The 72,089-nt window shown below is 33.0% G+C and overlaps 3 protein-coding genes across 3 annotated transcripts; all 3 read left to right on the plus strand.

The window, feature by feature from the left end:
- The first annotated feature begins 21,112 nt into the window (after positions 1 to 21,112).
- LOC128992209 (tetanolysin-like) lies at positions 21,113 to 30,609 on the plus strand. Its single transcript, XM_054415673.1, has 2 exons — positions 21,113 to 21,216; positions 28,996 to 30,609. The coding sequence occupies exon 2, from the start codon at positions 29,012 to 29,014 to the stop codon at positions 30,488 to 30,490; it is 1,479 nt and encodes a 492-aa protein (XP_054271648.1). The 5' UTR covers positions 21,113 to 21,216; positions 28,996 to 29,011; the 3' UTR covers positions 30,491 to 30,609.
- A 3,188-nt stretch (positions 30,610 to 33,797) lies between these two features.
- LOC128992987 (alveolysin-like) lies at positions 33,798 to 35,772 on the plus strand. Its single transcript, XM_054416735.1, has 2 exons — positions 33,798 to 33,870; positions 35,367 to 35,772. Exon 2 carries the CDS (start codon positions 35,383 to 35,385, stop codon positions 35,770 to 35,772), a length of 390 nt encoding a protein of 129 aa, XP_054272710.1. The 5' UTR covers positions 33,798 to 33,870; positions 35,367 to 35,382.
- A 14,141-nt stretch (positions 35,773 to 49,913) lies between these two features.
- Positions 49,914 to 51,392, plus strand: LOC128992988 (pneumolysin-like). The gene has a single exon (XM_054416737.1). It carries the CDS (start codon positions 49,914 to 49,916, stop codon positions 51,390 to 51,392), a length of 1,479 nt encoding a protein of 492 aa, XP_054272712.1.
- The last annotated feature ends 20,697 nt before the right edge of the window (positions 51,393 to 72,089 follow it).

The following is a 72,089-nucleotide window of genomic DNA, read 5'->3' on the forward strand; positions in this document are numbered from 1 at the left end:
GTGTTGTTTAGTATTTTGTGGACAAAATTTCTTAATGGATATTAATTGACAGCAAATATGTAAAGCTAAATGTTTAAAACGGCATTCGCTTTTGGAACACATAATCATAAAAAAACTATACTAATGAAAAAAAGTCTACATGCGTTTATTAAACATCCCTTCCACATTCATTATATGTGATTATGGCCCATATTATTACCACGTTAAAAATGTTGGTTGAATTTTAGTAGCTAATTACAAATAATTCAATAACGAATCAACTAATTTCGGTTTATTTGTTTTTAATACTCACACTGAAAACATACCTTTCAACTTAAGGTATAACAGAGGCTGGTTATGTGACGTCATTAAATTTACAATGGATGCTCTATATGAAATTTGTTTAAAATGTAATAAAACAAAATATAGTAATTGATAAGCAAGTAAATATACAGTCCCTGTAGTGTCCACTCGGGTATATTGTTTTATTTATTAGGGTCTTAAGTCTGAAAATATAGTGTTATTGCAATTTAATATACAGTACCAGCGTAACTAGGCGAATATTTTTCTTAAACGTTCAACCAATTTAGTCTATACTTTTAATTATTAATCAATTTTTGGCTATTGAACATAATAAACACAACTATAGGTAGGAAGTAACAGTGCCAAATTAGTCGAAGCTATAGAATGATAAAGAAGAAAAACTGCTAAATTTACTATATCACTTTACACAGTTATTCGAGGTGTTGTCACTTCTATTGAGCAAACCAACCCACCCTCTAAGGAAATAAGCAAGTCAGCAATAATAGAATGAGCTCCTCATGGTTTGAGGCACTTCTGCATATTCGTGGTTATTTGCCCCAATGAGGATCTTACTGGAATAATACTTTCAAACAACTTAACACTTACTATTTAGAACTATGGGCACTTATTACAAACAAAACTCAATTGTATTAATTTTTGTAGATTTAATTACATCGATTAAAGGATCGATTAATTTTGGTGATAAATTACGAGGCATGTTTTTTTAGGTACGTACCGTTTATAAATTCCTCCGTTCCTGCACTGCGATTGGCATTTTCGACATTTGCGCTGTGTTTGGGCTTCTATTGGTAAGACCTAGCTGGTTATTCGAGAATAATCGGCCGTGTTTACATCCGGTTTCAAGCATTCAAAATGGTGCCACCAATTGAGACTGCCGTCGACTGTGAAGTGCGCGCTGTAATAAGATTTTTAAGTTCTTAAGGTGTGAAAGCTATTGAATATCATCAACAGATTAGTGAAATGTATGGCGAGAACATTATGAGTGACGGAATGGTACGCAAGTAGGTAAGGGCATTTTAAGAAGACCCCACCAACGTTCATGATGAGCGAGGCACTGGGTATGGTGGGGCCGTATTTAAATGCCTTTATCAACTTCCGTAGTCCGTACCATCATGGCACTCATAATGTTCTCGCCATACATTTCACTAATCTGTCGATGATATTCAATAGCTTTCACACCTTAAGCACTTCAAAATCTAATTACAGCGTGCACTTCACAGTCGGTGGCAGTCTCAATTGGCGGCACCATTTTGAATGCTCGAAACCGGATGTAAACACAGCCGATTTTTCTCAAATTTCCGGCTAGGTCTGACCAATAGATGCCCACACACAGCGCAAAAATGCCTAAATTGCCAATCGCAGTGTTGGAACAGAGAAATTTTAAAACGGTACTTACTTAAAAACATGCCTCGTATTTCAAACTATTTTTATATGGTTGTTTTAGTAAATGGAAAATAGGCTAATGAAACTCCAAGTTATTCTACTGTATTTACCACAGCAATTTCTCTATTAGCGAATTTCCTATAAAGGGAATAACTACAGTAGTACTCATGGTAAGACCTGGACCCTGGACCCAAGACCGATTTACTTTTCCATTTTGAGGTCCCTAGAGGCCCAAAAACACCATCCGTTCAAATGCATATTTATATATATCCGCTATCACAATAACTTAAGCAAAAATGATCCGATTTCAGTGACATTTTGTATTAACGTGTAAACCTACTATAGAGCTTCAAAATAACAAATAATTTAGTATATTGAAGCGTTATTATGTGTTTAATGGTTACGGAGAAAAAAATTAAATTAAAAATCCTTAATTTATTATTCTTATGGAGAATAAGTCAACTGTTGTAGTTTGCTTGTTTATGAAAATATTTTATTAAATTTTGAAAATTAATTTTTTTATAAACTATTGAAAACTAAAAAAAAAAACACTTTATTTTACCCTCCGTGTTGCGACAGGCCTAAGTACTCGTTAAACTAATTCTATTTAAATAGGGAATAAATGTGATATTTTAAGGAGACATTTTAGTGTAAATCTAATCAGGCAAATGAAAATTCGCTTTGTCTGTAGGTTTACTGCGGCGGGGGTATTATACTTTAGTTTGATCCTATACTTTTTTGTATAGCTAATAACATAGGCTACACGTTATATTTGTAGCCTTTTATTTTAAAAGCGTATCTTATTTAACACTTATATTTACAAGAAAATCTAGATAACGCAAGCCTAATCATCCAGTTGTAAAGGTTTGAACTTGTTTGAAAGACTTTCCTTATTATCTCTTTTGTAGACTGCCAGACATTCTTGTTATATTACCTTTGACTTGAACTTGCAGGGAACATAAACGTCTTCTAAGGTAAAACCTAATTTAGTGATATTTATGCATACTAATCTATAAAAAGCTAGTAACAAAGTTTCAATTTCATCATTTTGTATATCAAAGTTGTTATTATGGATCTTTTGATGTTGAGTGTACAGGTGTGCTGCGATTGGGGATTAATATTTTTGGACATATCCAAATGTAAAATACTTTTCTGTGCTGCATTCTAAAGAAAGAGTGTGGCACTATTTCAAATCAAGACTAATACAGAATGTTGTGATTTTTCAAATCCACAAAACCATTGGTGAAAGTAAACATCTGCTTTTATAAAAATGTTATTTCTTTGTAAACATTGTAGTCTTAAAAGTCTGACATTGGACCCCTTAAAATCCTCTGGGGTGGAGCCCTTTTGACGGATCCGCACAAAACTTTACACAAACCATCCTTGAATAATGCTTAATAATGCCTAAAAGTTCCATCACAATCTGTCGACTGGTTTAGGAGTCCATAGGGTATAAAAATACATACTTTCTCTTTTATAGTTTTAAATAAAATTATTATTTTAGGATTAAATTTGCATACACAACATTAATACATCATTTTATTTTTATTTTTATATTTTATATGATATTTTAGTGATATCGCAGACAAGCATCACTCTAAAATTAATAATATGTATCTTGGTAAATCTTCGGAATATTTAATAAAACTGAAACAAATAAAGAATAACCAACCCGATTTAAATTAAACTAAACCAAAAGTAAACGTGTTTAGTCAAGTAAGAGTGAGGGCTTATCACAAATGATATTTGTACTCAAAGGATCCTCCGTCCAAATGATATCCGTGTTGACATATTAGATTACGTTCTAAACGCTACATGTAAAACAGACGATAAGTTATTTCATTTTAAATACATAATAAATTATAAACAAATTTGTTATTACTCATTACTCATTTCTCATTTTCTCTATTTTCACCCTACGCTGTAAATAAAACATGTGATTAAAAATGTCCTCAACTTGTTTAGATTTTCTGTTTATATTGTTATTTTTTTCGCCACCAATATGGCAACACATAAAGCCTATGTAAATTCTTTTTAATTTTTAAATTCCTTTTTTGTGCTTATTTTTGGACCTATTTTAATTTAAAAAGGGATTCTGCACAACTAACAGGCAAATGTATTTCTAACAGTTGCGTAGATTTTCCCTGCGATGCACAATAGGGGAGAAAAAAGGTTTTCAATAAGCATGCTCGTCTATTAATATGTAGAATTAGCTCTACAGTAATTTTCAATTTGAAAAGTTGAATTTCCGTTTTTGATCCAATTAACATAACTATTCTCAAAATACAAATACAACCTGCACATTTAGGACCAATAACCTTTATTTTGGTACAACCCGCGTGTAATTCGGTCCAGTAATATAGTCAGGCTAGCTGTCATAAGTTTTGATTTTTTTTTATATATAAGATTATAACAAGAAACTATTATAAGTTTACGGCTTTTTTTGTTTTGGTTAGAAACAGAAGAGTTTTTCCACACATGCATTGTTCGTCAGTCAGTAAAAAACAGACGAGTTTGAACTAAATAAAGTTTTAAACTTTACTGAGAATTGTTATTTTAAATACCCTAAAGCTACCCTTTTACCAACAAAAGTTTCAACTGAAAAATATATGTTCTGTTCTTAAGAATAAATCTGTTTGGTTATCTCATTACATATCTAATCTCATTACACAATTCACCTATTCATTTGGATTAAAATATTAGTGGGATACAGGTATGGTTTATACGAATGATATACATATAGCCCCATAGGTGAAGTGCAGCACTCCATGAAATAGGTGTCTAGGTTAAAAGAGAAAGGCCCAATTATGTATTTGACGTAAAAGTTGACCGTAAAAAAATATTAATTGATTTTTACAATCAACCCGTCATTTGGTTTGGGCTTTGAGGTTCTTTATAGATTTATGTATTTCATTCCATTATAATTTTAATTGAATCGCTAATTTCTATTATATCCAACTTTTAATATTTTGAAAGGCTACATTTGACCAAACTTTTTTAAAATCTAACTTAAGTATGCAGTTTTCATAATACACCAGTTAAATTATAACATGAAGGCTGCAATACTTGTTTTTAGTTTTTAAAGGTTAAATACAGTTTACCCTTAACCTTGGTACACCTTAAACATTTTTTCTAATCTTTATGCTAAAAAAGGAGGCAATATTCATATATTCAATTACATTTTTGATTGAAGCAGTAGCAACGGACTCAAGAATTCTGAACGTACCTGTCAACAACCAGATTCATGCTGACATGACCTCATTAGTTTTATTAGTATTTTAACTCAATATTTTGAACACAACAACAATCAAAGCAAAGTTTTGTATTATGTGGGCGATTGACTGACTCCACAATAGTTCTTAAAAAGTTATTTAGCCCTCCAAGGTACACCACTTCACTTTGCACGTTCATGCTACCAACACCTCTAGACTTGATACTATCACTACCTCACCTCTTCATTTGTTACATTGTAGTTTTGTCCAAGTTAGTGAATATGTCAAACTTTAAATGTATGTTTCAACAGTGATAGTAAACCTGATCACTGTACGAGTACCATCAACCGTTTCAGTGCAGTTTTTAGTCAAAGCTAGTTAATATGTGACATTTTACAAGTATATTCTAATCGAGATAAAACACACGAACGATAAATCCACACTGTTGAAACGTTAAGGGGTTTTGTGCAATAATTTATTTGTGACAGTAGGATATATCCAAAGCATTTCTTAGCTTGTAAATGATAATGTCACAGTAAGACCAGTTTTACAACTAACGTAGCCTTTAAAGATTTGTTTGACAATATTTTATTTACAAGTTAAAAAAAGAAAAATCATAGTGCATGCAATTATAAAAGGTAACGCAACATCGCAAGTAACCTGTTAAATTTGTACTGATGCTTTAAGTATCAACAATATTCGTGAAACATTTTAGGTATCTAAAAACCTTTGGGCTGCAAATATCCTTTTACTTTAGATTAAATAGTTAAGATTGTTGACGGCTGAAGACTTTCGTACTATGTACTTATTTAAAGTACTACACGACACCATTAATTAAATATGATTTGTTGGCCACTATTTGAACAGATAACAAATTTCCTATTTAAAATAATTAAAGACTTAGCCCCAAGCATGAATATTTCAACAAAATGTACAAATATCCTAATCTACTTTATAGTGGGCACAGCGACATTGTTATGGTTTTGACGGCAAACGCATTGAGCTATTATTTGATCGTCAACCACAAACTATGACAACCGGAATGGTTACATACCAAATCCCTGCGGTATGTCAGAAACATCTAGCATTGTTATATGTAACGAATGGAAACCAAGCGATTCCGCAAAGCTTTTGTTGACTGTGTTGTAGCGGTAAAAATTACAAAATAAAATTGTGATTGAATATTCTGCGAGTAGAATGGAATATACTTCAACACCTGACCCAACAGGATTACAGGTACAAGCTGTTACTTGAACAAGGAAGTACTGTGTCACCCCATGGGAAAACCAATGATGCAGAGATAAGATAACACATGAGGGTGGTTCTGAAACAACATGTCTGGTTTGACAGTTTAAGACACCACCAACCAGCTGCCGTGTACGGCTGAAAAGAAATATCCATTTCCACTAAACGTAATAATTGTTAAGCTCTATCATGCTAGTAGTATAAGCATACAAAATATCATACCTAAAAAATGTTAGTAAGTGTGTAAGTATTATGATTTAACCGTCAGAAACATTTTTAATTATCTTATATTAGAAACTCGTTATAAATCGTGTTGACATAAAAAAACTATTTTTTATTATTTGGAAATAAAAATGTACGAGCTGGTGGCCCGTCCTACGTACGGGAATCGAGTTGTCAACTAAAACGGAATAATTCTTCAGAACATCTAGTTTATACTCATAGACACAAATTATGGCAGTTTTAATTGGGAAGATCACCTTATAAACAAATGTAACGTGACCACCTATTTATTCCATTCGAATATAGACCTAAAATATGGCGATATAAAAATGTATTCTTGTAGTGTGGGCACAAGGACTTACTTGTGGCTGATGATGGAAATTTAATCATATCATAATAATTTAAATATTCAACATCCGCAGAAAATATATACCGTATAAATATACATAGTGTTTATTATACCTAATTATAATCAAAACAAGAAAATAAAAACCGTGATTATGTTACTTATACTTAAAAGGTTTTTAAAACTATATTAAAAATCTTTTTGCTATATCTCTTTTTGCTAGGTACACAAGATTTTGTACTATGATCCTTTTATTTAAATTAGATTTTTTTGTTAACCATACTATACATGGTTCCATACTATACTTGGGAGTGTATAGATGTACTTGTAGCTCTCAGTCAGGATATCTGAATCTATATAATAACTAACTCATCCACCTACTTCTATCTTAGAACTAGGCTTGTCGTGGTTAGAATAATTTCAATGCTTGTAGATGCCAATGTAATCTTCCTGATTGGAACCTGATTTAAAGAAAATACGGAAATCATGGTGAGGGTAGTATAAGAACAAGTTCTAGAGAATAGTTCTAAAAATAAACATGGGGTTTTATTATATTTAACTATATCCACCACATGACAGTAAAATACTGTATAATTTTAGGAAATGGAAAGGGAACTTTAATCACAGTTTATACCGGGAAGGAACTTCAGCACTTAAATATGATTTGGGGTAAGCTTATAACATAATCAGAGATAACAGCGTTAGAAGATTACATTACCGATTTAAGCGTGCTGAGTCCATTCATGTACTTTGATTCTAATCAGCTTAAAGTTAAAGGGTATATTCTCGTTCCGGAAATATCTGAAGATACGATACTAGTGTAACATTTAAAATGCAAACAATAAAGCTATACCCACCAGTTATTGAAGAATTGATCCTCTTAAATTGTACACTAGTAGTGTTTAATCCTTTAACTTTAAATTTAACCAAAGTGTTAACTTCAAGACTCTACTAAGAAAAATCAATTTACATTTGCCATTTGAACCTTTTTTGTATTTTTTTTTTTACATATTGAGTATTCCTCAAACTTTTCCTATAGTCAATTTTCTTACTTTGTTTAATTTGACACTCCATCCGATGTAGATACATTAAATTTTCGTGAGTTTCACAATCAGCGTACACATTCATCATAACAACTTTTGAATTAATTGACTTTGATATTTGCATCACTTGTCTTTGACACGTAAAGTGTGGATTTCTTTAATACGCAACTCAAATAAATGCAACTACCGTGAGACCATTTTAACGACAAAATCTGCGTAGGCCTGGTATCTCTGTTTTCTTTACATCGTTTCGATCAGCTAAAATCTATTGTTGCATCAATATCTACAGAGTGGCTAAAAAGTAACTTACTCCCTCCCTTAACTTTTGAACATTTTGAGATATTCAAAATTGGTTTGCAACAACCTTCTTAGAAATGAGAGGCTACAATTATGGTTAATTTTGAAAATTTTGCCCTTAGGGGTAGCGGGGGTAGAGGGCAACTCAAAAGTTTCACAAAGCACGTATAGTCGAGTTTGGTATCATTTTACAGGTCTTGACAAAAAAAAATCATAAAGAAAACCAACATAAAACCGGTAATATCAAAATTGCGCCCTAAAAAGTATCACATAAAATAACAATGAGGAATATAATAGGAACAATGAGGAGAATTAACTTGCACCCCCCTTAACCCTTACCACTCTCATTGTAAGGGCCTATGCCCTACGCCCTAGGTTTAATTTATTACGCAGGGCAGGGCCTACCAGTGTTTTAACTTTCAATTACATTAATAATAACAAAGTATATAATTTAATTTTTTTTTTTTAAGCCGACATGTGATACGATTGCGAAACGGCCGATGTTGGCTGACGGCCGACACGAGAGGCGTAAGGGCTTTTAAACTATTTGAGATGTTTGAAATCAGTGTGTGGCAACCTTTTTAGATAAGAAGGGCTACAATAATGATGGTAATTTTTGAAAATTTTGCACTTAGTTCAAAATGATTAAGACAATGGGTATTAACTCTATTTTCTTTATGTTAATAATTTAGTTTTGTGACGACCTGTAAAATGATACCAAACTCGACCATACCTCCTTTTAGAAAAATTTGAGCTACCCCCTCCCTCCCAAATAATAAATATATATAATATAAATATATAAATATTGAACTACAAATGCTTATTTTTAAAGCAAATGCAAATTGTTGGAATTGTGATCTAAAACGTAGCAAATTAAAATCTCCATTACAAAAATCATGTGTATAACTATTTAAATGTATCAAGTAGTTCCTCAATAGTATGAGTATTAGGCAAAAGAATTACTGTGCATCTACTTGAGTTTTCTCAGATGCAGTTTTTGGAATAGCAAGCAAAGTATAAATATAACAATAGCAATAGACATTGTTAATTCCGAATCTCGCTTTTGTTACAAAACAAGGAAATTAGGAAAACAAACAAAAGTACGTGCAGGGCTGCATGTCCTCGTAGACGAGGGTCGGGGGATTGTGTGACCAAGATATCTCTGACCTTTGTATCCTTTATCTTCAGCCAAGGGTTGAACTAACGATTCCCTGTTTGGATCCTTGTATTATCTGTTACAGTTAACGATAACTTTAAATATATATTTAACATATTTAACTCAGTTTACGGTGTCTTATTTATCTAAGCCGATACATAAACAAATAGTAACTATTTTAAGCTAGCTTTATTGTGATTTCGCCTTCACCATATTTGATTATGACCTATCATCTCGCTGTAGCAAACCTGCAGACTAAGCGAATTTATATTTGACTGATTGGATTTAAGTAAAATATTTTGTGAAACAACTCAGTTTTATTTTCCATTTATATAACTCTAGGATTAACGAGCACTTAGTTTTGCCATTACAAGAAGGGTAATGCAGAATATTAAAAGGTAGTTAAGTGTATTTTTAGTAAACTGTCAAATGACTTGGTATACAGGGTGATTGATATAAGTGTGCCAGCCGTTTTATTCGAAAACCATAAGAGATATCAAAAAAAGTTAAATGGTAAGTGCCTTGGACTTTTTATTTAAAAAATTGTAGTCAAGTCGAAAAAATTATTTTAGCCGCCATTTTTCCAATATGGCCGCCAACTTTGATTTTTCTTATAGAACATCCTGTATTTTATGATGTATTCTGGTAGAAAATGTAATTTTAAGACGATTTTATTCTTAGGAGTTTTTTCATAAGCCCAACCGTTTCAAAGATAATAATGGTTTAAGTTGTGAAATTTTGAATGGTTTTCGAATAAAACAGCGTGCATGCTTGCTTAGGCCTTTATCGAAACTCTTTCTCATGCAAAAATTGCAAAAATTTAACCATTATTAACTTTGAAACGGTTAGGTTTATGAAGAAAATCACAAGAATAAAGTCGTCTTAAAATTACATTTTCTACCAGAATACATCATAAAATACAGGGTGTTCCATAAGAAAAATCAAAGTTGGCGGCCATATTGGAAAAATGGCGGCTGAAATATTTTTTTTGACTTGACTACATTTTTTTAAATAAAAAATCCAAGGCAAATACCATTTAACTTTTTTTGATATCTCTGATAGTTTTCGAATAAAACGGCTGGCACACTTATATCAATCACCCTGTATAATCAATTAATTCGACCATTTTCATCATAATATGTCCACATTTTACATAGTCTGTACAAAAATAACACACGAATTTAAAATTTAAAACTTTTCGAATTTTATCCGTCTCCAATAACCATAAAAACATACACTAAACGGTACTTAATTGATGTATTTTCTTTGTTAAAAAAAAATGTAATGGGGAGAAATTTTAAAATCTTATGTTTTAAAAGTTTTAAAAGTAAATGAGAAACGCAAATTTTTATTTCATGAAACCCCGTTCCCACAGTCCGATCATGCTGGTTCGAGGACTGGTTTAAATCAATGTTTACATGGCTGTATAAAATTTAATTGAAATCGGATAATTTTACTTTGAGTTATTGTGTTAGACCAAGACAAAAACATAAATCGATGATGTTAATCGTCTCTATGGGATTCAAATCTAAAAATGTTAATCGGTCCCAGGTCCAGTAGCGCATTTTAATGACTGATCAAGAAAGACGATATGCATAGATAAGTTGGTATGGCTGTTACGATGAATTATTAATCAAGTATAAATGTACAAGGTAATTAATAAAAGCACATAATACAAAAAATAAATAATTGAAAATCAGAACCGAGTGTGTTTGTAATAACTAATTCAGCTTCATTATTTGTACAGATTCACATGTGAATATCTGGTTATGAAGAAAAATAAAAACACTTGGCATATGCATGGAAAGAATGACGTATATTGGATAATTACTTTTAATATTTCCTTAGTTCCAGTCTCTGCACTAATTGTATGGTATTATAATAAAAATTTACGGTCTTAATCTTACGACCGTTTATCAAGATATACACATTCAGTTAGACGTCCTGTTTTAATCATGGTGTGCTAACTTATCAACACTTATAGTTTATTGATACTGGAACAATTTACCACAATACCTCTGGGACTAGCAATATTCGTTTCGTCACATTTAGAGAACCGTAAAGTATTATCCTATGGATGCTTCGGCATATTAATACGTCCCTCTTGAAGAAAAGTATTTTTTTTATGTTCGAAACACATATTACTGATACTATTTATTTAGGCTTGGGACTTCTTATATGCATCAACTTACTTCATTCACTTTGTACGACCCAAAAAAAATGTGTAACACTGAAGGCCAGCTACCCTGTGGTAACGATTTTGATGTTTTTTTGAGAGTAATTTAGTGTTTTAACCATGCTGTTCTAGTACCAGGCAAATTTTCAGAGGTAAGACATGAAAACAATTATTCCCACTGAATACGAGCCATAACTAGAAAATTTACTAACGTGTATATCACAGTATAATGTAATTTTTTTTGTCCTAGGACGCTAGGCACGAGCCTGGGATTGTTTTTCACATTACTTCAGGCTAGACCTAAGGGTTGCGGCATTATCACTTAGATACAATCCATTGTTGACTTGGTGGGGATCGAACCCGGGGACCTCAGGGACTGAAGTCCCGTGCTCTAACTACTACGTCAGCTTGCTTCCCTGTACAACGTCATTAGCTATATATGTTATAACGTTGTATATACTCATTGTTCTTAAATTATTGTGGACGGACTCATCAATTTTGATGTTTATTTGTTTTCACGTCCAGTGCCTTTGGATGACTGAAATCTGTCATCACTTGCTGATTGGTTCCTGGAATCTGGAACCCAACTTCAGCTGTCTCTAGTAGACATTTCTGAATTTCGATACGACTAATCAAAGTCATTTTAAACTTAATTGAGGTATAATTAATTAATCAACGTATATAGTCTCTGTAAAATCTTGAAAAGTAGGGCACTCTTGACATTGTGGATTGCTAAATTCTTCCACTGTCACACAGAGTTTGTAAAAGCGAGTCGAACGCTCGTACTGCCCAGTGAATGCTGGAATCTCGCAATGAACAAGTTCCACGCAAAACACACTTACTGTTGTCTGGTAGTGGTCTTCGGACCTATCTACCACTGAAGAGACTAAACAAAGTCGAAACAACAGAGCACACTTCTATCCTTAAAGGCGGATAGTCGTATTTGACTTAGCGCAGGCTCAATCAAATTTTGAATCCTCAAACCACACACTACACATGGATCGGTCACACCCGAGACGGTATGTGTGACGATTCCGATGCTCGGAGAGGTCGGGATTTGGTATTGAGATTTAAAAGATACATTCTGAGTGAATGTAATTCTTAAATTGGCAAGGGGTTCGTCCCCATTTACCTTCTAAAATGATAACCTGTAATTGAGCGCTAGTCAGAACGGGAACAATATCACGCGTATCCGGGTTAAGAGACGTAGGGCAACGCTGATCTTAATTGCAGCTATCAACCACATAAAGCTTAACGCTGTGGGAACCCTCACGATCGCCGGTCAGGCAGATGCCGCCATACACGAATTGTGTCCACGAGCCTAAACGTGCTTCTGTTTGATGATACCAGTGATCCTAGAAATTGCAGTCTGATTGAGAAGACTGACCACCATCCAGTGGATTTGCAACTACATCACCTGCTACAAGTACTTTTACCAATTGAAAATTTTGAGTACCTTGTAACATTAGGTGCAAGTGTTCGGCCACGTAACCTTCTAAATCAAATAAATTTTGTAGGTTTGATGTAGATCATTTCGGTCACGTAACTCGTCTTTGGGATATACGTGCGAATGAACGCCCTAGTGGCGGGATCACTCTTGCAACGTAAAAGGTGCGATTAAACGCATAACGGTATCATCTGTTTCGGTCTCAGGGCTAAACAGCCCATACCTCATCAGGTGCACACTTTAGTGCACGACAGATTGAAATAATAATATGTAATATGTTAAGGACGAATTAAATTTTTCATCGTCCAACTGAAATTTTGAATTTTGATGTTTCTAAATTTTGAAAAGATGAAATTGTCAACTTAGAGTTGACCAGGCACACCTGAGTATTGCTCATTGTTCTTAAATTATTGTGGACGGACTCATCAATTTTGATGTTTATTTGTTTTCACGTCCAGTGCCTTTGGATGACTGAAATCTGTCATCACTTGCTGATTGGTTCCTGGAATCTGGAACCCAACTTCAGCTGTCTCTAGTAGACATTTCTGAATTTCGATACGACTAATCAAAGTCATTTTAAACTTAATTGAGGTATAATTAATTAATCAACGTATATAGTCTCTGTAAAATCTTGAAAAGTAGGGCACTCTTGACATTGTGGATTGCTAAATTCTTCCACTGTCACACAGAGTTTGTAAAAGCGAGTCGAACGCTCGTACTGCCCAGTGAATGCTGGAATCTCGCAATGAACAAGTTCCACGCAAAACACACTTACTGTTGTCTGGTAGTGGTCTTCGGACCTATCTACCACTGAAGAGACTAAACAAAGTCGAAACAACAGAGCACACTTCTATCCTTAAAGGCGGATAGTCGTATTTGACTTAGCGCAGGCTCAATCAAATTTTGAATCCTCAAACCACACACTACACATGGATCGGTCACACCCGAGACGGTATGTGTGACGATTCCGATGCTCGGAGAGGTCGGGATTTGGTATTGAGATTTAAAAGATACATTCTGAGTGAATGTAATTCTTAAATTGGCAAGGGGTTCGTCCCCATTTACCTTCTAAAATGATAACCTGTAATTGAGCGCTAGTCAGAACGGGAACAATATCACGCGTATCCGGGTTAAGAGACGTAGGGCAACGCTGATCTTAATTGCAGCTATCAACCACATAAAGCTTAACGCTGTGGGAACCCTCACGATCGCCGGTCAGGCAGATGCCGCCATACACGAATTGTGTCCACGAGCCTAAACGTGCTTCTGTTTGATGATACCAGTGATCCTAGAAATTGCAGTCTGATTGAGAAGACTGACCACCATCCAGTGGATTTGCAACTACATCACCTGCTACAAGTACTTTTACCAATTGAAAATTTTGAGTACCTTGTAACATTAGGTGCAAGTGTTCGGCCACGTAACCTTCTAAATCAAATAAATTTTGTAGGTTTGATGTAGATCATTTCGGTCACGTAACTCGTCTTTGGGATATACGTGCGAATGAACGCCCTAGTGGCGGGATCACTCTTGCAACGTAAAAGGTGCGATTAAACGCATAACGGTATCATCTGTTTCGGTCTCAGGGCTAAACAGCCCATACCTCATCAGGTGCACACTTTAGTGCACTAAAGTGTGCACCTGATGAGGTATGGGCTGTTTAGCCCTGAGACCGAAACAGATGATACCGTTATGCGTTTAATCGCACCTTTTACGTTGCAAGAGTGATCCCGCCACTAGGGCGTTCATTCGCACGTATATCCCAAAGACGAGTTACGTGACCGAAATGATCTACATCAAACCTACAAAATTTATTTGATTTAGAAGGTTACGTGGCCGAACACTTGCACCTAATGTTACAAGGTACTCAAAATTTTCAATTGGTAAAAGTACTTGTAGCAGGTGATGTAGTTGCAAATCCACTGGATGGTGGTCAGTCTTCTCAATCAGACTGCAATTTCTAGGATCACTGGTATCATCAAACAGAAGCACGTTTAGGCTCGTGGACACAATTCGTGTATGGCGGCATCTGCCTGACCGGCGATCGTGAGGGTTCCCACAGCGTTAAGCTTTATGTGGTTGATAGCTGCAATTAAGATCAGCGTTGCCCTACGTCTCTTAACCCGGATACGCGTGATATTGTTCCCGTTCTGACTAGCGCTCAATTACAGGTTATCATTTTAGAAGGTAAATGGGGACGAACCCCTTGCCAATTTAAGAATTACATTCACTCAGAATGTATCTTTTAAATCTCAATACCAAATCCCGACCTCTCCGAGCATCGGAATCGTCACACATACCGTCTCGGGTGTGACCGATCCATGTGTAGTGTGTGGTTTGAGGATTCAAAATTTGATTGAGCCTGCGCTAAGTCAAATACGACTATCCGCCTTTAAGGATAGAAGTGTGCTCTGTTGTTTCGACTTTGTTTAGTCTCTTCAGTGGTAGATAGGTCCGAAGACCACTACCAGACAACAGTAAGTGTGTTTTGCGTGGAACTTGTTCATTGCGAGATTCCAGCATTCACTGGGCAGTACGAGCGTTCGACTCGCTTTTACAAACTCTGTGTGACAGTGGAAGAATTTAGCAATCCACAATGTCAAGAGTGCCCTACTTTTCAAGATTTTACAGAGACTATATACGTTGATTAATTAATTATACCTCAATTAAGTTTAAAATGACTTTGATTAGTCGTATCGAAATTCAGAAATGTCTACTAGAGACAGCTGAAGTTGGGTTCCAGATTCCAGGAACCAATCAGCAAGTGATGACAGATTTCAGTCATCCAAAGGCACTGGACGTGAAAACAAATAAACATCAAAATTGATGAGTCCGTCCACAATAATTTAAGAACAATGAGTAATACTCAGGTGTGCCTGGTCAACTCTAAGTTGACAATTTCATCTTTTCAAAATTTAGAAACATCAAAATTCAAAATTTCAGTTGGACGATGAAAAATTTAATTCGTCCTTAACATATTACATATTATTATTTCAATCTGTCGTGCACTAAAGTGTGCACCTGATGAGGTATGGGCTGTTTAGCCCTGAGACCGAAACAGATGATACCGTTATGCGTTTAATCGCACCTTTTACGTTGCAAGAGTGATCCCGCCACTAGGGCGTTCATTCGCACGTATATCCCAAAGACGAGTTACGTGACCGAAATGATCTACATCAAACCTACAAAATTTATTTGATTTAGAAGGTTACGTGGCCGAACACTTGCACCTAATGTTACAAGGTACTCAAAATTTTCAATTGGTAAAAGTACTTGTAGCAGGTGATGTAGTTGCAAATCCACTGGATGGTGGTCAGTCTTCTCAATCAGACTGCAATTTCTAGGATCACTGGTATCATCAAACAGAAGCACGTTTAGGCTCGTGGACACAATTCGTGTATGGCGGCATCTGCCTGACCGGCGATCGTGAGGGTTCCCACAGCGTTAAGCTTTATGTGGTTGATAGCTGCAATTAAGATCAGCGTTGCCCTACGTCTCTTAACCCGGATACGCGTGATATTGTTCCCGTTCTGACTAGCGCTCAATTACAGGTTATCATTTTAGAAGGTAAATGGGGACGAACCCCTTGCCAATTTAAGAATTACATTCACTCAGAATGTATCTTTTAAATCTCAATACCAAATCCCGACCTCTCCGAGCATCGGAATCGTCACACATACCGTCTCGGGTGTGACCGATCCATGTGTAGTGTGTGGTTTGAGGATTCAAAATTTGATTGAGCCTGCGCTAAGTCAAATACGACTATCCGCCTTTAAGGATAGAAGTGTGCTCTGTTGTTTCGACTTTGTTTAGTCTCTTCAGTGGTAGATAGGTCCGAAGACCACTACCAGACAACAGTAAGTGTGTTTTGCGTGGAACTTGTTCATTGCGAGATTCCAGCATTCACTGGGCAGTACGAGCGTTCGACTCGCTTTTACAAACTCTGTGTGACAGTGGAAGAATTTAGCAATCCACAATGTCAAGAGTGCCCTACTTTTCAAGATTTTACAGAGACTATATACGTTGATTAATTAATTATACCTCAATTAAGTTTAAAATGACTTTGATTAGTCGTATCGAAATTCAGAAATGTCTACTAGAGACAGCTGAAGTTGGGTTCCAGATTCCAGGAACCAATCAGCAAGTGATGACAGATTTCAGTCATCCAAAGGCACTGGACGTGAAAACAAATAAACATCAAAATTAACGTTGTATATGTTTGTATATGTTTGTGTTGTATAGCGCTGTACACGTTATAAGCTATATATAGTATAATGTCATTAGCTATATATATTATGTTCATAACAATTTATCCTCCAATTCTAAGATATCAGTCAATCCAATTCTAAGGATAGTCAGATTTATTTTTGCTATTAAGATATTAACAATTTAATTGTGATAGTATATAGCAAGACCAGTATATAGCAATTGTTCTTTACAACTAACTCTAGGTTCCTTGTAATGGAAAAACTGCCAATTCGTTCAGTTTTTTCTTTCTTTTCCCAAGAAATAATTTTTCAAAAGTTACATTACTTAGTTATAAATCACTCTAAATAAATAGATAGAGATGCTGTATCTTTATAAGTTTACGAACTTTAACAGGTTGTATGAATTTTACAGGCCAAGATTGGACTGGTAGTAGGACACTCCACCAAAGTTTATCCCAGATGAAGAGATAAGATATGATTCTTTCCTCGTTTGAAAACCATCTGACTAGTTCCAAGTTTTACCATGATGTATAAGGAAAACTACATATAATTTGGTATTTGTTGAACGTAGCTAAATCCTAAGAAACAAAGTACAGTAACAAATTAAATAATAATTTGTTGCAATAACATATATCTATATTATATATAATACGTGAAGCCGTTTTTTGTATATATATATATATATATATATAATAACAGTATGGGTATTTAAACATTTCTTCAGCTTAGGTTTTTGTACCAAAACCCAAAATAATTTTAATACCGGCAGTATACATTAATGAAACATAATTAGTTTTGACGAGATATTTCCATCATGAAGGAAAACGGTATTGAAAGTAACCAAAACATATTATTTATTATTTATGGACAAGTAGGGGTTTATAGAAATGTATGATTTTTGCTTTTAAAGGTTGGTGGTAACTTGTATTCGCTTAACGATCTCGTGGATGCAAGATAAGGTCGTGTACGGTGTCAAATACCACTACAAAACTGCAGTTTTATACAAGTTAATCTCTTTATTCCTTTCACTATGTTGAAGAATGCGCCTTACTACTTTTGTACAATAAAATCTAAATTACCCCAGACACTAACGATTCTAAATAGTTAGAATGGTTGATGATTCATTGTCAAGGTAAACTTTATGCAGCACATTGTGATTGAAAAGTCCCGGAACGGTGTAATATAATTTTACCATTTATATATTCATTCATTCATTTCAAGTCATTACATAATTTGAAAGGACATGGTGTCATATACAGTATAACTAAAACGAAGAAGTAACAAAATGTCTTACTATGACATTCTAGAAAACGTTATGAGAGTTAGTATACCATAATAGCTATTATCATTTACTCTTTTAAGCTATTATCCCTTTCTTATCCCGTAAGGGGGACGGCCCACTAGGAGGCAGACATAATTCCTTAACAGCAGCTTGGGTCGAGTTTGAAACCCTATTAGTTATTACAACACATTACCGCAAATCCGAACTCAAACGGATAACCAAATCAAAAATTACCTTTCGACGATACAAAATGGCAGATTTAAGAAGTATTTACACGGCTATTATTTTTGACTCGGTTGTCCGTTTGAGTTCGGGTTTGTCGCAATTGTATTTTACTAAATAAGACCTTCAATCTGATACTAATTTCGACCTATGCTGTCAGTAACAGAGTTTTGTGTGACTTCTTGTGGACCGTCCTTCACAGGGGATAAAAAATAACAATAGCATAAAAAAGTAGTTAATTATGAGTATTATTCATATACCAAGTCTCGTTATTTTACCTATGATGCAGAAAAATATATTTCACCGGGACTTTAAAAATACACTGTATGTTCGTAGTATAGTAATGTGTTGAAAATAAGACGAACATTTTTTACATTACTTTAAACCATCAGTCATTAATAATTTAATTGTGGTCTAAAAGCACGGTGGGAAAGAAAAGACCTCATCCATAAACCATTATTTAACACTTTCACTAGACGTAAAAAAACTTTATTGGTAGCAGAAAAGGGTGCGACTTGATTCCTTAATTAATAAATTTAAACTGTTAAATAGTCTATTTACACAAACTATAATTATGAAAGCATTAAATTCTATGACAGTACTTAGCCAATCATTTAAATTAATGTGTAATACTTAGTTTGAAGTTCGAATAGTGATTATGTTCTTTTTTTATAAGAATCGGAAGTACAGATCATCGGCTTTAATACAAAATATTCATGTATATACGTAGAGTGCATACAAAAAATACTCATTTCACTTCTATGCAAGATAACACTACTTCACATTTATATTAAATGTGTTAGGCGCAATCAAATGTAGTTTAGGTTGCTTGCTAATCAAATATTGGCAATTAATTAAAATGATTGGCCTAATGTCGTATAAGGGATTCCTGAATTATGGTAAAAATATATGGTAAACTCATAAGTACGACATAATTTAATCCACCTCAGGGAATCTATTTTGATATAGTGTTACTACAAAATATTATACTGTTAGGTAATAATAATGTTATACTCATATGCCAGTAGTCCGTATGATTTTTGCAATCAGACAATTCTATCCTTGTAACAACTTTATTATTGAAGTATTCACAAAATAAGAATACCTATTGTTTGTCTGGACAACGTTTTATCCGACACAATCGTTTAGCAGAAAGCAGGAGTCGATATATTAGTAGTTGACTTCAACACAAGCAATAATTCATTTGGTTAACAATGTATATATTTTATCACGTAAACATTGTCTCACTAGATATTTTATTTGAAATTCACATAATAACTCACGCTAAAGAAGCCATTAAAAAGTAAGTTAGGTTTACTTTTGTAGTTTATACATGGAAAGGTTATTACGAAAGAATTGAATAGCGTAAAAATACGTATATTAAATTAACACTACGATTGTTAATTACTACAACTAATAGAAGCAATTCGAAGCCTTAAAGGTGCGCAATATTTCCTCTTTAAATTGATTTATAAACGTCTAAAACTAGTGCATGCTGGATACGGAATCTGGAATTTCCCAACTTCGGATAGCATTGTATAATCATGTTAAAGTTTAGGTTCGTTCTCTTCTGAGAACAGGATAAGATTCAAGAATTTAAAAAGTTTCGAATACTTTGGGTTGTATTATTCGTTATTGAGCTTTTCTGCAATATCCCCATAAACGAATTGGATTCACCACACTACCAAAAATAAATGAAACAAATTTCATCAGTTTGAAGTATGATTGAAACAGGTGATTTCCTCAAGCCTCCCTTTAAAAATGTTTGTAATGTTAATTAACCGTCCATCAATTTGCTTCATCTAAGGTTTAAACTACGGAAATGAATATCCATTGAACCAATAGTTTGACAGCATCCTCAAGATATGTCACACGTCGATGTTATAACACAAACCACAGGTTTAAATAATATTAATAAACAAAGTATTATAGGATAGCCAACGTTGTTTTAAATTAGTAATAATTATGAATGACAAGTTCAAACTTCACAACCCACACTGTCCAGTTCCATATTCAATTCCAGTAAGTTATAATGCAAAATTATTTAGTAATATATAATCTCCCTCCAGAATTGTATAAGCCAATTCAATTACGTTATCGGAACTTGTTCTATGAACACTGTTTCCGACCATGTTCCTGTATGGTGAACTGCTTGTTTCTGACTACCAAAAACTATTAAGCCAACAAATTAGAAAATTACCCAAAAATATATATTATAAACCTAACTAACTTATATGTGTATAGCATTGGCCTTGAATACCCAACAGTCAGTGTTAAATAACCGTACAATTTTTTTACTGTTTCCTCATCTCATTCGGTAGCAAGAAAACAAAATGAATTAGGATGTCAAAAATATGTTTTATTTTAAGGTTTACTTTACAATTACTTATTACAAGCTGGAAAAAATTATCTAAGTACAATTTTGTTAAGAATTGTCTAGATTTTAATTTTACTTCATTATTTAGGGTCTAATTCCCCTCCACTTTCCTTGGTTATCAAACAATTGATATAGCTGTTTTGCAGAGATGTCGAGTCTTCGGTGGACTTTGGAACACCCCTCCCCCGCGTTACCCACCCCAACCCTTTATAAGCGGACCCCTCAGTCTAGAAGGACGTCAGTTCTAGTCTATCGCTTGGAGTGCCTCAGACTACTACAAGAAATACTAACCGATTGGTAAGTAATTTGCCATGCTTTTATGACTTAATATTGAAAAATAGGTTTTTTAAATAAAATAATTTAAGAGAATATTTAAAATTATTTTACATTTGAATTTCGAAGAATATTTAATCTTTTGAGACAAGGAATTTTATATAATTTTAAAATGTTATACACATTTTTAGTCACGCTTTTTAAATTGAAATATTTTTACAATATGTTTAACTTTGACTATAAACGCTATAAATTATACTTATTACCTACATAAATTTTATTAATTAGAATTGTTATTATATTACTTGTTGTATTAGTCATAAATACAAATTTATTAAATCCTATGTTAGAACAGATAAAATCTGAATCTATGCAAAGGGATATCTATCTATGTTAGGAGAAAACCATGGGTGAGCTTTATTTAGTCAATAGTAAAATCCTTCGAATATGTAAATAACATGTAGACTCATCACACAAACATTTGAAATTACTTTCTAGTAAAATGTTTGAAAAAAAATACTGGGTTTAAATGAGCGAAAACTTATTTGTAAATTAATTTTTCTATTTACCTTTAATTTTAAGAAAGAATAAGAATAGAATAAGAATATTTATTTTGCCCATTATTATCATTTTATTAAATTTTAACTCTCTATCCTTAACTAATATTGCTGTTAAAACAAAATATGTTATCACCCTAAAACAGTTATTAGTTGTTATTCTATTCTTCACGTTCAAATAATTTAAACTTGTCTAATATCTTATGAGCTTGTCATTATTACTGGGTATCTTATATTTGATACCTTAAAAGTAATTAAAAAACAATGTTCTTTCCTACATAAAAAATGGAGTAAGTTGAAGTAATTCCGACATTATAATTGAGTAATGTAAAAGTAATATTTTATCTTAGCTGACATAAATAAAAAGTAAGAGAAGGGAGGGAAGGAGACTATAAATGAAATCGTGAATTAACATAATATTTTATTAGTGACTTTTAAACAGACGTATGAAACACTAACGCAAGTAGTGATACTATTAAACTCATCCCAAGTAACAGAAAATGGTTGCGATACCTAATACTTTTGATAATATGATTATGTTTAGGCCTCAAGTTGTTGAATTGATTTTCTAAGAGTTGAGGAGGATACCGTATTTGAATGTAGATGAATTAATTAACATTGCTAATGTTATTATAATTATGGTTATATGATTAATTCATCTCCCCCCCCCCTTAAATTGTTCAACTACTAAAAATTTGCTCAAATAACTGAAAAAAACAAAAATATTTGAATTATTATTATATGTTAAGCAGGTGTTCCATCACTGTATCTAGTATCACAACTATCACTATTAACGTCATCAGTAACTTATCCAAAAAAATCGGTAACTTATGCATTATGAATTTACCTATTCAAGTAGGTCTAATTCATTATTCATAATGTAATACCGGTAACTACTAGAAAATTATAAAGAATTGTATTATATAAAAAAAAATATTTATAAGAAGAATTACTTAATTGCTATGCTTTACCTGTACAATAAACATATTTTTTTACGTATAGGTACTTTGCCAACTTAATTTCATTTTCAATTAAAAAATTTAAACATTATAGGCTGTTATATAAACATGATTGATAAAACCTATTTATCCAGTATATATTAAAATTAAATGCAAGCAAATTTAATACCCCCGCCGCAGCAAACCTGCAGACTAAGCGAATTTCCATTTGCCTGATTGGATTTACCCTAAAATGTCTCCTTAAAAATATCACATTTATTCCCTATTTAAATAGAATCAGTTTAACACATACTTAGGTTTGCTGCAACATGGAGGGTAAAAGTGTTTTTTTATGTAAAATGTTAATAGTTAGTAAAAAATAAAAACATTTTCCAAATTTGTGCAAAATTTTTTAATAAACAAGCAAACTACAACAGGTAACTTATTCTCCATAAGAATAACATGGGAATTTTAAATTAACAATTTTTTGGAATTTTATCCGTAACCATTAGGCGCATTATAACGCTTCAATATACTAAATTATTTGTTTTTTTAAGCTCTACAAAATAGTTTGGAAAGAAATTGCAAAATTTTATGTTTTTTGGGTCAAAAATTAGACAAACCCATTTTTACCCCATAAAAGCCCCCATAAACCCACGTTCCCATGGTCCGATCATGCTGGTTCGCGAACTCGTTCGAATAAATGCAGGTTTACACGTTTGTACCAAATTTCATCAAAATCGGATCATTTTTGCTCGAGTTATCGCGCTAACGGACACATATATATATCCTATATTTAACAAAATTATAAGTGTTAGAAAAACCAACAACTAAACATTCATTCACATAGGTACTAACAAAATTAACAGCTGTATTTATTCATAACATAATATTTTTGTTTGAAATTAGGTTAACACACTTGAAAATGTCCTTAGAGACGAAACATGTTGTGATTTATTAAATAAAAAAGAATATAAAAAAAGGGTACTCATGTTATTTTACATATTATTTATTAATATATATATATATATATATATATATATATATATATATATATATGAATTTGAACGGATGGTGTTTTTGGCCTCTAGGGACCTCAAAACGAAAAAAAAATCGGTCCCGGGTCCAGGTCTTACCATGAGTACTACGGTAATAGCTTATGGGAAATTCGCTAAAAACGGTCAAAAAAGGGATACAACCCATTAATTAAGATTAAACATAAATAATCAAACAAATTAAACATTTATTTCAAAATTTTTGAAACTTGTTTTTTTTTTTACTACACAAACAATTGTTAAATAGTGTTGTAAACAATTTAAACATTGTTTTAAAATTGTAAAAAAAAACCTAAGGATAAAACAATTTTAAAATTGTTGTAAAATAGTTACAGCTTGTATTAAATCTTATTTTTCAAACTGCAAAAAAACTGATTGTTTAACAATGTTAAAATTGTTGTAAAATAGTTACAACTTGTATTCAAACTTATTTTTTTAACAGAAAAAAACTGATTGTTAAACAATTTAAAATTTTTTTCGATCTTATATTAAAGTTGTTGCAAAATGAAGTTAAAATCAAAATGTTTTAAAATTGTTATACAACAATTGTAATACGACGTTTGACAATTTTATTATTTTTTTTCTTATTGGGATATTATTACTATTAGTTTTTAAATGCCGTAGCAAACCTGAAGACTTGTGACTTACTATTTGCAAGGTTAGATTTTTACTATCATATTTCCTTAAGGTTTTACGATTTATTGCATAATGTTAGGTTCAGGAGTACTTATGTTTAATGCTAAAATATAAGTAATAAAGTGTGTGTGTTTTGTGGTAAATGTTAATAAATTATGAAGTGTTATTACATTTACCAAATCAAATCAAAGTACAGTATATCCATAGATAAGTAAACTATTATAGTAGTTGATTCATTCTCCAATAGAATAAATTAGCGTTTCAATGTACAGTTTCTGATTATTCTAACGATAACTGTTGCTTATCGTTAAAACTTTTATCAGTTTACTTAGTTGCTTACTAAGCTTTAGTATACCTAATTTTTTTAAGCTTTACAAAACGGATTGGAAATAGATTGCTTTAAATGTTAATAATCCAAATTCACCACGAAACCCCCCTATAAGAAACCATTTTTTAGTCTTATCATACTAGTTGGCGATCTTGTTTGAATAACGTAGAGTAATTCGTTTGTAAAAGAATAGTTACAACTTGATTACTTGAACTACAATTATCGTGCTACACTCAAACACACACTATCATACTCACACACGCATGTAAATACACAGACACTACTTCAAATACCACTTTAAAAAGTAATACATCCAGTTAGATATATTTAAAGTCAATGAATTAGCAGTCATTTTATTAATTTTATATAATAGTTATTCATTTCAACCTCCAAAGCTAAAACGGAATGTCGCCAAAATACAGAAGGCTATTATTCTCTACTTTACTGTAATAAACTTAAGTGATTTTTAACAACCTCAGTTAAGAGTTTTTTGAATTTGCTGGATATTAGCCCATAGTTATTTGGATTTTGTATTTATTACAAACAAACAAAAAATACTTCAGGGACAAAAATATTGCAAATAATACTAAATTACTTCCGCAATAAACAAATTATTAAAAATAAATTGCCAATAGCTCTTATTTTTGTATAGTATTTCAAATAGTTTTACAACATAAATAAATTTAAATGTTCACACACAGTTACAATAAACTATAGTTTTTAAATTGTTCAGATAACTATCAAGACTACAAATTTAGTTATAAACTGGATGTTTTGTATTTTTTTGAAAGTAGCACAAACAAGGGAGACAATTAAGTAAATAATTATAATAAATAAAAATATTAATCATTGAAATTATAGTCCTATTAAATTTGTTTAATTCTATAGTAGTAAGTGCAAATCAAATTAAAATTCATTCGAATCGTTACTTTTAAAAGAAAAAATTAAGCATTAGTTTGAAAATGTCTAAAAAAGTTTGTGTTTGCCAATAGATCATAGGCGTTACGAATTTATTGAAAACATATTTATGTCAACTTTCCAAATTACCCTCAGCAAAGGTGCAAATTAAGCACATTTATATTTGCCTGGATTAGACGTTTTACCACAATATTACCTTAAATTTGTCGGTTTTTTTTGTCTTCATTTCGATAAGATTAGAGATAAGAAGTACTTCAGTTGTTGCTCTAGATGAGATAAGTCAGTAAAATTTATTTTGAAATTCAGAGAAAGGAGTTTTACTACATCTTATCATTATTTTTAAAAACCAAAGTTCTAACTATTGAGCAAAGATTACACAGAAGATTACATGACATTGAGAACCATAGTTCAGATCAAATACTATTTACTTTATTTGGTTCAATCCTACAAACACTTAATCCAGATTCAGATTAAGATTCTTTAATGATCATTAAACATACAGTGCAAGTGCAAAAGATCTTGTCATGAAGCATGCGATAAAATACAAAGACCAAAAACAATACATGCATTTTCAGATCACTGTTTTAAGCGGAATTAAATACTCAAGCAAAGGAAGACATTATAAAATAAGTAATAACAATTAACAAGAACTAAGGTGTTGAAATGTTTCGTTACATACTTTTACATACAGAGGGTTTATTATTTCAGCGATTAAATGTTTATGTAAAACAATAATATTTGTCGTAAATTATGTGTGTGTTTATGATACTGTATTAACAATTAAACTCGATTAACCACATTCAAGCGAGGATCGGTGCCCTGGTAATGAAAAATAAATAAGTGCCTCTTCCATTATGAAGCTCTAATATTACTAGATTAGTATGAAATAAATAAACGTGCCTAATTGTTTATTCTCCAAAGGATAGCTATGGATAAAGAATAGGCCTACTGCATTTTAGCACTTGCTTTGTAAAAATGTGGTAAAACAGTAATTTTAAAGTTAAACTTGTTTCATGCTCAACTCGATTACTATATTAAATACCCCACTAGGTGAACCCGCGTCCAATTTGCTTTATTGGATTTTAACACTTAAGATTTAACGGTCCCTGGGAACTGAGCTTTGCTCGTGGTGTTCAATTTTTTTGGAGGTTAACTAAAACATATATAACTGTATGATCTCAAACCGATTTAGTTTTTTACGAAATATTAAATTAAAAATACAGTATAAAATATGAAATAAGTGGAATAATATAATCACATTTTATCATGCTCAATTATTCATGGTATTTATAAATTATTTTTTCACAGTCTTTCCATTTTATGTCACTAAGCCATTGTAAATAAACACGCATTACTAGCCCAGCAAAAAAATAAAAAAAATAAAAAATAATAACTGAAAACTTTGTAGCAATTAAAACATTTTTAAAAAGTTGGGTAATAACACGTGAATGTTATAGGACAGTTGACCTCGTACCAAGTTTCATAGTTTTCCGCCTATATTTGACATCGGGTTACCTAATTGACCAAACCGATAGACGCAATGTACAGTTTTGTGCTAGGCCTAAACAAAATTTCGTGTTTTGTTAAGACCATAGAATTCCTATAATAAATCTACCCACGTAACGCATTAAAATTCAGCATGGACGTAAGACAAGACACAATACAAACTTTGATGAAACACTCAGGTAAGACATGGTTTTAGGCCGGATGATATAGTTTCAAGGCCAATTTCGAGCGCTATAAGATATGTTTAATTATCGAGCTAGTGTTAAAGGTTATATACAAAACTACATTTAAAATAGGTCTGTATAAAACAACTACACAAAAACCAAACTATTAATTTGAAATTATTGTTGAGCTCACGTTAATTACTAAAATACCATTTTTTTGTTTTACCTATAAATCACCACTAAACAAAGTGTGAAGGCCAACGTTTTCTTAAACTTTTGAGCCAATTTAGTGATGACCCGTTTTCATTCTTTATTTGCCTAACAAACATTTTCATACTCATTAAGGGTATTAAGGGTATATGCTCAACGGTTTTTACCCGAATGACCTTTCCTTTTGTACTGCATTTACTAATATGATATTGTACTGAAAAGGTTTGTTATAAGCATATGTTTAAATTTTTGTGTGTCCATTTTGTATAACTGTAATGGCTACTTGGCAATCCGTAAGACCCAAGGTAAATAAAAAAAAAATTGTATTAAACTTTTAACATAAAACATATTCTCCAATATCAGAGTGTAGCATTGATATAGTTTTAATCCTAAAACTAAGATGTTTTTAGGAGTTTAAAGGAAATGGTTGGAGAATATTTTCAAATCATTGTGCGCGCAAATCTTACTGGCAGTATATGATTAGGCTTAGAGTAGTCCCCTTTCAGTTGCTGCTACAGGGAGGGCATTAAAGTTTGTTTTTAGTTTTTATTGGTTGAGTATAAAACAAGTACATGTATAAAATTAGATAAAAATATATGTGTCCATATCGGTATAGCTTTGATGAATGTATGCATTATCTACCTTCGTACAAAATACAGTATGTCAATGAACAAACAAAAATTGTTCGACCGACATTTTATTCACACGGCAACCATTAAACCCACTTATATTTGATATATTTTAAAAACATTTTTAAATACGTTGTTCGTCATCATCGAAATCTTTACGTATGCTAAGCCCGTTTTATTACGCATTTTTTTTTTTACTATAGGCATACATTTGCTTTTGAACTGTCATCGCAAGCTAAAATATCCTACTACAGAAACAAATCATTTAAAATAGAAGTGATATACCAGTAAAACATAATATTACAGTAACTAAATAATACTTATTTAAAATAATGTGAAAGATTCAATGGGATCAATGCAATTTAACGACGTTACTTTAGAATCTATACTCTCCCAAATACTGAAACATTTTATTTACAGCGCAAAAAAAAATTACAACAATATAACATACCAAGAAGTTCTTTTGGTAATTTGCAGAAGTAAAACTGCATTTAAAAGTGTTATTTAACATGTGTTTCTTTTAAAACCACAGCTATGAAAACCTGTACTGGTAACACTCATTCGTATGTTATATTTGTTAAACATTCTACAGGAACTACACCCAGCCCAACAAATGTCGACAAACAACTTTTCTAATCTAGTTTGTTTTGGGTTTCTCTCAATTTCAGAAACGTTTTTGATTCTATAATAAACTATTGTGAATAATTTTAATGTTATCTTTACACAGTTCATAAATGACATTGCTTTGAAAGTCAACTTTTACAATAAATGGATCAAACATTTGCATACGGTAACATGTATATTGAAAATTATACAGTATATCATGAGCTTATCATTATATCGCTTTCTGTATTGTTTCCAGGAGCAGTTAACGCAGGATGGGCAGCTGGAGAGTTCTGTTTGTCGGCGTCGCAGCCTTCTGTGTCTGCAGTGCCGCAGGAGGGGCCAACAATGACGTCGACAGCTACATCTACGGCATGAGCTACTCCCGAGACCAAATCTTGGCCTCCCATGGAGAAACCAAGACCAGCGTTCCAGTTCAAACTGTGGGAAAGGTTGATGGCAACAAGAACTTCATCGTCATCACCAGAGAGAAGAAATCTGCTCAAAGTGGAACGTCTGACATCGGAGTAGTGTCTGCCAACGAACACAGAACCTACCCTGGATCCTTGCTGCTGGCCAACCAGAGACTCATGGACAACAACCCAGATGTCTTGGCAGCTGCCCGTGCTCCCTTGACTTACACCGTAAATCTGCCAGGATTGACCACAGACGGCCACTTCTCCATTGACCCAACCTTCGCCAACTACCAATCCTCAAAGGAGAAAACCCTAAAAGCATGGTTTGATAAGTACTCGAAGGACCACAACGTTGTCGCTAACTTCCAGAATGACTTTACCTTTGCCTACAGCCAGGAATACTTGAGAGTCAAATTCGGTATGGAGTTCAAGAACACCCAAGTTGAAGCCAGCATTGATTTTAGTGCGATGCAGAACCAAGAAAAACTCATCATGATTCATAAATTTAAACAGATTTACTACACCGTCAGTGTGGAACCTCAAAAGAAACCCTCAGACCTGTTTGCCTCTTCAGTGACCGCCGCAGAACTTAAACAGAAGACCAACAGCAGCAGCCCACCAGTGATTGTTGATAGCGTGGCTTACGGAAGGACCATCTACGTCAAGCTGGAGACATCCTCTACTGACAAGGAGGCCAAGGCTACTCTCGCTACTAAAGCCTCGAATTTCGATATCAAAGCGGAAGCTGAAACTGAAATCAAGAGCAAGCTGAAGGACCTTAAAATGCAAGTGTTTGTTCTTGGAGGAAGCACTGAGCACATTGAGCTGATCAACGCACAGACCTTCAAGGATGTCAACAATGTTCTGGTAAAATACGCAAAATTCTCCAAAGACAATTTGGGATTTCCTATTTCCTACTCGGCCAACTTCATCAAGGACAACTCCAGAGCTGTCGTCCAGATGAGCACAGACTACATTGAAACTACCAGAACTGTAAACTCCAAGGGAGTTCTTAGGATTGCCCACAAGGGAGGATTCGTAATGCAGTGGGCCATCACATGGAAGGAGGTGAACTACGACAAGAATGGAAACAAGGTGTCAACTGAGGTCAGCTGGGACAAGAACTGGAAGTCTTTGACTGCTCCTTTCAGCCAGGACATTGAACTCCCAGGAAATGCTCAAGACATCAACGTGTTCGCCAGGGAAGCCACCGGCCTGGCATGGGAGTGGTGGCGCACAGTCATTGACAAGAAGGGCATCCCTCTAGTCGGAGAAAGAACAATCACAGTCTGGGGCACAACTCTCCATCCTGAGCATTCTATTTCTCCCAGTGCTTAAGATACGGTTTAGGACTGACACTTTATTGACATGGTAACTGATTTTGAACTTTTGTGATATTTATGTTTGTTAACTTTTAAAATATTCTGACCAAAAATAAAATTATAGAATGTGTATTGTCTCTGAAAATAATATGAATGGACTTGTTAATGTAAGATATTAAATGTTTTTGTATTGTTTAAATGCCACTTGACTGAATTTTTTATAATAAAAGCAGAATTTTATCACATTTTGTGTTCTTTTTTTGGTGTATGCAAATTTATCATAATTTTTAATTCAATGATAACTGTATCAAAACAAATTTGAACATGCATTAGCTACCCATAATTTTAAAACTTTGCGGTAATTTATTTAAAGTTGTTGGAACATTCAAAGATAAGAATAGAAGGTAGAGTACGCTTGGATTTGTTCAAGAAATTTAGTTTTGAGAATGAATATACTCTAAGTATCCTATTTCAAAACACCTTGCAATGGTAAAAAAACAAAGGCAATGAATTAATGCTAATGAGTCAATAAACATGTTTAAGTTTTGGTGGCAACATTTTTTATAAAACAAGGCTGAAAATATAATGTCGTAAGTAATAGTATGGGTTACACTATGGAATACATGTGAGATGACGTTATTTAAATCAGTCTCTAAATTTCTCATACAATCTGTAAGATTCCAAATATTATAATCTAAAAGTATAACTCATTTTAATCAGACTCTTGAATAGTAATTTTTATTGTTTGATTAATTAGTCTGCATGGATTTCTTCTTCTAATAGGGAAATAGGGAACAAGACTTCGTGATTGCCATATTTTTTCCAAATATCTGACATAATCACTTTTTAACTCTGGGTTAAAATGTCAGTAAAAAACTGTCACAACACAGTGATTGAATGTCTGGTGAGTAAATTAAACACAGGAAGCCTAGCTTTTGACATATCAAACAAATACTAAACTTCAATGATGTAGTTAAATCAGTTTCCCATGTCTTGTTTGCAGTTTAAACTTCATTGTGACTTATTGACTTTAGAGACACGTTGAAATGTTCATTAAAAACCAGACAATATTTTTTTGAAATAGCACACATAAAATATTTTTCTAAAGTGAGAACGTTTTGCAATTTGTCTGAGACAGTTTGCAAATTTTGTATAGAATAATAATTTCAAACACATAAATTTTTATTTGACAAAATGAAAAATAAATGCGCGTTTTGTGTCGTGCGCTTAGAAATTATAAAGTTTATTTTCTTGTATTATAGTTTGAAGCAATTATAACACATCTTATCACTTAGGCCATTAAACTAATACAGTAGGTTCTTTTTATGATGAGGTCTTAAGTGACCTCACACAACAATTGTAGTCAAACACATTCAGGTTATGAAAATCGAATAAAGTGTTAACTAAAACCATTGACTACCCATGATTACTGTGATAAAATGATTAAAAATGGCAAAATAGTGTTTTTATGCCAAACATATTTAATCCTACGTACTTAGGTCATTCCTCCGAATTAATTAATTTCCATTTCTTAATACAAACATCATTTACGAAATTTTAACAAGCTCTAAAGATAGTTTTAAAGATGTTTTACTAAGTGTCAACGTTTGGCTTAGTTCTTGGAAGCTTTCTTACCACGGAATCCTTACTTATTACAAAGTAAGAATAAAAGCTCTAATTCAAGAAGGAAAACTTACATTTGCCCAAATTGTAAACCGCCATACAAGTAACTAGTTACTATGAGGCAAGAATAGCTACTGCTACTACTTTTAAATTCCGACTTTGTCCAACATCGCTAAGTTTTATGTTTCTTGTAGTTATTTTGTAAAATTGAAGATTATTATGGAATTCGAATGGAATGTTTAAAATACTATTATAAAACGGTCATTAAGTTTTTGTTTATATTTTGCACAAAGATTTTGCTAGAAAGATAAACATTTTTTCAGATTGTAAATGCTCTGTGCGTTTAGTGCTTTTTTTATCCACATATAGACAGACACTAAAAGGTTTGCGCCAGGACGCATGTCATATAACATTTGTTGATGTTTTTATCTTCAGAATAATCTGGTAGAACTGTTTTGCTGAAGCTGGTCACCCTGTATAATGAGTACAACATAATCGTTACTGATAATTATTATTTGTGATACAATGTCAGTGGTAATTATGATTCATTGCAAAGAACCCGTTATAGCACAGTCTTGTAACAGTTCTATCATCAACAATTTCACAAAGTATGCATATAGTTTGTTTGTCTGCACTCGTCATGCGGTTTTATCAAACCAGATCATTCAACAGAAATCAAGAGCTGATTTAAAAGAAGCCTACAACAATAAATAATTAATTTAATTAGCAGTTTATACATTTTATCGTGTGAACCTAGTCTCACTAGATATTTTATTTTAGATTCACATATTAAGGCAACCCAAACAAGATATTATAAGACGTTTTTATAATTCAATGTGTAGCATTTTCGTAACAATCTTACTGTATATAAAAATTAGATTCACTACTCTTAGAAAATACCTTAAACAAAGAACACCAGTTTATGTTTGAAGTATAACTTACACAGGTCCCTTAAAGTGGTTGTAATACTAATTGACAGTCCATGAGTTTCCCCCTCTAAGAATCTTTTACTGACTCATATAAGGTTTGAATCCATCCCTATCAGTTAAGTACCCTCACAATATGTTACGCGTCGATATCAACACATAATACCATAGATTTTATAAAAGTTTTGATGAAGAAAAGGTTTTTAAGTAATCCATACTAACATTATCATCGACGCATATTTTATAATAGTTATTATGAATGGCAAGTGTAAACTTTACAACTTATTTGTGCCTAGTTTATTATACAGTAAAAAAAAATTGAATACATAAATGTATAAGAATAAATAAATCACCTTCCGATTGTATAGTCATTCGATCACGTTATTGGAACTTAGTTAGTTGTGCTATGTTATCCATCGAAAGTCTGTACGGTGAGAACGAAAAAAACTACTTAAATGACACATTTCAAGTTGCACACATATCATAAACTTAACCAACTTATGTGCATATCCTTTTTCTTAGAATACTCAACAATCAGTGTTTAAATAGCCCTACTATTATTTTCTGTTATCTTATTAGGTAGCGAGCGGCTACCTAGTTAAAATTGTGTTAAGGATAGTCAAGATTTTATTTTCACTTTTTTCGTAAGGTCCAGCGCCCCTCTCCCCTTTCCTTGGCCATCAACCCGTTGTAGACAGTTGTTTTGCTGAGTGGTTGAGTCATCGGTGGTCATCCTATCCAGCGTTGCCAACCCCACCCCATTACAAGCGTATCCCACAGCCTGTCAGTCAGTTCTAGTCTATCGTTTAGAGTGCCTCAGACTACTACAAGAACTACTAACCGACTGGTAAGTCATTTGCCATGCTTTTATGTTATTAATTATAATAATTGTTAATTTAACCTCCAATGCTAGATTGCAATATAAAAAAATATATACAGGGTGTTTTTTTTAAAAACTTGCATCTTTATTTATGTAAAAACCGCAATAGATAGAAATATGCAGTTTGCGGGAATCATCTATTGACGTAGGGGGACCGATTGTTTTGAATTCAACGTTACATTCACATTCCCCCCCTTTCCCCCCCTGCCCCCAACTTATTTTTTTAAATAGCAAAAAAAAGGGGGGGTACCCCTTGTGACATATCAAATAAAAGAGCATGAAAAAAGAAAATTTTTGATGAAAAAAAATTGAAAATCGGTTTATAAATTTGTGAGATATTTCCCCCCTCACCCCCCGGAACTTAATTTTTTTTAATAGCAAAGTACCCCTTGTGACATATCAAATGAAAGAGCATGAAAAAAGAAAAATTTTGGCGAAATTTATTTTTCATTTGATATGTCACAAGGGCGGGTACCTTGCTATTAAAAAGCAAGTTATGGGTAGGGGAAAAGGGGGGTGATTATCTCACAAATTCATGAGCCGATTTTAAATTTTTTTTCACCAAAAATTTTCTTTTTTCATGCTCTTTCATTTGATATGTCACAAGGGGTACTTTGCTATTAAAAAAAAATTAAGTTCCGGGGGGGTGAGGGGGGGAATATCTCACAAATTTATGAACCGATTTTCAATTTTTTTCATCAAACATTTTCTTTTTTTATGCTCTTTTATTTGATATGTCACAAGGGGTACCTTGCTATTTAAAAAAAATAAGTTGGTGGCAGGGGGGGAAAGGGGGGGAATGTGAATGTAACGTTGAATTCAAAACAATTGGTCCCCCTACGTCAATAGATGATTCCCGCAAACTGCATATTTCTATCTATTGCGGTTTTTACATAAATAATAATGCAAGTTTTTAAAAAAACACCCTGTATATAAAACACAATTACGGATATTCTAAAGGAAAATATCCTACTAGCGGAACAAAATTTTTAGATCTTAAACTCTCCCAAATAGTAAACCATTTACTTGCCAGCAAAAGATATAACTTAACATACCAAGAGGTTTTTTGGTAATTTATATTATTAAAACACCACTAAAAACAGTTATTCATCATGTGTTTAATAAACACATCACAGTAATGAAAACATATAATACCAGTAACATTTATTTATATGTTCTGTAACTACACCCAGTCAAACAAAATTTTGGCAAACTTTTTGTCAGGTATAGTTTGGTTATTTTTTTTCTAGATTGTAGAAATTCTTCTATTCTATGTGTAAACTATTGTAAATAATTTTAATTTAATAATTTAACAGTTTAATTAAAGACAATGCTTTGAAAGTCAAACCATTAAAAATTGATAATACAATTTACGATAAATGTATTGCTTTGTTGTTTATGTGTTTAACAACTATATATCATGCATTAATCTGCTATTATATCGTTTTCTGTATTGTTTCTAGGAGCAGCTGACGCAGGATGTGCAGCTGGAAAGTTCTGTTTGTCGGCGTTGCAGCCCTCTGTGTCAGCAGTGCCACAGGAGGTCCCAACAATGACTCCAAGGGTGTACTTAGGATCGTCAACGAGGGAAACTTCGTAATGCAGTGGGCCATCACTTGGAAGGAGGGGAGCACTGAGGTCAGCTGGGACAAGAACTGGAAGGACTTTCCTGGTCCTTTCAGCCAGGACATTGAACTCCCAGGGAATGCTCAAGGCATCAGCGTGTTCGCCAGGGTAGCCACCGGCCTGGCCTGGGAGTGGTGGCACACAGTCATTGACAAGAAGGGTATTCCTCTGGTGAAGGAGCGTACTTTTACAGTCAGTGGAACAACTCTCAATCCCAAGAGTGTTATATCTCCTAGCGTTTAGTTGGTTACCACGAATAGCAAAGTCAATTTTCTATTTCTCCTAGGGCTTGAAGTACGGCTTATAATGGTCTGACACTTTATTTGACATAGTAAATCTTAAAAAACTTGTGTGATACTTATGTTTGATACCTTTTAAAATGCTGTGACCGTAACTAAACTATGTATTGTCCCTGAAAATAAGATGAATAAAAACGGTTAATGTAAGAAACTAATTGTTTTGTACTGTTTAATTGTCACTTGACTGAATTTTACTAACAACAAAAATACAGAAATTTATCACATTTTGTGTTATTTTTTTGTGTATGTTTTATAATTCACTGACAACTGTCAGTATCAGTGAAGTATAATTCACACAAAAAAAAACATTCGTTACCTACCTATGATTTTTAAAAGTCATTCACTGTAGCTCAGTATGTATCAGCTATGTAGCTCTGTAGTTTCAGTGTAGCTCACTGCTCATTTATTTAAAGTTGTTGGAACATTCAAAGAGAAGAATAGATGGTAGAGTTTGATTGGGTTTTTTAAGATATTTTGGTTTCACAATTACTATACTGTTAGATTCCTATTTCAAACCCCCTTTGTAATGATAAAAATACCTAATCAATTAATACATGGCTAATGAGTCAATAAAACACGTCTAAGTGTACTGTAAGACATTCTCAGTTAAATTGTTGCAGACACACTTTAAACGTTTTAAAAGAGTCTTACATCTCGCAATATTGTGTGATTAGAAATTATAAAGGTAATTTTCTTTTAGTAAAGTCCATAGCAGTTAATAACTAATACACACTAAACTTTATTTTATGATGATTTCTTAAGTGAACCAAAAACTTTGGTAATCAAACACATAAAAGTTATGAAAATCGAATAAAGCGTAAACTAAAAACCCTGATCACGGCATTATAAGATGATTAAAAACAGCAAAACTGTATGTTTATACCTTTTCTATTTAAACCTACATGATTTATTCATTCCTCCGAATCAATTAATTTTCATTTCTTATTGCAAACGCCATTAACAAAATTTCATCTAGCTCTTAAGATATTTTAAAGAAGTTTTTATGTGTCAACGTTTCGGCTTCGTTCTAGACAGCAGTCTTAATCAAGTGGCAGAACGGGTGGCAGGAACTACAAATAAATGCTAGGTTTGTATTGATAACATACAATAAATATTTATTTTATGGTGTTTAGTGACCACGTAAGCCTTAATTTTTAAAAGAAAGGAGAAAAAACTTCTAATTTAAGAAATAAAACCCTAATTGACTAAAATATAATCCTAAATACATATAACTATGTACTGTGAGGCTAGAATAGCTATTGATCCTTTTTTGAAATACGTCTTTGACCAATAATTAATTTTGTTGAGGCTACAAAAATGAAACGCTGTGCCCATTAATTATGTTAATACATACTCCCATTTCAACAGTTTCTCGTGTACATTGTCATACACAACTAATCTAATGTGACGAAAGTTCATGATATTGAAATTATGCATTTTCACCCATTTAGCTTATCATCAATCAAAAATGAAAGCCTTAAGGTAAAATATTTTCCGTCTTATACACTGCCTTTTAATAAAGCTTAAGGGTTATGGTTTGCATATTTTGTATATTCAAAAGTAAGTACAAGTGTACAGAATAAGGTGAGAAGACAAGTATGTTACAGTAAATTTTGTCACACGTTTCAGCTATAAAGCTATACGACCTAAGCCTCTACAAGAATAATAGGCGTCAAACAAATCCTTGTAGTTGCAACTATTTTAACATGGTTTACTGGTTTAAATGTTAACATCAGGCATTACGTAGAATAAAAATACAAAAGCTTGTCTGCTTAATTGAGCCTTAAACAAAAAGCAAAAGGAGTAATAATTTATAGAAAAATATATCATATAAGTCTCCATCCATCTACATCTTATGAACAATCGCCACATAGTACCAACTGTCTTGAGCTGTAAAGAAATTGTACATGAAAACGTGCGAGAAAGGACTAGGTATAAATAATAAAACTGTGATTGGTAGATTTTATTTTGAAGTTATCTTTCCATTAAATAAACGCAACAACAATATTATCATATAAAATTATTTATAAAGGCCATGTAACATAAGAAAACATCTGTAGAAGCATAAACTCGAGAAAGTAAATGTAGCGAGTTAGCAGATTAACCAAAGTGACGTGTCCTGAGGCTAGACGTGACACTATTGCAAATGTTATCTCAAGTTGAATTATATATTCTTAGGCAGAATTTTCTCCAATAACTGTTTCATAATTATATCGTATTTGGCCAGCTGAACTGAGTCAAACAGTATCAAATTTAAAAACTTAAAAATTTTAAAATTAAAAAATCAAATTCTCATCATTTGTGGTTTGATTTTAAGTCAACCAATTATAGAATATCTGATAATAAAATAGTTAGGTAAGTGAGTAGTTGTATTGCTAATCTTACAATGAAAAGGTTGTGTTATCAATACTGAGAAAATCGGTACTACATTTCAAATTATGATGTTAAAGATTACTTAAAACTATCACTTTAACTATCAGTAACAAGCGTGTTCTATCACAACCTCCACGATGTAAGTTAATAGCTTAGCAAGATTATATTTTTGTATTAATAAAATAATTAATACCTGTAAAATACCCAAAATATTGTATAATCCAAATAAACTTTGTTCCAACTACTATAATTCTGCTTACCATTATCTATTGAACTACTCTGTTGGTAAATTTATTTATTTTGGTTCCGTGGAAATTATTAAACAAAATTACATGTCAATCTTCAGCAGTATTATTCCCAAGTCCTCCAGAGATAGTCGGAAACTCAGAAGATCCTGGTATGGATAGGGAGGATTGATAAGAGAGTGGACAAATTAAATGGGATAGGTTCATTCTAAGCACAAGTCAATATTGCTAGATTTTTAGGCATTTGATAACATATATGTGGGTTTGTCATGTAGTCTTTTCCAAACATATAAAACTGGTCTGCGAACCCACCGAAGCTATGAACAATCACTGATAACCGTACTCAGTACTTTTATAGAGTGCAGGTTGTCTGCAGGCTTGCAGAACAACATGTCTGAATGCGCGACCGTATGGGAAATTCAACCACGCCCTTAGACCTAATACACTCCTTTTCACGATGTTTATTTACAAGATATAAAATAATTAGTCAATTTGATGTTTGATTTACCAAGTTTGTTATATTCATTCGTTCCATTTTATAACAAAAGAAAAGTTCTTCAAGCTTCTCCTGGTGTATCTGGATTTCTCGGACTGCTCTTTGGGTCTATTGATTCTTCATCGAGAGCAAAGTACTTTTTGGTGTTTGGTCCCTCCAAGTCCCAGGGACATCCCAGTGGAAGCGAGCTGGTGTAGTGGTTAGAGAGGGGGAATTTGGCGTCTGAGGTCCCGGATTCAAATCCCGCCATTACACCAATGGATTTTATCTAAGTGATAATGCCGCAACCCCTAGGTCTAGCCTGAAGTAATGTGAAAAACAATCCCAGGCTCGTGCCTAGCATCCTAGTAAAAAATCCCAGGGACATTTTTGATACCTAAACGTCAGACAATTCTGCTTCTTGTTTAATTATTTTTTAAATAAATTTGCTGATGGGAGAAAGTGGTGTTTCAGTCATGAAAATTACACCAACCAATTTGTTACGGACAATTCTCGTAGCTTCCATCCAACCCGTCTCAACACCTCCATGCTTAAGAAATTTGAGAGCAACATACATTTTAAAACCATAGAAATACTATATTTACGGCCATAGTAAAACTGTCAATCAAATGTCAAAAATGCTGCACATCACTGCATTGTTTGAACACTCAAATCCAAGGCCTTTGAGGATGAACAAATTCATTTTCTAACTTAAAAACTTTTAAAAACTGGACCATACTCAAACTTTGACAGCATGGCCATCCATTATAGATGTCTCAAATCTACTGTCACTCATTAGTGTTTTTATAAGAACGAAATATTTATTGAAAAGGTGATTGAAGGTGGTTTACTGGCAGTGTTATGTCAGAATGTATGTCTTGTAACCAAAACATTTAAATAGACTAATATGAATAGTCTTCCACGAGTATGTTGTATAATTATAATACATACAATGAATGCAATTGATAAAATGTATGGTTTCAATGTAAGTAAGAAATACATCGATGAGTACTCACAACTACAGTACACAAATACAGTACTCACTCACCCCTAAATATTGGGGCGCAGTGCATGTACTACGGAGCTGAAAATATTGAAGATGGAAACTCTTCTGAGTCCGATATGGAAATTGAAATTATTTACCTATGCCTAATTAAACAACATTCGTTTAAACTAGTCTTCAAACTTGTTGCCACAAGGAAGATGTACAGTGTTATTTTCAATATACTACAATTAGCTTATAGCTTGTATCAATAAACGTTAAGCGTTCACAGACCCCTTTATACTAAATTATTTGTTCAAAGCTATACAGAATAGTTTAAACTGTGATGTTCTTAACGTTGAAAACAGGAAAAGATAATTTTAACCAATAAAATCCTAATCACATAGACCAGCCATGCTGGTTGCACCTTAGTGGTTACATCACACCAGTACATGTGAAACTTAATGTTATTTAAATAGGGAATACATCAGACCTACTGAAAATACAAACAGGCAAATGAAAATTCGCTCAGTCTGCGGATTGACTGTGGTTGGGGTATTTGGCTTTGTTGCGTAGTTTGCCTGGTGTGTGGCCTTGAATCTGTGGCTGTCGTACAACCTGTGAGATGACTGTGTCATACAGGTCCACGCGTGTGTCAGACCGTACAAGCGTGTGTCTCAGCTTACGCGGTATTCGACTGTGCGTTTACTAGCATTTTAAATAGTCAATAACAGTTTTCGTGATCTCAGACAGTTAGGCATATTTTTACATAACTTTTACGATATTGTAGCATGTTTTATTACCAAGGTCAAACTAGATTTTAAATTTATTTTGTGAATTTAAACTAAGTGAATTTAGTTATTCTTTTTTCTATTAAATAAATAGTATACATGTTGCTCGAATTCGAGCAATTTCAAAGTATCACATCAGATTTTCAAACTAATAACAGTCATACTTTACGATGGGTGTAAAAGAGCGAACTCAAAGATAATGTAACTAATGGAAATACTCATTATGTAAATACTAGTTTGATATAAATCAACATCTCTTGAAAATATTTTATCTTAATTTACATAAGCTGATCTTGTTTTTAGTGTTTTTTACCAATGTTTCCTGACTTAGGCCTACTCATGGCCGCATAAGGCTGTTCATGTTTATCTTCGTTATTGATAATGTATCCCAACATTGTCACCAGTATGTTTACAAATTGCAGTATTTTTTATAGTGATAAAATTTGTTTTCAATTCTTAAGAACTACCTGATTATATCTGAGCATAACCTACCTGTCGCAATTGTATTTTCTTCAACTGGCATTCTTTTGGTTAGTTGCTGCTCTAATAACGTCAATTGTATTTACCTGAGAAAATGCAGAGTTAAAATGCTTGATGTTGTTCAGATGGTTTTTTGTTTCCCTATATCTGTGAATAATATTTGCATCCTTCAATGGTTGTTTTAGTAAAGGTATCTTAGATATAGTAATATTCTCCTAAAATCACTTGACCTTTGTGGTAACATATATTCTATACCCTTGCCGTACCACTTTTATTTAGCCTTATCACAAAGTTAAGTCCATGTTTCCCACTAAAAATGATGACACTTCGGCTAACATCCTCGTTCATCGTTTGTAGGAATCATCAAATTCTTCAAATAGCATCATCTCTATTTCTTGTACTTGGTGGCGTTCTATGACTTTTCTATGTTACCATAGTTTACAAATCGGTTCTTTCAATAATTGCTCAAGAAATAAAGTACTGTGTCAATTCATTCTTGTTTGGTGAAATATATAAAATCCATTATTTCCCACTTTTCTCATTGTAATATGTACGCAAAACCAAATAAAAGTAGTAAATATTTGAGTCTAAACCAAGTCAGTAAAGTAAACAAAAAAAAAAAAATAAAAATTCAGTAAAGTTAAAATGTTTGTAGCACCCGTTTACTTGAATTGCACCTTAATTAAATTTGCCAGCTGATCATAATGTTAACAAAAAATATGTTGTTCATAAGGATAACATGGAAACTTTAAAAGCTACAGGGTCAGAGCCCAAGGGACTTTTTCAAATAGTTTGCAACTCTACGCGACACGCTCTTTCCAATGAGACGTGAATAGTCCAAATCAGTTAAAAAATGGCGGAGTAGTTCAAAGGACAAATTTCGTGTTGGCGTATTAATACATATAAACAGCGTATGATACATAACCAGTATCACTTGAAATTAGTTATTAAGTTTTGCAACTAGAAAATTAAAATGTTTATGCATCTAATTAAATATGCAACGTACACAAATGGTATATGTTTAAACATAGATGGACTTATAGCTAGTTTGGATTGATGTTAAGTTTGAAATTGAATTTGGGAAACCCTCTTAAAGAAAAGTTGCATAAAAAAAGTGCAGCATACAATTTTGAATTGCCCAGTAACAGTTGTGACAAAACATGTTAAGATAACGCAAGCTTTCTAGAGCATGCGGAACCCCCCCCCCCTCTCAGTCTCTCTCTCTCTCCCTCTCTCTCTCCCCCTCTCTCTCTCTCTCTCTCTCTCTCTCTCTCTCTCTCTCTCTCTCTCTCTCTCTCTCTCGCTAAAATGGTTTTCGAGTAAAAAAAAAACTCGGAAAATACTAATTAAATTTAACCAGTCTATTGATACTTCATTCTACCGAATGAACTGTTTTACAAGGTTTGTTCTCTAACTATCATGCAAAAAATTCCAAAAATATCCGATTGTCTACCCACAGATCTTGTACATTTACAATAAAAAGAACGTTAACATACAATAAAAGAATAGATGAACGTGAAGAATTCCATTTGTAATTATTTCACCGCTCTAAATTCCACTGTGAAATACCAACCACAATACAAGCTTGGCAAATAAGTGGTCCCCCACAGTAATAAGAGACTAATTCGTAACGTTTAAACATCCCAATGTTTAAGAGTAAATTGGAAATGAGTCCGGATTATTCTGTAAATAACAACTAAAACAACTATAAACTACTAGAAACTTCATAAAAAACAGGAAAATAATGTACGCCAATGTGCACTTGCTTAGATAAAACCAATGGAGAGGAAGGGAAACTTGTTTTGGGTATCCGTTATACAGTTAAACCATTAAAACATTGAAACTGAAAAAAAAACTCAACTTCCGATTTCGTATAAGCTGGCTAACTTGCCATCCTACCATAAACTTACCGTGGATATAGCTTAATATTGTTTTTTTTTTAAGTTCTTCTCTCATTTTAAACAAATTGCATATGTCTAAGACAAAGTAATTGTTTGAATATTTATTTGCTGTTTGTATTGTACTGTTGTGAATTATCAAGGATAGTTAAACTTGAGTACTCTTCTTTGCTAGCTTGACTGGAGCAAGTTCATTCCTAGTTTGAAACTAGACCGCTACAATTATCAGTAAAGATAAAAAGGCTGCTTTTGTTTTCCAGGGAACGGACGAAAATAAAACAACAAATTTAAAATATCAAAGAACATTGGCCTTTGAAACTGTTTATTTTTAGGTCGGTCTTCCTCAATTTAAAAGGCTTCTCAGATTACTTGCTTTCACAAAATCTTCGAACTGCCATTTGTTTGTCAAGGCTATCACGTACAGGAAAACTGAACGGTCCGAGTTTTCCCTAAACGACTATTTATCACTACGCTAATGAATTAGATTTATTCTTAAAGAACATAAGAGACGTTTCTACATCAATGGTTTTAAAAACCGAAAAACTTTTTTAAGATCAGAATTTATTTATCACAGGATGATTATTTCACAATTTAGAACCTGTTTTCTATCCCAAGAAACAAATTTAATACTTTACAAAAGTATTGTGAGTAGTAACAACTTTAGTTATTATAGTAATTCCTTGTAGGCCAACATCCATTTCCCAAATATATTTTGCTCCAATAATATATAACTAGTTTGAAAATTACCAAACTCTTTAGCGGCTAATTAATATTTTACATTTTTATTTAGATTAAAGCTACTACGTAATCTGCATTTTTGGTTAAAAAAACCTAACCGAACCAAAAACATGCTTAAAACTTTATGATCATCTAGTTATCATGTCTGCATGAACATACATGAACAACACATGCATGAAGTAGCTTGTCTGCATGTTGTCAACTCTACACTGTAAGAATACATGTCACAATATTCTAAAATATATCCCCCGTTTGTGATGTAACATATACGGTTTCGGTTACGTCTTAAGATATCTCGAATATTAGCTTTTCTTATTTATATGGTTAACATGAACAACGTATACGTATAATAACCGTATAAGTTACTATATAATATAAAATTAATTAAAATCGTTTGATGGAGACTAAGACAAAAATACAAGAAGGGATATATAAAAAATATCATGATTTAATTAAAAATTCTACTCGGCCTAAATAAGATGCATTTATGAAAACATTGTTACGTACTTGGTATTGCCATTAGAGTTCTGTGTTATGGTTTCCGATATTAAAATACGTCAAAAAGTTTTGGGCTACAGTATAGACTCTAATTAGGAACTGCACATACTACACTTTTCAGTATTACGAGTGTTACGTTATTTTTAAACTATGTATAGTATGTTAATTATACATACTATTATTTTGGTAGATAATGCTCTAAATTCTTCTATTATTTTTCAATAGCCATAAGCTTCAAAATGAGTTTGAAAATTAATATATAATACAATACAGTTTTACTGACTAAAACACACCTGGAATGATTGTTCCTGGCATTTTTTTACAAGCTTTGGGAACCTTAGGTAAGAAGATAGCAACATTAAGGTGACTCAATTTACAATACTGAGGTAATATTAACCACTGGAAGTGACCTGTTCTACTACTAGAACGTAGGGCTTCATTACCCAAGGTCTCAAGTTTAAATATTACTAATCCCCAATACTATGCAATAATTCTATAACCCCATGTCTAGCCTTAATCGGTTTGTAAAACTAAATGAGTGTAGCTTAGCATGCTGGTATCTTAAGGTAAGGCATATAAAAGGTATGTTCATTTGGAAGTGGAAATGGCTCGTTGATGGACTCCCAGCCCATACTTAAACCATTTGGAATAAGAAGAATATTGGGTGTCCCAATGACCTGGACGCAAACATTTATTTGAAAATATTCTAATAATACTTTAATAAAGCTGCATTTCAATAAGTTGACTACTCTAGTAATTATTGGTAACAATAAAATATTTTAAATTTTACCTTAAGAATATTATATTCTATGTACTCACTTTTTACAAAGGAGAAATGCGTACACATACGGGAATAGTGTTGGGCTAACACCCTCTAAAAGCCATATCGTTCGGAAACCTTAATGGTGACATAATTATTACCAGAACAAGATGTCATGTAACGTACCACGAAAATCCCTTCGGGTGGCCTGGAAGTAAAATACAGTAGCTATCTCTCGTTTCGGTTTGAGAGAAGCGCTAGATGAAAGTTTGGGTTGACTGACCTCCACTAATCCTGGACTCAATTCATTCCGTCCACAAGGATGTTATTACATCAACCTGTCGGTTAATTTGAAACTTAATACAACATGTATGCTTTGTTATAACAACCGCTAAATTTTACCCAGATTAGAACAGTATTACTTACAGCTGAAACATCTCCTTGGGGTGTAGCGAAAGAACCATAGCAAGCAAATACTCTTGTAATTAAAAAATAAGAAGATTTCTATTTACATTCACATTTACCTTACATTCATATTCATCTAAGAACAACAGGACTGCTATAAAAATAGCTTTGAAGTTTGTATATCCTAAGTGTGCCATCTTTGTATTCCTACCTCTCGTCCAAACAATCCCTATCATCAGAGGGTTGTTATGTTATTGAGATATCATTAGCAGACTTTGATGGTTGACACACCCCTCCCTCCACTAATAATCTGAGCCTTTATAAGCTAACTTAACTGTCTGAACATCAGTGGAAGTCCCTGCTCCAGACTTCTACAAGGACTCTTGGTAAGTCGTAATAATTGATGTGAAAATTTTTATATTTATTGTTTTACGATATAGGCTAGCATTTTGCCCCTACAGTCCCCAAAGCCATTTTTTTACAAATAAATTTAAAATTACTTTAATAGATTTTAACACTAGGGGTTAAATTTTTTAGTTTTCTGTTTCCTTTAGCAAATTTTGATTACAGTACCGTTGTGTACATGACATTAGCTACCGGAAACGTCTTGAATTAATTTATAAGTGTATACTAACCAATAATGTGACTCATGTGATTATGTGAAAGAAAATGATTCAACAGTTTGGTAAAGTATATACCCGTATTGATTTCATCATAAATTTAATGTCATGCTATTATTCCTAGGCCATATATGAAAAACATATTAAATAACAGTAAAATAATTAGCTGTAGATGTGTGCCGGTCGCGAGTAGTGTATAAAAAGTATATCGGAGGTTTCACTGCCACCACAGCGTTAAGTAGGAAGAATAGGCCCTGTTGAGAACGGGATTTTAATAAAATAATATATTTCATACTGAGAAAAGTCAATTTAAGGCTTATTGAACGTAACAAATACAATTATGTTAATTTTGAGTTTAAGCAATGGTGTAGACATTACGATGGGTGTAGCGCATTGCGCGAATAATACCTCAATGACAATGACCGAGTGCCCCCTCCCTATTTCAATACGGGATAAAGCAACCGCGTCTCTTTTTTCTTAAGACTTGCATTGGAATCACATGAGTCACCAAATATTTTAAAAGCCTAAAGGCTAAAAAAAACTTAAACAACTGTTACAACATAACCTAAATGAAAATGCAAAAACAACGATAGGATACATTTACTTAAAGAACCGTGGCATGCTAAAACTGATGTTTATAAATTCCATTGTCTTTCATGGACTAACTTATTATTTCTAATATAATCGTAATAAAATAAAAATGTGACACTGTGTTAAAATAACCTTTTCTGCTTTGTTTTTAAACTTATAATTTCAACTTGCATCTGGAGCAATCCTCGGTGTGAAAAAGCTGCATATCGTAAAAGTTAATATAATGTTAACATATTGCTTTTTATAATCTCTAGCATTTTTAAACTTTTTTTAACCGATTAAAACAGTTTTATTGCCAGGACAAATAATTTCACTGTAGGCTTTTATCATTTCAACAAAAAATTAAGAATGGTTTTCCCCAAGAAAAGAGTCAAATGTTACTTCAAAGTATCCCCTTAAATTAATACCCTTTTAAGAACCCCTTATTTTACCATGCATTGTTGTATTACATTATTTAAATCGTTCAGTTAGATAGAAGGCTGGACTCACTAACAGCATAATCATATCATAAAATTTGGTTGGAATTTAATTATTTCCAACGGGATTATGAGATTCAAAGACTAAATAGAATTTCAAATAGTCTGGATAAGTTTTACTTTCGAATAACAAGTACTAGTAACAAGTACTTAGATAACCTTTCAACAGTATGTAGATAATTATAAACAGTTATGTTTTATCCAAAGTTTTTTTTTCAAATAACTCTCACCATTTGTATAAAGTGTCATTGTCAATCGTTTTATTGGGACAATATGAGACAAACTTTAACGGTTTTATATTTTGTATGCATATGCATTCATAAAATGTGTTAAACTCATGATTGTTCAAATTGACTATTTTACAGTTTATATGGCTATGTATCCGTTCGCATTAAATTTTACCAATTTAAGGAATTTTGTGAAATTAGTCATATTTTAGCGAATTTCCCTATAGGGAAGTAGCTATTACCGTAGGTGGCACGGTAAGACCTAGACCCGGGACCGATTTACTTTTTCATTTTGATGTCCCCAGAGGCCAAAAACACCATTCGTTCAAATTTTTATATATGTATATATATATATATATATAGACTTATATATATATACGTCCGTGAACGCGATAACTTGAGTAATTTTTGTCCGATTTTGATGAAATTTGGTTTAAAGGTGTAAAGCGGGATAAACTTGAATGAGTTCGCGAACCAGCACGATCGGATCATGGGAACGGGGCTTTACGGGGGGTTTTATGGGGTAAAAATTGGTTTTTCTCACTTTTGACCCTCAAAACACAAAATTTCCCGATTTATCTTTAGACCTTTTTAAAGAGCTTAAAAAAACAAATAATTTAGTATATAAAAGTATTTTTGTTCGATTATTAGTAACGGAGAAAATTAAAAAAATTGTAAATTCAAAATTCCCATGTTATTCTTATGGAGAATATTGTCAAATGTTGTACTTTGCTTGTTTATGGATATATTTTGATCAAACTTGGCAAATTTATTTATTTTCTACTAAGCTATCAATATTTTACTCAAAAACACACTTTATTAGTTTCCTTGTAGCAGCAAACCTAGGTACTCGTTAAACCTAATGTTATTAAAATATATTTAACTGAAAATCAATTCAGACAAATGGAAATTCGCTTAGTCGGCAGGTTTGCTGCGGCGGGGGTATTTTACATTTACCATGCCTCAGCGTCTAATAAAAATTAAAATGTGAAAATAGGTTAATAATTTAATTATTGAAGGTCCATATCCATATTTACAATTACTATTACATTAAAGTGGGCAAAATAGAAAAAGTATGTCTTTAAAATCATTATTTTCCTAATCGTAAAGCACCAATATTCAATGTAGTTCTATAACAAATTTATCTATGGCAAATATATTGTTCTTAATACCCTTATTTTAAGTAATCTTACTTAATATGCATTTTACAATACAAACGTAATAACATATTTGTTCATCGTGTAAAAAATGGCTGCATTTTTATAAAATAATATTTTAATTACACAAGCCTATGTGCGATATGGTTAAGAGATAAGTAGTATTGAGTAATGCTCTTTCAAACGAAGTATCGTTGTAAAGCAACGACGGTGTCAGGTTCACCAATTGATCGTAGCGAATGAAGATGTAAACCAATAATCTTATTTTAAAATTATTACGACGTATCAGGTGAATAAGACTTTTAATTGTAATACTTCTTCATAAACATTCGATTATTTTTAAAACTCCTGTTTAAAGCAATTTTCTTGTTTTTGTTTACTCATTTTCTTTACTGTCCATGTTCCGTTCTTGATTATACTCGTTAGTTTTCTTTCAAAAATCCAGGCTCAATCAGCAAGCCTTCAACAGTTCATTATCTCGACATCGCTACATACGTCAAGCCAGGAGAAATTTTTGCTTTCTCTGGTTCACCACAACCCGATTTTAAGTTCACACTCGTCTACCAATGAAAATAAATATATTTATATCCCCCTACCACCTTTTAGACTCCTATTGATTTTCCTATAGTTTGTCATTTAATTTTCTCCGTCATATGTATATGTCAAATTGGTAAACCACATGTTTCTCATGGTATATTTAGACATACATTGATTTGATAACAAATAAAAGCTATAATTGTTTTTTTTCTAGTATAGATACATAGAGAAAATCAGCAAAATACTGTTTAAAAATAAGTGATAGTTTCCAAATGTCTTGATGTACATTCTGCGTATTCCTTGATGAATGGTCTTCAACCGAATGCTTTTTCATTTGTATTGAATTTAGGCTGTATATTGGCTGGTTTATAAACACATATGATTCTTTGCTTATATTTTTGTTGTTGATTGGTAACCATGAGTGGACCCCATAACCCAATGTAAAAAAATTGAAATTTGAAGTTATTGAAATTATATTGGCGTTATTAAATGAATTGTTTACTTTAATACTTTCTTATTAAATGGCGACCATACAAAGTAGGTATTTCATTTTCAATATTTGTCAAAACCACTATAGTAAGTTTGTTTAAGATATGTACAGCCGTTATTGTATTCTTGGCATCTTTTCATTGTATGATGTGATTAAAAGATTTGCATAAGGCCCTATCTCAATGAGCTCCATTCAATAGATTTAAATATTTATTTGAGGTAGTTGTGTTTGATAATAATGATACTAGTAGTATATCTATTTTCTATTACAATATATCTAATAAAATGTAAGACAAATTTTTATTCTGCCCATTGTTTATTTACAGATACTGCTCCCTTTAAAATGTATCGACATGCAGCAACGCTTGTTGCCGTCGCAGCCTTCTGTGTATGCAGTGTCAGAGGAGCGGCAATGCCAGATATTGACAGCTACATCTACGGCATGAACTACAACCGTGATCAGATCCTGGCCTACAAGGGGGAAACAACTACTAGTGTTCCGGTAAAGACGGAGGGTAAGTTGGACGGAAACAAGAACTTCATCGTCATTACAAGGGAGAAAAAAACTGCTGAGAATGGATTTTCTGATATTGGAGTTGTGTCTTCCAACGAACACAGAACCTACCCTGGATCCTTACTGCTGGCCAACCAGAGACTCATGGACAACAACCCAGATGTCTTGGCAGTAGCCCGCGCTCCCTTGACTTATACCGTAAATCTGCCAGGATTGACCAGTGACGGCCACTTTACCATTGACCCAACCTTCGCCAACTACCAATCAGCTAAAGAGAATACCCTGAAAACGTGGTTTGACAAGTATGGGAAGAACCACAATGTCGTGTCTAACTTTCAGAGTGACTACAGTTTTGCTTACAGCCAGGAATACTTGAGAGTCAAATTCGGTTTGGAGTTCAAGAACACCCAAGTTGAAGCAAGCATAGATTTCAGTGCGATGCAAAACCAAGAAAAACTCATCATGATTCATAAGTTCAAACAGATTTACTACACCGTTAGCGCGGAAGCTCAGAAGAAACCTTCAGATCTTTTCGCGTCATCAGTTACAGCCGCAGAACTGAAACAAAAGACCAGCAGCAGCAGTCCACCAGTGATAGTGGACAGTGTGTCGTATGGAAGAACTATCTACGTCAAGCTAGAAACATCTTCCACTGATAAAGAAGCCAAGGCTACACTTTCAACCAAAGCAACCAAATTTGACCTCAAGGCTGAAGCCGAAACAGAAATTAGACAAAAACTGAAGGATCTCAAGATGCAGGTGTTTGTGCTTGGAGGAAGTACAGAACATATTGAATTAATTAACGCCCAGACCTTTAAAGATGTTAACAATGTTCTAGTAAAATACGCTAAGTTCTCTAAGGACAACTTAGGATTCCCTATATCCTACTCGGCTAACTTCATCAAGGACAACTCCAGAGCTGTAGTGCAGATGAGTACAGACTACACTGAAACTACCAGAACTATATTCTCCAAGGGAGTACTGAAGATCTCCCACAAGGGAGGATTTGTAATGCAGTGGGCCATCACTTGGAAGGAGGTGAGCTACGACAAAAACGGAGCCAAGGTTTCCAAGGAAGTCAGCTGGGAAAAGAACTGGAAGGACTTGACTGCTCCCTTCAGTTCAGAGATCGAGCTCCCTGGAAATGCCGAGGATATCAACGTGTTTGCCAGGGAAGCCACTGGACTAGCCTGGGAGTGGTGGCGCACCGTCGTTGACAAGAAGGGCGTCGCCCTGGTCGGGGAGAGAACGATCTCAGTCTGGGGCACAACCCTTAGCCCTCAGTACTCGATAACTCCTAGCGTTTAAGATAGTGATGCATTTCAAGAATAGCAAGTTATTGAATTCTAAGATTAGGATGATTTTATGTTTTTTTTTTTTACTTTTTGAGTTAGACGATTTTTAAATCCACACTTTTCAGACGAAATACTTTCCAATGTAAATATTTTTATATTGTACGTAAGAAGTACAAAAGAATAAAATGATGACCTTTTAATTTTGTATATTTATGGTTTTCATTACCTCAACAGTTCCTGCAAAAAAACCTTCTATTTGCAATGAAACAAAGTTTTTTTCATAACTTATTGTTTTAAGTGTACTTTCAGCCTAAAATGCAAAGATACCATAAAAAAGAGATACCTTAATGGCAAAGATACCTTTATACCACAATATTATAGTAAAATGCAAAGTTATGTTTTATAAGAAATATTGTCCAGTTCCTTCAAATCAAATTAGTAATCCGATTTGCTTCAATCAACATCCGTGATTTGTAAGTTTTACAAGTAGCTTTTATATGTTTCATAAGTATTATGTGTGCATACACAAAGATGAATAATTAAATTACAATATTAAATTAAATTTCAGATGAAAGAGTTAATTTTAAAGGGTGTATTATGTTTTTTTACATTACATTACTTCAGTTGTTTAAATTTATTGATAGCAGTTTGAGAAACGCAATCCTAAAGAATACTTTATTGGACAACACATATACTTTCAAGGCTCAAAGCCAAGAAATTCTTGAATTAGTATATAAATCACTTAAGACCCCTTTTGTTCGTTAAGTAGATTAGACAAATGGACAGACACTCCACTAAAAACAGTTTTCAAAATACAACCCAACAAACAATATAAACATAAATGATCGTAACACTTATTCTAGACCACAGACTTATTTCATTACGACATGACATACCTAAGTAAATATTTTATAATTTTGGAACAATAAACCACATGAAATATGTTGAGCTTTAGGACCCCAGATTAAATTTAGTTATTGGATGAACAAAAAGTTAAATAATTTGCACTAAAATAGTTCAACTAGATGTTTTGTCTTGAAACACCTGTTAATTTTGACTTACCGCCTTTCCCCAAAAAATTAAAAACAACGGAAAAGGTAATATCAGTACACGTGAAGGCTAACAAGCTTTAAGACCTATTTTCTTAATATAACAATACCCTAATAACTTCCAAAACGAAACTAGTGTACTTTGAGGTACTCAAAATATTTCCTAACACCATATATTACGCACGCAATGCAACAAACTTGACATGAAGCGTCAGGAAGGGACTCAAGTTGCATGTCGTACGTTGAAACAATTCATCACTACAGAACACGCTATATGTCTGTCTTTTCTGCGTTCATATATCAAAGCCTTTTTTTAAGATATACTGAAAATCCTTTATGTTTTTCCAACAAATGAATAATATGCAGAGTGAAATTTTACTTTAACAGTCTTTGTATGACTTTACATCACGTCAATAAACTATGACTTCGGTATTGTAATTAAATACACTATAGTCAACAGTATTATTGTTTTAGAAAGGCCTACAAAACGTGTAACGACACATTTGAAAGCATGTTCTGATAGCTGAATTTTTTTCTTGTGATTTCTAGACAGGGATCAATGTTTAGAAACAACATTTCAGACAAAAACCTATCATATTAAATGTATAAATTTGCTAAAATGTCGCTACTACTGGTGTTTTATAATCTTTCCTTCAACTCGGTTGTCGTAAGTAAAATAGTGTTCGATATTCAGTTAAGAATACATTCGACTGGAATAGCAGTGTATAGCGGAATGCAGTGATACAGTTATTACATACGGTTTTATTAGGTCTATTAAGTAGGGTGCAGAGTGGACAAAAATAATATTCTTGAACCACAACATATATCAGTTCCACTCAAGTTAATAGGCCAGTGATATGAGTATTTTTAGATCTAGAGAGCCCCTATCGCCAAGTTCAAGGTCGAGCGTCAACAATAGCTTGTGTAGACAAGTCCGGCTGCTTCACGTCTTCGCCTGCACCCAACACTTTCACTTAAGTACTTAACTGTAAGCAACTGTAAGCAAAAACCAAGTCACATCATAGATGTAAAATGTGATTAATTATTATGTCGTAACAACCAAAATTATGCATTCGGTTACAATTAAAACCACTTAAACCTTTAGAAGTGTTATTCAGTTAACGACTACAGTATAATTAGCTAGAAATAGAATTATCTTATTTGTATAACAACAACATTAGCGTATTTAAAATTGTGACCAAGTAAACTTCCAAGTCAAAACATAATCGATGTTTCCTAATTAACAGAAACATTATTCTATAGGGAAATAATTATCCTAATCGGTTATTAATAAAACATACGTATTATTTATTGTTCGAGTGCAAGTAATTATTTTAAAGACGCGATGTTATTTACACACTTTTACTAATATGACAGTAATAGAAATATTACACGTGTACAAATTTAATCCAGAATAACTGTTTAAAACTATAACTTTGCAGATTGTTTATTTAGTTTTTATAAAAACTAAGATATTTTGTATGTTTTAAAATTAAAGACCAAAGCTTGTTATTGCTATCATTTTATAAAGCTATTGAAGTAGGATATCATCAATCATTCAAAAATCACTTAAGTTAATATTATATATTATATATTAATAGAAGTAGTATTTAAAATAATGTGTCGTTGAATAGTTGCACATCCGATAAATTATGACAAGTATTTTGCTACCATATGTACGAGGGAGACTATGTTATGTAGCCAAACTGTGTCTGATTGGGTTTCAGTTTCTCCAAAATGCATAAAGTGCGGTCTTCTTATTTTTACATTTTACATTTTTAACATACAAAGATTACTTTTGACATTCAAATGTAAGTTTATGTTACAAGATACAATACTAGTCTATCCCTTAGGTTGCTAAGGCTAAAAGGATGTTTAGTAATAAAATTGTCAAAGATTATTCACGCCACAGAAGCCAACATAAGCTGTGTTTAACGTTATTTTCATGGTAATTCAACGCATAACTAAAAATGTTCTATGTAAAGTTAAGCTAGTTTTGGGTCCATCTAGCCCAATTGATTTGTACTGGGGCTGTAATAAGCAATTTTTACAAATCATTCAAATTTGTTGGTTAAAAGGTGGTAGCTTACTTTTTTCCTTTGTGCATTACGCTGAAATAGGTATGCACCATTCTTGAAAATATTAGTTATTTTTTGTCTGGCAATGAAATCGAACAAAATAAACAAAGCAAAATTAGTTTCCATGTGGATATAGCTTTTACTTTCACTAAACGTGGAGATTAATCACTGACCACATTCGTGCAATTATACTTTAAATAGATAAACATTTACGTTAGTTAGCTTTGCAGTTAAGCCTTGCAGTTTGAAGAGTTAATTTATTTGTTAAACTCCAATTTACAACTCAAACACTCCAGTTAAACTTGTCTTTGCTTGGCTTGTTTACGGCTTGGACAAAAGTTTAACATGATTGCTCTTTCAATTGAGATTTCGTCCTAAGTTTTCGACTCACGATTAGGACGAAATTGGGCTGATTAGTATGTTATTTTTCTTATCAGATAAATGAGTTGGAATTCATATATTGTATTTGAATGTAGTTTTCAATGGCTTTATTATAGTTTTGACAGTGCTAAATACCAATACTTATACAGTATTATGCTACTGATTAAAATTTGACAAGGCACAAGTAAGCTTAAGTTAAAATACAAAAATAAAAATGAAAATCTAAGGGATAAAAATAATAGACATATTAAGGTATACTTGCAACAGTTCATAAAATTTTGTATAGTTAAATAATATATAAATAGCCTATTACCAGTCAATTAAGCCTAAAAGCCTATTTAAAATATACTATGTTTAAAATCTATTTCAAACACAAGCTAAAGTAAAAATAATTATATATATCTAAACCAAATCTCAAAAAGTAATTTACCCAAATTAAATTTCATATAATATTAATTGGCCTAAGTGACTAAAAAGTAACAGTGAACATCAAGATCTAGAAGACCTGAATACATTGTTGCTGAAAAACATGTGTTATGTAACAACTGGATTTCCTCCTTCTTCTACCATAAACTAGCCTGGGTGAGAGTTTTAAAAACTAGTTTGTATGATTTTTATATTATAATATTTTCTAGTAAAAAGTGAAAAGCTAAACCAAAACAGTCTCATTATTTCAAATAGTTTAAACAAGAAGAAATGTGGAAACTTGGAAGAAACTTGGTAATCTCCATCTTATTATTACAGACTATCCTATTTAGGTGTTGGACAATTTGAGAACATTAGCCTATCTTTGAGGTGGATCGAGTAGCCTCGTAACTGTTAAAATTTATATAGCCTAAAATCTTGATTCAAGTAAAGACTTTTGTTTTAGAACAATCTTATCCAAATTCAATATAAAATTATTTAGTAAAAAAAAAAATCAAAGGCTAACTTTATTATCATAAAAAAAATCAAATTAAAATATTAGCAAGGAAATTGGTAATTAAAGAGAGTTCCAAGCACGAACCTAAAAACCCTGAGGTTGCATACTAATATCTTACACATGGTTCAGGCCATTTTTACATGTATCTATAATCAATTATCAAACTTTATATTCCACATATATAGATAACGTGTAGCCAGTTTCTAAAAATAAAACAAAAAAGAACTGATGGTAGCTGAATTGGACTAACGACAAGTTAATGTATGTTACTTATTTCTGTCAATTGCCCAAAAATCTTTATCAAAATAAATTTAAGGGGCAACATGTGCAGGATGTAACTTGTTTAATGTTTAATCTACTATCACAACGAAAACTAAATAAAATAAATATACTTTAGACCGTTACAAACACTGTGAAATAGCTTAATAACTTCGTATTTTTGTGTTTGCAAAACCACTACGTGGACAGTAAGAGACAGAATCAGAATCAGAATCCGAATACTTTATTTTTGAACATAGAGTACAGAATAGGCGTCAAAGATTACAGAGATTTCATTATAAAATAGCATAAAGTTGTTGGGCTTTGAGGCACTGTTGGCAGTGTTGGTTATTACTATGAGGGTTGTTTAGTCCTCACTGGAATATCGGTGAAGTTCTCCAATTCATGAACTCCTTAACTGTGTAGAATGGTCTCTCCACAAGCCAAGCCGATAAGCGTTGTCTGGTGCTGGTTATGCTGGGGCCTCATTTTGTCTCTGGGAGCAGGTTCAGGAACTTCACTCCCATGTAGGAAGGTTTTTCTTCAAAAAGAGTTAGATGATGGACTGGAAGTGTGTAATTCATAGCCTGTCAGGTGTAATGGCTATGCCTATCCGTACCACGTTGGAGCTGTAGCCTGCTTGCGTGATTAGCCACAGCTAGGATGTACAGGCTTGTAATCGTTAGGATTTTTAGCTAACGGAATTTCGGTCTGTGACTTTCTCTCTTGTCCATGTCTGCTAATATTATTTTGTGTTGTGATAAATCTTTGCCTTCTCTGTGTATTAGTGCTGTGATCTAGTCGAGCACTTTGAACTAAACCGTTTGTATAAACTTGTCTTGAAGCTAGCAATATGTCTGGCTCTGTCTCTAGCTCCTTTAAATGTGTGAAGTATTGAAGTTAAAATAAATGTAGAAATACATCTCCTCTTTCAAACTTTCTTAGTAGTAAACATATAAAGTGAGTCGGAAAGATATCTCTAGTATCAAAATCACCAGTTTTTACATAGGCCAGTCGTTACCACTTAATACTTCGTGGCAAGGTTACCTTCAATCCATTTTACCCTTTAAAAACTAAACAGCTGAAAATAGTTTAATATAATTGTAAGAGATAATACTAATCTAGCACCATATAGGTTGCTAATGAGAACAGTTACCAGCGGATAATCACAGCAAATAACAGTTGACACAAATAACTAAAAGTGTATTTATCATAAGCATATATACTTGGTTATACCACCTAGTCAGTAAAACTGTTCTTTCCAATTATTGTACGAGTAAGTCCAGTTTTCTCCTTTGCCAAAACATTCTAAATAAGAGTTCGTATAGAGGCATAAGAATGTATCTTCATTACTCTACAATCTCTATCAGATAATCTTGCTGATTCAATGATACAACCGATAGAAAATATTTGTTTCATAATAGCTTCGCAAAGAAAATTTACACATCCACGTGGCAAAGAATTGGATAAATGTAAAATTGTTGACTAGAATAAGATGAACTTCAAAGAAATAAGTGACAGGTATAACACCTACACGCTCCTTACAAACGTATGTGTTCTTGTAAACTTTCGAAGCAGAAGTTGTAATGGCTATGATACAGTGAGCTATTTTATTCGTGAACAATTTTGAAACTCGTGTTCTATTTTTGTGTATTACATGAAAATGTTTCCAAAATTATTTATACTGTAGGCCTACTTCAGGAATAATGAAAGTTTGTCCACACTGTAGTGTCAAAATTGTATTTATAGATGCACAAACATGTTTTAAACAATGACTTGGTCAACCGTTGGTATATGATTTTACATTTTATTTTATTTCCTAAATTTAAATCGATTACATCATATCAACTCATATAAAGATGCAGATTCGAGAGTAGGCATTTAAGAGATGGTCTTTCAGGTTATTGTACTCTTTCCAAATGGGGAAAAAAACTTTTAAGGTAACCTATCAGAAGTTGTTTAAGAGAATTATTATAAACATTGAATTCTTGTTAATTAAAAATGAAGTGTTGGTAAAAAAATGTGTTTGAAGTTTTACAAATGAACTTAGATTTGAATTGACATTTTTTCATGACCTAAGTAACAATATTCTTGGCTATCAATACTAGTCATCTGCAAGTCTTAAGTTGTAATGACTAATTTATCATTTGATTAGTTGGGCTTAGACATAGACTTAGGCTTAACTTAATTCGTTCCTTGTAAGTCAAAGGATATTTGATTTGCCAAAGCCTAATCTACAACACAAACACACAAGTTAAACTCTTGTTGTTTGATTGTTTGATTTGTTGACATCTGAGTCAAAAGTTGAGTTTAACTGTTTACTTAATGAACAGTCTTACATTTAACTATACAATAACCTTATTTGTTAATTAATTATTAAGATTAGCCATGGTTGACACCAACATGATATACGAAGCTGTATTCCATTTAAATGGCTTAAAATAAAATAATACAAATATATTTACATAAAGAAGATAGGGTTAGGTTCTGCCATGGCAAAATGTAATTAAAACACTGTTTAGCATTAAAACGAAGCACTAATATAAACGCAAAATCATATAAACACGAATACTTGTAATGTTTATTGGTAAAAATAAGAGTTCTAACAATAAGATTCAAGTCAAGTATACTAAGCAGTTCCTCCAACAATGTTAGTCATAGAATTAGTTGTGTAGGAGTCGGATCTGTTGAAGTTCCCAACCTTAATTAGGATCGTTCTCTGATCAGACTATTAAATTGTCTGAGTAATTTAGGATTGTCTTGGAAACTTGGTAACTGATTATTATGCTGAGACAAAGATCAAGAGCTGTAAAGGTCACAGGGCGGTTAAGTGAACCGTGCTAACGATACTTTGCAGAAACAATCTTCGTTAGAAATCTAAATTTATCTTTGTGTTTTCAATTATTTTTATTGCATACAATTTTTAGTCTAAAGGCGTATTTGCAATTTTTTAGTTCGTGGCGAACAAATTATGTTTACACACTCATTACTGTATTAATGACACAATTACACATATGCTGTATTAACATGTAGTATAAATAATCATTCATGTTGATACACGGTTCCTGGTATAGGATTGTAACATGCTCAAGCATTGAGGTACACAAAACACGGATAGATGTTTTGTGACGTAGTAACATCAGTAATGCAGTATTTGTGCTCATCACCCATGATAACTGATGTTTGATTGTGTTGTGTCAACCCTGGCATTACTGTAATTACCTACCAATCTACAATGTCTGTACATCTACCAGCTTCAATGTTTGCTTGAGTTATGTATAACACTTGCATTATGGTACTTATCTGATGCAATTACTACAACATAATCAGAAGACACTTCATCCTGTGTTTGTACTTGCAGTTTCAGGACAGAATTTCGTAAAATCTTCTCATGAAATGTTTTGTATGGTTCTGCTACAACTGATTCATTGATCCTTTACACCGATCCATGCTATCCATGATGTCACAATTTACTTATCCATATTTAAAGAGGGAAAATCATTTCGAAGATATTACCTTATACAACTCTTCAAATAGTTGTTTGTCTTATGTTAGTTCTGACGAAACAAAAGTAATTTTCCAACATTAGAACCCTGTGAATGTTTTAAGATAAAGATATTATACAATTATTTGTACCAAAGTAAGTTGAATGCACGAAGAAGCCATAGGTTTTAAGATAGTGGTAATGTCTAGTCTATACTATGCAAGCTAAGTAATTCCCAAATGAAATCAGGAATGTAGCTCTGACTTAAAATGTGCTCTATATTTCTGATTACCCAATCAACCTCGGAGCAACAATACTTATATTCTGCCAATCACTATTTTGAGCTTAGGGCAATAAACGTTAGACCCAAAGTTTTGGACAAAAAACCCGTTTAATTTTGAGGAATTTCTTTGTACTTGTTTCTCCTGCATAATGGGGTTTGTTACTACAATTACTACAATAATCGAAACACTCGTTTTATGAAACATAATTCTCACATGAGAAAAACTTAAGCATTGCGAAACACGTTTTTGAAATGATTCTATGATATCTTTATGTTTAAACAATTAGGGTGTTTCTAATGTCATGTTATATTTGTTTTTTTCTTATCCTCTTATTTTATCCTCGAACCATTATCCCCTTTGAATACTTACATCACAATAAGTAAACCATAAGTACGGTGAACAATATTCTGATTTAAAAGGAACACGAGTTTATAAAAAGTCAAGCTATAAGCTCAAGTATGGCTTTACACAATGCTGGTGAAACATTCTCTTAAAAGATAAACCAAAGGTCAAAATTCGACGAAACCCTAATCTTCATTTAAGTAGACAATTTCGGGCGTTACACACCTTTTTGGAACTAGGAAAATTCAGTCCTTTGCCGATAATTGTCATCACATATCAACACACAAACACATATTTAAGATCCTTCGTTGGCTTAAAAAAAATCATAAATATTTTAAGCCCTGTCCACTAAAATATATATAGGAACACTAATCTATAACAGATGAAAGCCAAGTCTGAATCCTAATAACAAAATTAGTACAAAATTCAAATTTTTTAAAAATATTCTACCTTTTTATGTGGCACTTTACCTATCAAGATAATTTAGTCTTAATAATTATATTGATATTTGTGACAATGTTTATTTTTAGCTTTGGCTATTACCAATGGTCAATGTTTTTACTTGCAAGTCCATGTAAACAACAACCAGCGTAAGGCATGGAGGATGGTGTGGTAGGTTTTGCAGTATCGTTGTTATGTGAGAACCACAAGAACTATGAGTGATTGTACCCTTCAGGACATTGCTATGAGAACAAAAAATTTTACTTTTTTGTGTTGGAGCCGTAAACGTTAATGTCTTTATCACGCTAGACTCTTTAAGGTGCACTGTAATTTATTCAACCTACTTAGGTAAGCGGTCGTTCAGAATAAATCGTTAATGGCTGAAAAATAAGTAAATTTATGAACAATAATTATTAAAGAGAAGATTTTAATTTCTTTAGGTTAATAACATTTTATTATTTTAAATAAAGACACAATGTTATCATTATTTTATCGATTAAAAACAAACAACTAGCTTAAACATAATTTATACCCTAATCGATTTCTCGAAAATTGACCTACATTCTTTAAAGTAATGTTAGAACTAATTAAAAACTATAATTTAGGTATTGCGTTAGTAAAAATGGGGAATATAATATAATATTCTGTAGCGTTGTAGGGAAAATAGTCAGTGAAACAAAAGTGACAAAATTAAAATGATCGCGTAACTTTTTTACATGTAAAGTACTGTTCATATAGCCTTTGACACTGTATCCAGTGTATTGTCTGTGTATTGAAATAGATTCATCAAAGGACTATGGGCTTAACTTCAGCAATATACGCCGTAATAAGCTTTTGATTTAGCTCCGTATCTAAAACTAGAAATATCCATTTTGGTTATCTCGTATCCCTTTGTGTCGTGTATTTCGTTTTTATTTTCTTATATTACAAAAATAGAGTTTATCCTTTGTACAATTTATTCGAAAAGAATGCGTAAATACCTAAATCACAATGTATATAATTCTTATAAAAAAGTTGATTTAATTAAACTATGAGATTAATTAAAACAGAGATAGTATTATTATGAGATAGTAGATAAATTGTGAGATCATGCCGTAGCATATGATATAGTTAAATCATATGCTACCCTAAAACACTAATCTATTAACTACATATAAATAGTTTATTTTACAAACTGTAACAGGTATTTTATAACTAATTCATGTTAAAATTGTATCACGATAACGAATAGCAGAAAAGCTATAATCCGTTTACAATATTTATGCGGTTTGAGTGACGTTCCCCCCTCCACTTTTTTCTGTTTAATTTTCGGGGCGGCTGGTTACGGTTTTGACAAATCTTAACTGTTGAGTTATTGGTCGGATCAAGACGTGGGGGGAATATATTTATTCTCCTAAAACCGCCTAAATTTAATGAACGGAGTATAGTAATTTATCTGCAATGATAATAACTTTTATACAAGTGTCTAAATGTATAAGATTTTATATTTTTCCAGGGACAACTTGACTATTTTATAAATTACAACAGGATCTTATAAAGCTACATTTGTTGACGCGGATAAAAGACTGGATAGTTAATAAAAATTGGTTGATCTTGAGAGTCTCTTTTATAGATACACCTTTTGTTGCTTGTTTTGCATTTTCTTAAAAATGTATAAAAATGCGTGGACCACGATATTTTTACCAATCAACAGAACATTCGATCCTTTCAAGTTTATCATTGTGTGATTAAACTTTGTTCTCAAGTTGCAGTTTATAAAAACAGGTCTAACTGCTTATTTTGTCAGGACTTTAGCCATTCACTTTAATCTAAAATAGGTCTCTATGACCGCTAGACTTTATAATTCAATACATTAAAGATATAATTAGTTCTCCTTTCGCACCTCTGTGGGTACTCAAGCCCTTGAAAATCTAGTAAGGGAGGAATCCTAATACAGTCCAAGTAACTTATGTGGAAACTAAGGTGATGAGTCATGCGGTGAACTTTACCGTTTACCAATATTACCAGGTGTCAGATCCGACCACAAAACCGATGAGGTTGAGAGCTAATAATTGGCTTTGCAACGACATGATTGTTAAAAATATTAATGCAGACAAGACTTTAAAAAGAAAAAAAAATTAATAGATTTGACAAAAAGATGTTTATTTAAATTCAACATTAGAAAATCATAATAATATTAATAAAACATATGTTAGTTCAATAAAATAAGGAAGAAGGCAGGCATGGATTATTACAATGATCATTAGGCTTGGCCATTCGTTCCTGTGATTCAATGTGTTGTAAGTTTCTCGTTTAAAAATTGCCACGGATAGCTTGGCCCACCAACACATACACAGAAATCACTTCAAACACATGTGGGTTCTCCTGCATATTAGGGGTGTTTTATAATAAACACAATAAAACTAATTTAATATAAACAAATAAATCAATATCTGAACCAAAAAATATAATTATAGTAATTAAAAAAATAAAAATAATACTCGAATACTCTGAAATAATCAGATGACGAGTAAATTATCATGGATGGTAAGTGAAATTGGTTTCTAGTCTATGTAAGGTGTTCTCTTAAGACTGCTAATCTGTCTACTTGACATTGTTATATATGTTAGAAAGTATTAAAAAAAATGACTAATTCGTAACCTGGTAACGCAAATTTATTTGAAATATTTCAAAATCAAAAGAACGTTATTTTGTGTTTTTTTCAAAAAGCACAATAAGTTATAGCTTAATCAAAATTTAAAATATACAACACTCGGCCCAGCTTATTTCTCAACATCATGGTGGAAACGAGTAAAAACTGTGTACAGTCAATGGTAAAAAGTAATATCTTCCACCATGACCACAAGCAGCCACAACCTCTACTTTCTTTGAATTCACATCATCCACCTGATCAATCCGGACAAAATCCCAGAGCTTCCCAACAGTACATTATAATTTCACACGTTCCTACGTAATTTAGTCAATGGTTCTGTTTTACTTTTCATTTATTATTATTCAGAAGGAATACACTGAATATACATTACTTATGTACAACACTTTGGAAATGACCAGAGAACGTAGGAGACGTAGGAGAAAACGTAACCAGTATTGTTTTACAAGGGAGGGTGGTTAGCCCATCGCCTCAACCCCCAATATGAATGGAGGACCGCACCTACTTCTGGTCAGCGGGTCCATCGGACCTAGCCGGGAGGACTGACAAGCAGATCCACCGACCTTCCCCCTATCCGCCACCCAGGGGACGCTCTGTATACGCTGAAGTAGGAAAGCGCACGGATACTTTATTACCAGATACATAAAATACTAACACTAGGTACAAAAGATGCTTAATACTAGATACATAGAAAGATACACTACCACCAACACTTAATACCAACTATTTTGGTTCTAGTTCATACGGTGTCATTTTCTTCAGCCATCTTCCTTGTATTTTGACCCCAGTTGTCTTCAACCGGCTTGCAGTGTTAATGAAGAACTCTTCAGTTTCTTCTTTTTCAAGTTTCTCAGAAATTCAATCTCGTCATCCATATTTCGTTCATCTCCTACATTTCATCACGTTTCTCGAACATTTTTTCCATGGCAAACTCTTTGGTACTTTACTCTACGATGTGGATACTGTTTGTTTGACAGAAGCAATAACAAAGTAGCATCAGGTCTCCTTGCAGTTTTATAACCTCCTATTTCCCCCCAGAAGTTTCTAAATCTGCTAATTCTTATGTAGAAATACAGACAAGAAAGGAAATTCTTACATGTTTTCACTGATGTTTTATCCTCCAGAACTGCTCTCTCTTGTAGCCCATCGAATGGAGAAAATACACTTTCTTGGATCTCTATTCTTTCTCAAAATAATTTTAACACGAGGAAACTTTCATCTAGCATTCACCTACTGTGTCTGTGAAATAATTAAACTAATAGTTTCTATGGAAACATATATTTGTTGTCAGCATTTATCAAGAACATTGAGGCCTTTTACAATGGATAGATCGATGCTTTCTATTTATACATTAAATAATAATAGTTAAAGCCATATATGAATGAATAACGTATTTAACCATCGCCAGAATGTGCGTTGAGTAACGTTCTGTAAACTACTGATTTATATTATATACAAACCTTTAATGAAGCCAAGCAGGAGGGTCTACTGGTTCTCAACTATAAGGATTTTTGTTAGCTTTACTTAGTACTTACGTGTAGTTTCGTGTTCTGGCTTAAGGAACACAAAAATGTATTCCCTTAATGACAACACATCTCTCTTTCCAACTAAAACATCCATTAGTTTAAAATATAAATAAATGAGATAAAGATAAAGTCAAATTCCAATTTTGCCTTAGCTTGTAGAGTTTTAGTCTCCCTTGTGCACAGATTAACACTTTTCCATTTAGGTAATTCTGCTACATCATTAATATTTGAAATGGGGACGCCACCTAGAAATAATAAAACAAAAAATGAGTTTTAAATTTGAAAAAAATTAGCATTGGTCTTATGGGTTGCCATGCTGGTGAAGAAATGACATAGGAATATTAACAGAAAATCAAAACAAACAAATGAAAGAAATTCCAATCACATTTTTTTATTTACTGCAAGGAGTGGAAATAGAGAAGTCTGTACATTACATATTTTTGGTCGAGTTTTCGACCCCTGGATGACCTCTAGTTTTAGATTAATAGAGACAGAAGCTTATATATGGCTAAACACTACACGCACTACACAAACACATGTATATATAACTACATGTTATTGGTAACTTGTATGTTTATTTAACTGATAATATGCAAAGTTAAAATTGTGCTATTAATTGTGTAATATTTCTATATCATCGGCAATTCCACAGGTTTGTGCCATGTTCTTTAAGGTTTTTCTTATCTGCTTGTCGAGTATATTAAGTTTTCTTTGTCACATGAAAGTTTTTGCAATGACAGCAACTTGTTCTGTAGTTGTCATGAGAAACGTGACCCCAATACTGATGTGGAAATGTCCAGTTCTTGGCGCCAACTTGTTGGACACTTTGTAAGATAAGTTGTGAAATCACAGTTGACGTCATACATTGTGAAGGACCTTAACATAAACATAACGAAAATAAAGTAAAATTTCCCCTCTAGGGTAGAGTGGATCCAGATAACACGTGGGTAACTAAGTCCAAGAGATATTGTCTCGGATATTGCCAAAGTTAAGCCTATCGTCCTCTGATGAACTCATAACTTCACACCATTGCTATACGCCGGACATTGCACATTGCCACATGATGTGACTGATCCCTATCATACAGTTATTGGATTGTAGGAAGATTTCTGATAAGTTATAATCAACCAAAAAACTATTCTAATAAAAAAACGATGTTTTAAAAAGAAAAAAATAATACTTATGCATATGTATTACTTTCATTACCAAATGAGGAAATATACTTTTTATACAGAAATAAACAAAAAATAAAAATAGTCCACTTCTAATGTTAACGCTATATAATAATATACAAGTAGGCAAACGCGTTGTTAAGATAAGCAGCATACTTGAGATAGGGCAAGGAACTGCGAAATATCTCTTTTGGGTTGACGCTTACTTAGGTCTCTAAAAGGAATTTCTCCTACACTTGACGGTGGAAGCTATGGAAATCTTACATCACTGATTATTGTTAAATATTAGAAGGTTGGCTTATAAATATAAAACATATTTGAAGAGGCTTTGCTGGTTCTATGCCTTAAAGAGACAAAATATACTCAACACTCAGAAGCCTAATACAATATACAACAAACTGTTAATACAAAAAACAACAGGGATTCCTTAAAGTAGCCACGAATGATTCTTGTAACTCAAAACCGACGTTAAGAGTGAAATATATTCAAATCCATGAGTATATCATTACGAACTAATCTTACATTCTTATTATAAAACAGGTTAGCTAAATATATTATCAATTATCAATTATTTGAGATGGGGACGCCACATAAGTGCGTATTTTAACCCAAATGTAAAGGAAGAGTGTAAAATGGTGTGAAATGATCTGTATAGCTGCGCTACTGACTAAGATCAGCTGGTTTATCGGTCAGCATATTTTATTGAAAGCCCAATGATCACGAACAGCTCGGTCCGGTTTCGAAATATCAAAAAGCTACCGCCTTTTCTAAGTATCGAATCGGCGACCTTTTGATTGCCATGCGAGCACATTAACAATTCAGCAACGCAGCCTGTCAATTAATTGATTTATTTCTGGCTGTTTTCCGATATATTTAACTCAAATAATAATATTATTGTTGGTATTGCTATAACCAGCTGATCTCTAGTTGTTGATTTTCATGTTATGTTACGAATTTGGATAATAAACACTATCTTGTTTAGAAATGATTATTTAATTAAAATAGTTTTACTAAACATAAATGAACAATTATACATTATGAAATTTGTAAACCGTATACATCCTGATTGTTTGAATTTACAAAGTTAAATGATTAGAAAAGGTCAATTATATATTCCTAACACTATCACAGTTTTAGTTCCAGACCAGTCCTGCAAATATATTTACTCTGATCTAATATCGCGGAACGTTATCAAGAACAAATATCCTACCGGAAATAGCCTGTCAATCATAGGAACCCTTCCCTTTTTGTAAAACACTGATCACTCATTTAAATTGAAAACTTATTATTTTCCTAAATGATTCCTTAGTAGTGATATTTCATATGTTTTGTGGATTTTGAATTATGTTTAATCCTTAACTGGCTGATTATGTTGATGGTTATGGTTTAAAGAATTAATCTATCATAGGCTTAGAATTGCCAAACACAGCAATTAAATTAATACTAGTGTACCTGTTGCTCGAATTCGAGCAATTGCCAAGTATTTCAGGCGTTATTATAAAACGAATAACAGTCATAATTTTCGACGACTTTAAAAGATTCAACTCAAAGATTATGGAATTACTCAAGATGTACATAACAGATCGATATAATCAACATTTCTTGTAAATATCTTATCATTTTTCGAAAGGAAATACGAAACTTTAACGGGTCTCAGGGCCTCATTCTCTAAATATTTCCCTAAAAAGAAAGTTTTTTGCACAACTTCACGTTACGCTCTTTCCAATGACACAAAAAATATGCCAATCGGTACAGTAGTTTCGGAGGAGTAATTGTTACAAAAAAACCTGCTTGCGTATTAAATAAGTACTAGTGGTCGTCCAGTGGTCGAAACTCGACCAAAAATATGTAATGTACTCACTTATCTATTTTCACCCCACACTGTAAATAAAACATGTGATTGGAGTTTCCTCCATTTGTTTTGATTTTCTGTTTATATTTCGTTGTTATTTCGTAACCAGCATAGCAACGCATAAGATCCATGTTAATTTTTTCAAATTTTTAAACTCATTTTTTGTGCTTATCTTTGAGCCTATTTAAATTTATAAAGGGATTCTGCACACCTACAGGAAAATAGCTTTCCAACGGTATGCGTAGATTTTCCCTACGATTCACACGAGCTGAGAAAAAAGGTTTTAAAGAAACATGCTTGCCTATTAATATATAGATAGATAGATTTACCAAAACGTGAATTACAAGTGAGTAATTACAGTTTAATTACCACCAACACGGAGAGGATTGGTTGGTGTGTTTTGCAGTACCCTTGTTATCATTGCCGTTTTGTCTAATGCGAATACGACAAGAACCAAGAGTGATTGTGCAGGGCAGTACTGGACATTTTATTCGTTCAGAATAATTTTAATATATTGGTCATTGTATGTAGTTATGTAACGTTACAACTTTATGAGTATTAAACCTGTACTGTAGAGAATGTATAACAGTGAGAATGCTTGTTGATAGAAAGATGCTTGTTGTTATAATCCGTCTAATCTCCAATATTTGAAAATAATTGCACCGTGTCGCCACCACATTCAATGACAATGTACAATGTCAGGCAATGGTGTGAAGTTATGAGTTCATCAGAGTACTGAAGGCTTAACCTTGGTAATATCTGTGGCAATAACTTTCGGACACTCATATTTTCACATCTGACCCTACCTACACAGTAACAATAGATTAAACATTTACTTTATTATTTCCTCTGTGCAAGTATATAAAAATTAAACTTAACTATGTATCATTATTTTTATTATCATTATTTATCATTATCATTTTAAATTGAGATAGAGACGCCACCATATAGGTACATATAGCGCATATAGCGTATTCTAACCCAAATTCGTGTTAAGGATGAGAGTATGATTTAGTGAGATGTTTTGCAGCTTTGTTATTGACTAAGATCGATTGTTTTATTAGCCAGGATCATTTATTTAAAGCCCAATGATCAGGGACAGCTGGGTACAGTTTTGAACCACCAAAAATCTAATGCATTTTCTGAGGTTTTACGTGACAATTTGTTATTGTTAGGCGAGTACTGTAACCAATCAGCTACCCAGCCAGTTATTAAAATAATATTTAATTATCGATTTACCCATGCTTTTGATCTTATTCTATGGGAATTTGATAAACATATGAGTTCGATGCATTTAGGTATATTATGTTATTTGAATTAGGTCTAAACGTTTGTTTTATTTGATATAAGACGTAAACTATTAGCCTTCAAGGACTTAAAGATTCTTCTAGCTTCGTATACACACGCAATGTTACAAACTTGATGGTGTCATGATACGTCAGAAGAGAGTCTCAAGTTGCATGTTACGTGGAAACAATTCATCACTCCCAAACAACACGATAAAACTCCCTGTGTTTTCTGTGTTTTTGTACCAATGCCTCTTCTCAGGTTATTGTAAAGATTATACATTTTGCTTATTTTAAATAATCTTTGAGCCCATTAACAACACTAGGTGGGCTGAACTAACTACCACTAATCTCAAAAATCCCATATGGTAACAAATACCAAATATTTAAAAAGAAATCATTTTTTCGATGGAAACTTTATAGGCCAAATGAGGTTTAGCTAACGAGACTATTTCAATTCTACTATCAAGTCTGTTGTTCCGTTAAGAATTCAAAGTATTCGAAGATAACGTTACAACTAGTATTATGTGTATTTTCAACTTTAGCATTTTTTCATTGATATAACTTTCTATATTATTGTTTTGAGTACATTTCGGTTATGGGTTTTATAATCGTACCTATTAGGCGCATTATGAGAGGATAACAGTTATAAGGATTATATTTGTTTTACATTTCGTCAGACAATCACTGTAGAGTAGTCCGCTGTATGCGGTTAGCTTGGGCCCTTTCACACGAGGCCACTGGTGGCCGCCACCGGTGGCCGCCACTGGTTGCCCGCCACAGCTTTAACATTATTTTAAATGGGACCTTTCACACACAGCCACTGTAGTTGCCCGCCACTACACAGTGGCCGAGCAGTGTCTTCTCGCGCAACTGCTAGTCGGCAACCGCCGGCAACTGCAGTGGCGGCAACTCGTCGCGGGGCATTGAATTATATGGGAGCTTTCACACGTAGCAACCAGTGGCCGCCACCAGTGGATGAGCACGCAGCTATTTTGAATCATTTCACGTGCAGACTGCAAAGACAAACGCACTATGGTTGTAGTTGTTGAGTGTTTTCGTGTTGAACTGTTTGTTTGTGAAAATGAGTGATCAGAAGAAAAATAAAGAGGACGTTGCTGAAAAAGAAAAAGACAAAGGAAAACAACAGAAGAAGAGAATAAATAAAATAATAGAAAACAAAGTGGATACTGATGATCTAATTTGCGAAATTGAAAAGTAACCGGCTATTCGGTATAGTACGCCTGTGTCTTTGCCTTATTTTCTTTATTATCAACGCGAGAAGAAGGAGATGTTCATTGTTCGACAGCATGTACAGCATTTCTACCAGTACAGTGGCTGTAGTAGAGTGGCTTGTAAGTTGCCTGTACCATCCACTGCAGTTTCCCGGCCGGTAACTGGTGGCGGACACCGGTGTCCGCCACCAGTGGCCTCGTGTGAAAGGGCCCTAGTGTTACGGAATATTTCCTGCGGGCAAACCAAGATAAGATATCTTTGCAGTCAAGTCAAAACAGGCAGTCGGTCCGATCTGACAATGTCTGGTTTATTCAGAGACTACTACAGAGCTACCGTGTTCGGTAAGATAGGTTATGATCTATTTGAAATGGCCACAATTTACAATTTATTTTTGCTAATCATTCTGAGTTAAGTATACGGCGGTTGAGTAACCCCCCAAAGGAACTATTGTACTTATCTCTAGTTGGTATAATTTTTGACATACTTTTCACTTTTAACTTTATTCTGAAATGGTGACAATACGAATTTAGACATTTTAAGTAAAGTATGAATGGAGATGAGTTTAGGATGAGTGGCACGATCTTGTAGTTATGTTAGTGACTAAGGCCGACATGTTCCTTAGACACAGCTGTTATAGCCCATACAGCCAATGGCAACTGAGATACCTACAGCTTATAGTGGAATGCGAACCACATTTTTGCCTTGTAATTAACGAATTGATCTAATTATGAGGATAGTAATGCGGATAGTCTTAATACTCACTAGTGCGGATGTTAATCCAGACCAGGGAGTATCGCATCCACAGTGCATGCCTATAAATATCCACAATTCGTGACCCCTAGTTGCTGGATTACAGGACACCGCCACTGTCCCAGTCATAAACCTTGTTGATGACATGAGTAATAATGCTTTGTATCATCATTTCATGGCTCAATGAAAATTAGTATCTTGTTCGCGAATCAACACATCAACGTGCCGGCTTGAATCGAAGTAGAAGGCAACCTTTACATCAAACATTTGCATTCTTTGAGTAAATATTCGGGTTTCCTCTTCAACCAACATGTACCTGGTATCATACTGGACAGTTTTAAGACATTTTATAACTCAAAACGTTCATTGTATCGTGTAGATAACAGTTATAATTGTCATAACGATGTTTACAACTGGTAACAACATGGGTAGTGAAGACAAACCCTTATCGCAGTGTTATAATGCAGTAGAGTCCCTTGTGCAAACATCAAACAACATTTACAGCGAATGTTACCCTTCTCTTGACTGTTACCATTGAGTATACACGTGTACTCAATAGTGTCACTGACGGTATGACTGTGTTCACAGTTTACTGATATGCTTTATATAGCTTATTAAAGTGACGTTTGTTAAATAAATGTTGTAGTCTCTTAATATAATTGAAATTTGAATATCGGTAGTGTCAACTTATAGTTCCAGGATTCGGAAGATGGTTTCTTTATCAGTATTGTAAAATAATCAAATGAAACTCCAATCCTTGTAGCTCATCTAATATTAGAGCTCAATTTAAAATCAAAATTGATATTTTTATTTATATACACAAAATAATTTATATTTGTAATGCGCGTAAGAATTGAGAATCCCCCCTCTTGCTAATTTAAGGCATATATTGGTAAGCTTTAAACCTTTTAGTGTAATGCACTGTATTGTAAAATATTGTAAAGATGGTTTTGAAATAGCGCTCCTACAGTTAACTCGATAAAAACACTAATCAATACT

The sequence above is a fragment of the Macrosteles quadrilineatus genome, unplaced genomic scaffold (assembly GCF_028750875.1).
Source record: "Macrosteles quadrilineatus isolate MER2022 unplaced genomic scaffold, UCM_ALF_1.0 Scaffold_4__1_contigs__length_99947679, whole genome shotgun sequence".
NCBI lineage: Eukaryota > Metazoa > Arthropoda > Insecta > Hemiptera > Cicadellidae > Macrosteles > Macrosteles quadrilineatus.

Bases quoted from the DNA above. Each gene is read 5' to 3' on its own strand.
- LOC128992209 (XM_054415673.1), top strand. From the start codon at position 29,012: ATGGGCAGCTGGAGAGTTCTGTTTGTCGGCGTCGCAGCCTTCTGTGTC.
- LOC128992987 (XM_054416735.1), top strand. From the start codon at position 35,383: ATGTGCAGCTGGAAAGTTCTGTTTGTCGGCGTTGCAGCCCTCTGTGTC.
- LOC128992988 (XM_054416737.1), top strand. From the start codon at position 49,914: ATGTATCGACATGCAGCAACGCTTGTTGCCGTCGCAGCCTTCTGTGTA.